The following is a 67,532-nucleotide window of genomic DNA, read 5'->3' on the forward strand; positions in this document are numbered from 1 at the left end:
ACTTGATCTATTGAGTTGCAATACCCAGCCTTAGCTAAAAATGGCGTTCGAAATTTTAATAAAAATTGAATTCGGTAATATTCATACATCTGATCAGAGATGGATAGAGAGAGAGATATTGCTTGTGGATGCACAACAGCTTGTAGTATCAGAGATTTTTTTTTTTTCAAGGCATGACTTGACACGAGTACTTGATGACGCATCCTTGACATCTTTAGAGGCATAAAGTTCATCTTCGGATAAGTAAATATACGAAAACAATGCAAAGCATAAAGTAATCTACTCTATTAAAAAAACATCTCTCATTTTTGTGTAGGACTAAAAGTTAAAAACTTTTGTTTCAATTTTAGTATACATACATGTAGTATGTTTAGTATAAATGTTTAACTGTCAAATACTTGTACATAGCCTGTGAAGAAACATGATACCCCCATAAAGTTTTTCACTTTTTTTTATTAAAAAACATTCGTGTTGCGTCAAACGTATAATTTTAAAATATTCATTTAAAGAAAGATACTTATAGATTAAAACTGTAAATGACGGAGTTAAACAATAAAAACATTTTGCTGCAAGTAAAAATACTTTATAACCTTTTACAAAATTGTTATTAGATTTCATAATAAAAAAAAGAATAAAATTTTCAATTTAATTGACTACTTACCGATTTTCATTTGCCGATTAGACAAACAATTTTTAAGCAGTAGTTTTAAGAAAGGACTTTTATCTCATTTTATTTTAAAGCTTTGAAGAAGGAAAGCAATATTTACTTTAAAAGATAATTGTTCCAGCAGTACAAGATACATATGCAGATATAACTTGCCAATGTACACAATAAAAATATATGGTTCTTAATTAAAAGAATTGAGAAACGAAGTAAGGCTATGTTTGGCAATTTGACAGTTATGTGGTAAGTTAATGCTACAGTTATATTTCAAAGCTATGAAATAGTAAGTTTATGAGTAACTTCAGTTAAAGTTGGGAAGTAAGTATTTCACATAACTTTCGACCTAAGATTGACAATAAATTGGCTACGGCATTCTTTGAACTGATTGGTTGGCTCAGTTCTGTACTTCAGAACAAGACTAACGTAAGTCACATAATCGCTACATTACAGAAGAGAGGGAAAACGTTCACCTGATGTACACAAGGGATGGGACTTGCACTCTTTAACCCTGGTAAAAAAATTGCAATGGATATTATTTTTTAGAATGGGGTTGTTTCTTTCAGTCAAAAGTAGTACTTTTAGTCACTGAAATTGATAGAATAAGCCAAAAAAATACATGAACCCAGAAAATTCTTTCATTTTCCCAACAGTTATTTTTTAATTAATTTTTTTAAATGTCTGATTTTTCAAACAAGGCGTGGTCTTGATGACGTTACAAATGATACTTTTTGGCGCATCTTTGTACCGCATTTCCACGTTACGATAATCAAGAAGTGCATTAAAATTGCTCTCTACGCTTGCTATCAACCATATCGTCGCCAATACACGTGAGTAAAAATGCGAATTAAATATTTTGCTCTGTGAATGGCAACACAGAATGGCATTTCATAATTTGTGATGTCATCGGCAAGAAATGTAAACAATGAAAGATCACCTGCTTAAGTAATTTTTTGAAAATATTAAACTTAAACAAATTATTTAAAAATGGTTACATCCTATGTTTTTAAGCATGTTCTTTCAGAAAAAAATACTTTTAAAATATTGGAAACGACCCCATTACGTTCATATAGCTCGATTCGGAATAGGATTCTACATACAATGCACTAATAAACTGAAAATCGCATTTTTTGGACTTACGCTAGTCTGGCTCTGGGGTACAAAGTTTATTATTCATATTCCTAACACCACAGTGAGTTAAGCAGGAGCTTTTTGTGAAAGTCACTTGATGGTTTCAGTAGGGTCCCCGTCGTGTGACGGGCACTCAAAAGTCATCAACAAGTTGCAGCAACTTACGAATATCAGTCCATTACGACCTCACAAAAGTATGTTACTGTGACATCTTCAGAAGGTCCTAAGGTGATGGGTCAGCGACTAACTGCCGCAGTGAAGTCACATGAAACATGTCACAAATGTGTCCCAGTGTGACGCTTGTGAGACATCAGCATTCTGTCACTTAGTGACTATAACAGTTGTAGTAAAGTCTTTTGTAGCTTTGCCATGACGTTTTGTAATATCAGAGAAATGCCCATAAGATAAGCCCCTTTTCACGAAATTACGAAAAAATACGTTTTGGTGTTTCTCTTCGTTCTATGGTTGAAATTTCTACTTGATGTTTAGGTTTGTCTGATATTCATTCTTTGTTTCTCGCCATTTGACTTTTATGCGGAAATAAACAGTCACTTTGGAAAAACCCTGCAATCACTGCAATTGACGCATTTCATTGAAAATGATCTATGCCCAAAAAACAAATGAACTATGCATAATGAGAAAAATGACTAGATAGAGCACCAGGAGGATGACTAGATACGTGAGCAACGTGACTTTGCAACGTATGCGTTGGTGGTAAACCTGGATACAGTCCTGGCGAACTCCAGTATGTTGTCTGAGGTTGGAACAAGCTGGGTCCTGGGCCCAAATCGATCCTTGGAGGCCCTGCAGACAGGAAAACGTCAGGCGATTGATATTTGTACGTTTGAGTTTCTGGAATAGGTGATTGGGACACTGCTTGCAATCCTTGGAAATCGAACTTATAAGCGTATCTCTTCCCTTGAACTTTCGTTAGAATGTTTTTGTCATAGTAATACCTCAAAGCACGACTGAGTTTGTCGTAATTCATGTGTGGTTTGCTTTTTCGCCTTCCCCATCTTCGGGCAACTTCTTCTGGGTCTGTGAGGCGAAATTCCCCGTTGCCCCCTTCCCATGTGATACAAGAGGCATTCCCACCGTCCGCTAGTAATTCTAGCAGAAATTGCCATAGCTGAATCTGACCGCTGCTGCCTGCAAAAAGAAATGCGACATCACAAAGAAGTATAAAAAATATAGTTCAAGAGCAACTACATTTTTATACATTTATATTTTATATTTTTATAGAAAATTTAGATCAAACCAAAGTACAGTACGACATCATTTATCTGGATTAACTGGGACCAGAGGCCATCCGGATTGTCGGAAATCCAGGAATCCGTGTGAATACGGTAAAAAAAATCATATTTTGTATCAAAATGACATATAATTGTTTTCAAGACATTAAAAATGTAAAGATTATTTTTCTCATAATTTCTGAGCAAGCATTGGTCTAGCGGAGAGCGGGGCTAGAAGTTCCGTTTTTCAAACTATCTCAAAATATGTTATAAAAACATGTTTCTAAAATTATTATTCTAAATTAAAATAGAGTAATATATGCCCCTACGATGTAACAACTGATTTTTGTGTAGCATTTCGTAAGATTTTTTATAATTCATAACACAAAACCATCTTTGACTATAAATGATACGATACTTCGCAGACGATACATAAAAGAGGGTAGCGCAAATAATAACAATGAACTCCCGATTATCCGCGGGCTGATATTGTTATTGCGGATTCGTTTATTTATTAAGTTGTTTTTGTGCTTTTAAATTACTGAACGTAGAAAATACTCATTTTAACTTAACAAGGTCAAGATCTATTTTTAGACATTCCAATATCTGTCGTCTCTTTTTTTCCCAAAGACATCAAACTCTCCTCGGTCACCAAAGCCTGACTGGTTGAAACCCGATTTTGTCATCTGCAATCCATATACCTGTAAACGAGTAACCGAGCCAGTTTTGCTAGAAAAAATCCCGACAATGAAAGTCCTTCACAAATTTGACCAGGCTAAACTCACAAAGGAGAAGCTAGAGTGTCTGTCTAATGACGGCTAAACAAGATAAATCTTAGACAGATCCACTTATGTTGGATATGATCTGTTTAATGAAACATCTGCGTTGTCTGAGCAACATTGAACTGTTTTACCTCTTTGGCTACTTTCTCAAATCACCACAAGCTGGCGTAATCCAAGCTCTAGAATAACAAATCTCACAAATTTCTCATCTTCATATCAAAGTACGAAAGATATTTTAAACCATATTTTGATCTTCAAAATTTTCATATTTTTCTATCTGTCTATAGAGAAAGATCAAATATTTTCGATGAAACACCAGTGAGAGTCGACATTCACCGATTTCCATATTTTACGGTAACGAATATATATATATGATATTTATTTATATGTGTGTGTGCGTGTGTGTGTGTGTTTTTTTTTTTTTTTTTTTTTTTTTAATGCACTGCTGCTGTATATAAATAGGGGCTAGGAGTTCCTTGGGGCTAGTTGTTCCTCGGAACAACTTGTCCCACAAAAAAGGAACAACTAGCCCCACAAGCACAAGTCCTTGAAAAATTAAATTATAGGTTAGATAACGAAATGTAATTCGTTTTAGTGCAGTATATTTCAGGATGCACTGCAGATATTTGCACAAAAACACCAAAGAACTAAACTCTATCATTTAAAGGTCGTGAGAAAGATCAAAAAGTTCAGAAACAAAAATATTTACAAAAGTAGATCAGTGATGCATTGCTCACGTTTTAATATACAGGACGCCACTGGCCTGGCTAGCATGGCTGCCATCGGTGCTCTGTAACATTCCATTTTACCAGGTATTTACAAAACACATTTATCTTGTTTCTTCATTGAGCTATTTCAAAGGAAACAACTAACCCGCGGGACTTTTAGCTCCGCTCTCCCCTACTATTTTCTAGTTTAAACACGTGTCGCCTTTAAGTAAAATGCGGTCAGGCAAACGTTTTTTATTTTGATCTATGTTTAATAGATCATAATTTAATAGATCAGCTATCATAAGTAAAAATTATTCATGTGAACATTTTTTTTTTTTTTTTGAAGGCTACGAAGTCAATCCGGATAAACGAAGTTCTACTGTAAAGTAGCCATGATGTGAATACCCGATGCTTTTCTCCTATACATGCTGCGCTATGAGTGGAGCATTGCTGACCGACTCAACTTCCGTGTTAATTACACTGAAGATTTACAGCGTATTTGCGTGTTTAATGATCCAATGGCAGTCTCTAAGGAACTTTAAACGTAACTTTAATTCACATCTGGCACATAGAGTGAATGGCATTTACTCCAAAACGTAACTTTAATTCACAGAGTGAACACACAACATGTGATTCACAACTGGCATGTAGAGGGAATGGCATTTACTCCAAAACGTCTACAAGAGTATATTGTGATTCAAGTCCTTTTTATACATCCTAAAATCGTTTTTGTCTGTCAAGCGGCACTAAGTACCTAAAACGTTTCCTCAAATTTAAGGTAAAAACTACATACTTAACAAAACAGTCTCATTTTAGAGGCAGTATCTATTACGTTTCTTTCAAATACCATTTTTTTAAATTAAAATCAACCGGGTTCTATTAGAATTAGGGATGTTCTTTCTATTTTTACAGTACTGGACTATTTGATTTCGGTAAATCTTCTACTACAAAAAGCAAAATGGGTCCTGGATAATGTGCTTCGACAACGGTGGTCACTCTACGCCTCTTAGTTATAAAGCAAATCTCTACTAGCATACGGCAAAGCTAGGAGACTTTGCGCAAAACTCAACAGAATAGTAAAAAAACACTGGTTATCAATGTTTTGCTTAACTATTCATGCATAATTGCAACATCATTTATTGGTTCTGCATTTTCATTGCTATTTTGCTGTTACACCCTAAATGTAATGCAACATGCAACAGTTATAGCAAAACCAAGAGGACGTTTTTGCGCAATCTGTCCTTATAGGGTCGGAGAGATTGCGCACATAGTTAGGGGAGATTGCTCTTAATAATAACTATATTAATTACACTTAAAATGATATTATTTTAAAGTTTTTACAAACAGCCATTATTAAAATTAAAAAAAAAATAAGCCTAATCATTTACTGATTTTACTTTATAATTACTTCACTAGAAATAATGAAAACATATCCATTGAAGCTAATTCTAGGATTTTTATACCGCTTTTCTTTGTTTTTCGTTTAGAAAATATAGGTTCAGTTTAAGTTTTTGATTTATTATGAACTAGCAACAAAACCCGGCGTTGCTTGGGTCAGCAATAATTGTGAGAAACAATCGCTACCTTCTTTCGTTTTCTGTTTTAACTGAAAGAACTCAAAACACACCGCTTTGACGTGATTAAAAATCGAGCTTCTTCCTTACCCATAAAAGTAAAATAGCAATACGTATGAAGAACGAACGAGTATTTATTTAGGAGCGAAAGCATGAATTGAAGCACATAAAAATTTGAAGAATTTCCAAAATATGAACCAACAAAAACAAAGATCAGTAAAAAAACTTTGCGCTTTTTTTAATTAAATAATACACACACACACAAAAAGAAAAAAAACTCTCTACTATGTTTCCCTAAGTGTGCAAAAAGGAGTTTCCAAATGTTTAAATGACTTTAAACTCATGTTTGCTCCGGAGAAGCATTGATTCAAAATTTTCATTATGATTACTTTTAATATTGCTGTTGTTGGTATCGAATTTTTGTAACAATGGGTTTTACATTTAATCATTTAATGGGGAAAGTACATGAAATTTACTGTTTTCGATCATAACTTTTTTAAACTAAGTTTTTTAGGAATAAATTATAGCCTAAGTTGCTTCCTGATAATGTAGCTATCTATGGGAAAAAATGGTTAAAATCCGTCCAGTAGTTTTGAAGCTTATTCCGGACATACATACATACATACAGAAGTAGCCATTTATGTATAAAGATGCGGATACAATTCCTAAGAAAGCAGTAAATGTCATGCTTGACCCAGAGAAGCCTTGATTCAAAATTTTCATTATGATTACTTTTAATATTGCTGTTGTTGGCAACAAATTTTCGTAACAATGTGTTTTATATTTAATCATAATATTGGGGAAATTACATGAAATTTACTGTTTTCCACCATAACTTTTTAAAACTAAGTTTTTAAGGAATAAATTATAGCCTAAGTTGCTCCCTGATAATGTAGCTATCTATGTAGAAAAAATGGTTAAAATCCGTCCAGTAGTTTTGGAGTTTACCCCGGACATCCGGACAGAAGTAGCAATTTATGTATAACTAGTGGTACCCGCACGGCTTTGCCCGTAATAGAAAAATTAAAAGGTCTCTTGGTTCGCCTGTATATTTACAAATAATGTATGGTGAATTTTCTCGCCATTTGGCTTGTGCCCATGTTACGGTTCCACGTTATGATAATTTCGTATCTCGCCAATTGGCTTGTGCCCATGTTACGGTTCCACGTTATGATAATTTCGTAATTTACTCGTCCATCTTATGATATTTTTGTTCTTAAAATTGGAATAGAAAGAGAACCACATTGAATTTTCAAAAAATCGCTTCGAGGTGCACACCCCCATGCTACAAACTAACTTTGTGCCGAATTTCATAAAAATCGGCCTAACTCTCTAGGCGCTATGCGCGTCACAGAGATCCAGACATCCTACAGACATCCTCCAGACATCCTCCGGACAGAGAGACTTTCAGCTTTATTATTAGTAAAGATAAAGAAGATAAGGTTGCAACTCCTAAGAAAGCAATAAATATCATGCTTGCTCCAGAGAGACCTTGATTCAAAATTTACATTGTGATTACTTTTAATGTTGCTGTTGTTAGGCAACGAATTTTCCTAACAATGGGTTTTATATTTAATCGTAACATGAGGAAATTACATGAAATTTACTGTTTTCCACCATAACTTTTTAAAACTAAGCTTTTAAGAAATAAATTATAGTCTAAGCTGCTCCCAGATAATGTAGCTATCAATGGTGAAAAAAAGGTTAAAATCCGTCCAGTAGTTTTGGAGTTTACCCCGGACATCCGGACAGAAGTAGCCCTTTATGTATAAAGATAAGGAAACAACTCCTAAGAAAGCAATATATATCATGCTTGCTCCAGAGAGGCCTTGATTAAAAATTTACATCATGATTACTTTTAATGTTGCTGTTGTTAGGCAACGAATTTTCGAAACAACGGGTTTAATCTTTAATCACTTGATGTGGAAAGTACATGACATTTACTGTTTTCAATCACGACGTTTTTAAACTAAGTTTTTTAGGAATAAATTATGGCCTAAGTTTTTCCTTGATAATGTAGCTATCTATGTGGAAAAAATGGTTAAAATCCGTCCAGTAGTTTTGAAGTTTACCCCGGGCATCCGGACAGAAGTAGCCCTTTATGTATAAAGATAAGGGTGCAACTCCTAAGAAAGCAATAAATGTCATGTTTGCTCCGGAGAAGCCTTGATTCAAAATTTTCATTGTGATTACTTTTAATATTGCTGTTGTTAGGCAACGAATTTTCCTAACAATGGGTTTTATATTTAATCGTAACATGAGGAAGTTACATGAAATTTATTGTTTTCCACCATAACTTTTTAAAACTAAGTTTTTAAGGAATAAATTGTAGCCTAAGTTGCTCCCTGATAATGTAGCTATCTATGGTGAAAAAAATGGTTAAAATCCGTCCAGTAGTTTTGAAGTTTACCCCGGACATCCGGATAGAAGTAGCCCTTTATGTATAAAGATTGAAGGCTTTAAATTGAACTTCAGACAATACACTTGTTTATTATTGCACTTTTACGATTTTTAATTAAATAAACAAAACGAGAGTTATACTTAGTTTCGTTTTATTCAAGTTGTACACCTTTTAGCCCGATGGAGGTGAAATTTCATTCTAAATGAAAGTAAAGTGACGGAAGCAATGGAATGAAACGTCAAAGATTTGAGAGCATTTTGCGACAACTTTTTGTTATCTCGCCAAATTGATAGCCGAAAATGATGGGCAGTACAATACATGACTCTTGAAAACGTATATATGCAGCCATGTTCTAAAGTTACTACATATTTATTGCCTAGCAAACTGGTAAAATGGTGTTATCATACGCTTAACAAAAGTTACCTGACTCTCAATCTATCTGTATATAGGGGCAAATCAACTGCTTTTCCTATTTTCTATCATGGGCAACACCGTGAGTACCTTAAAACGAGTTTTTCCAAACTTTTCCGATTTTCGAAGCGTTAATTAAGCCCTTCAGTACTCAATTGCTACGTCAGTCTACTCAAGTACTATACGGTTGAGAAAGAGGTAAAATCATTCTTGATTACACTTTTTTTTTTGATGGGTTCCTTTTTGAATCTCGAATGCGAAAAGTGTGATTTGTATTCGTCAGAAACAATTCTTTTATTCTAATTGTATTTACTGATTATTTTTCCAATTTTATTGCAGTTGTTTTATATTTTTCTATAAAATGCGAAATGTTTTATTTATTTATTTGGCATTTAAAACTTTTGTATTGTGAAAACGTATTCATATATTTCTCTCTCTCTCTCTTTTTTTTAATAAAAATTTAAGTTTATTGGCTATTACTCTTCGTATGTACTCATAAAATGAAGAAGTAAAAGATTGAATTGAGATTCATCAACTTACCAGCTGTAGAAAATCGACTTGATGATCCAAGCATCGGAGATGGATCTAAAACAGGCAAAGAATGCTTCTTTATAATGGATATACTCCAAAGATAGCATTAAAGTATTAGAAACTAGCAAAAATACCCGGCGTTGCCTGGGTCAGTAATAATTATGAGAAAAAATCGTTACTTGCTTTTGTTTTCTGTTTTAAGTGAAAGAATTTAAAACACATCTTTTTGACTTGATTAAAAATCGAGTTTCTTTCTTACCCATAAAACTAAAATAGCAATAAGTATAAAGAACAAAGTAGTATCGATTTAGAAACGAAAGCACTATATTTAAGCATATACAATTTTCCAAAACATGAAATTAATCTTCTCGTGTTTAAAAAGATTAACCTCTTGACACTTTTTTTTAACATGGAGTCTAAAACCTTCTCTGTATGGCTATTGAAGTACGAAGTTTTAAAAAAATATATAGCCGCGCTCGTAATCCCCTTATACTTGCTTTAGTTATTTTGGGAAATTTCAATCATTGTGGGCTCTTGGTGCGATTTTACCGAATTTGCTTGAATCGTTTTGGGATACCTTCAATGATGCTCCCCCCTTCATTCCTTACTTTGTAAAACGATATGATATTAATTTTCGTTGAGATATTATTGCCAGGTGCTGATATACTTTTGGTCTCCATAAAATGGCGCTAAAGAGTTTCATCCGAAATGTTTCCAAAATAAGTAGTAAAATTTGGCGATTGTTTGACATTGTGCAAAAAGGAAAATTAATGGAAGTTTTTGTGCTGTTTATGGATTTGCCTAATTTAGTTGCTGAATTATTTAACACAGTAAAAAAAGTTTTTTAATGATTCTTTGATTGGCGATATTTTGTTTACATGGTGAAAGCTGAGAAACATTATGACGTAGTCTTCGGCTTCAAAAACAGCGACGTTTAAAAAAACTGCCAAATGCATTAGCTACGGAAATCTTTCTGCAAAAATTTTGGCGATCTGCTGATTGATTATATAATGAGTAAGTGTTCAATCAGTATAAATAATAATAAAAACCATTAATTACATTAAAGTTCCGTTTAAATGGAAAATGATCAGCCAAATCCTGTATTATTTGCCAATCTTGTGCAAAAATCTTACTTCAAGATTTGACTCGAGAAAAGCCTTGAACAATCACGAAAAGATAGCCAACAATACAACAATTGCCGCTATCGAAAGGGAGTTGAGATGATACACTAAATACTGTATTGAGTTGAGGAAAGCCTTCGAACATGGAACTAAAAAGCTCATAACTCGTTTTTTATTCTACTTAGAAATTTCGAATAGGTGCCATTTTCAGCAGAAAATTCAGAGCTTTTGATGGACATATAATGTAAATATGTGCAAGCATTTTTCATCCCTATATTAGAGAATTTATACGAAAATTGTATTTTATTGCCCCCCTAAGGGGGTTTTGCCCCCCATGACGGGACGAAAACTACCCTATGTGTTATTCTGATGCATAAGTTATGTTATTGTAAAGTTTCATAAAAATCCGTTCAGTAGTTTTTGCGTGAAAGAGTAACAAACATCCATACATCCATATAGACAAACTTTCGCATATATAATAGTAGTAAGATTCTGAAATTGCGTCAGATAATATAAAATGTGCATTTTATAGAAATATTATCCAATCCAAGCGTTTCTCTCTTTCTTCACTTTTTACATAATTAACCACTTAGGGCAACTTTGAGCCATGTCGGTTAACGTTGCGCCATATAAATTATGTATTTTATCTGACTTCAATTTAAAAATAAAGAAAAGAACTAGAAGGTCCAGTGCTGCTCTTTCCTGGAAAGTTTTGAAAATAAGTTTCGTGTTCTTTTTCTGTGACTATTTTAAAAAAGAAACTAAGTCCCGTCAAAATTTCGTTTGTGTCTGTGTGTAGTCTTGGAAGCCATATGGCACATGCAGATGTAAAATTTGATACAAAATTAGTTCAGATCAGGAGGTTCTGCTACTCGGAGAGGTGATTTTTTATTTATTTATTTATTTATTTATTTATTTGCAATTAATTTTTTTAAATAAAATTTTTTCAGAAATTGCGCTTTCTTTTTTTTTTTTTTTTTTGCAATTAATTTTTTTAAGCTAAAATTTTACATAAATTGCGCAATAGGAAGACGAAAAAAGTCCTGTATCCTTTAACAATTTATATCATTCGGTAAAGCTTTTTTTTTCTGCAACAGATGAATTTGTTCCAAATTTCTCAATTAAGTTCAACGGGAGATATAAGCGTTTCTAGTTCAACGAGAATCCGAGGTTTAACTCGATTCAAGCTCTGTGTTGTAGTTGGGGTAAACCTAACCTGGCCGCGTCGTGATACTGGGATTAGAATCTGCGTAGTCTTAACACTGCTGCTGCCTGGTTAGGTTTGCCCCAACTATACACAGCAAAATGTTAACACATGTGTTTGGAGAACATGAACTTGAAAATGACTTTTCAAATGTTACGCACGATCCTTTAACTCTGCACAGGCACAGAATTAGTTTTGTTCGATACAGAATTACTTCAAACCCTGAATATGCTGAGTTCCAAGGTTTTTTTTTATTATTACTATTATTATTTTTTATTTGTCACATGTATTTTGACAGAATTATTTTTCTTCTACGGCGGTCGAAGAAAAGTGAATCGTCACATTGTTCTAACTATAACGAGTGCTTTAGTTAAATTCTATTTTCTACGGGATAGAGAATGAGATTTTCATTTTCATTTTTCACAAATCCCCGTAATTTTACAAAAAAAAAAATTGCAATACTGTACACAAATACTGGAATAAATCTAACTCTGAATTCACCCTCTGGAATCTATTTTTGAAGTTAATGGAATTGCTCTTCCTACTCTGTAATGTTCAAGCAATATTATAAATGATAAAAACTTGTGATGTTGTGAAGTACAAAAGTAGGAGTTTTTAAACAATTATACCTAAATGTTACTATTTTGCTTTAAAGTTGTACTACTTTTATTGAAATAATTTGTTTTTTTATGCCATTTCTGATTTGGCTCAAAGTGACCCGAAACAGCGGGGTAGCTTTGAATTAGGCACATAGTAGTTCCTTTTAAATAGATCTAATGATTATTATTTCCAAATTTTCGATGCCCGTACAAATACTTCAGACAATTTTCTTGCATTTTATGCCAATAAATACAATAAAATATGTTAAAATATGATTAGAGCAGATTAAAATAGAAAAACTGTTTCGCAAAGTTACCCTAAATAACTGTAACGTTTCAAATATAATTGGAAATGAAGAGCGTAGACAACATGAAAAAATCAATAAATATCCTTCTCTAACATGTAATTTTAATTTTGTATCATATAATTTCAGTTGTATTTCCCTACAGTTGTATGGCGAAGCTCTCATACAAGTTAATATAAAATCATTATCAGCCCACATTTAAATTTTAGAAGCATTGCATCTTTTTGTACAGCATTTTACACTAATAAAAGTTCGATTAATCCAAGTGTTTAATTTCATTTGGAAACGATGCCATTGTTGTATGCAAATTGCTTCTTAAAATTACTATTTAACTCTGTAATTTATTAAACATACGAACTTCATCCAAAAAACTAAGTACAATAATTTTTTCTAATATTTAAAGCTCCTTACCTGATGCTGGAGTAGCCCATGGTGTTTTGTAGGAACTTTCTAAAAAACAGAGCATTACTTAAGAATTAAACTAGAAACAATACTTCATATATATATATATATATATATATATATATATATATATATATATATATATATATATATATATATATATATATATATATATATATATATATATATATATATATATATATATATATATATATATATATATATACTAGCTGCAAAACCTGGCGTTGCTCGGGTTAAAATACATTGCATGATTAATGGTACATAAAATATTTCAGAATTATCTTTTTAACGTATATAATATAGATTTCTATTTCAAATATTGAGAGACTTAGTCGACCATTAAACATGCGATGTATATAGAGTATAACAAATTAATTAACTAATTATTTAATTGAAATTGAAATGATTATAAGTTAAAATACGAAACATCTTAGTAAATTGAAAAGTTATGTTTTATTTTCATAATTATTTACATACTATATTGAACATACAACATATGACAAATTCATATGTATATTACATACTATTATTATTACATACTATTATACATTCACACTTTTTAGTTTCTTTTCACAATACTTGTTTATAGACCACATTTATAGTGTTATTGTCCGGACTGTAAATGAACAAATTTCGAGGGATCTTACTCGTGAGCATGCAACGTATAATTGGACGTGTGCAAAGCATGGTTCCTTTAAGTCAACGCCACAGATTTGAAATGTTTGACCCTGTGCTTTGTTGATAGTCATGCTGTAAGCCAGCTTCACCGGGAATTGTAAGCCTTTAAAAGTAAAAGGCAATCCATTTGATATTAAAGGTATCCGTGGTATAAATACTATTTGTCCTTTGTCTTTACCTGTCATTATACTGGCTTCGATGATGTTATTTTGTAGCTGTTAGATGCAAAGTCTCGTACCATTACACAACTTCGGTGAATTCAGATTTCATAATAAAATAATTGGTGAACCAACTTTTAATTTAAGGCAGTGTAATGGCATTCCTGGAACATTTAATGAATTTAAAAATTCAGTAGGGAAATTCACGCTTTCTTGTTCATCAGTCATTGTATCAATTGACATGTAAATTTTTTCTTCTCCCGGAATCATTTCCTGGATAATGTTGTTAATGCCATTAACAATGTCGTTCTTCGTTGCTAAAATTATTCGTTCGCGTAACCATTCTGAATTATTAAAATTCTCAGCAATATTTGGATATACTTCATTTATAAGTTGTTCCGGTGTTTCAACAACATTACATAACTCACTAATTAACGTAATTTGTCCAGCACTTTTGTCTATCGGATAGGTGCCCTCTCTTATTTGTAAAGGTTTTTCAGAAAATTCTTGTGCTTTTTCATCTCCTGAAATTCGTGCTCTCATATTTGTCGTTAATTTAATTATTTTCACATGTTCCCATATGATTGACTTCTTTAAGCAAGCATTAATTTCATCTGCCGGTGTCGATTCCAGAATTACAGGCAGCGTTTGACGAAAATCGCCTGATAGTATTAACAATACACCTCCCATTATATTCGTGTTGTAACGTAAATCTTGAAGTGTTCTATTGAGTGCGTCTAGTGCTGATTAGTTGATTATGATGTAAACGTTGTAATTTTTGAATAATATCTCTTTGTAGTCCTTGAATATTAGAGCAACGTTGATCTGTTTTTCATCTCCAATAAAATATATTTGAAGAAATTTTGGAGTTTCCTCGGACATTGGCAGAAGTGAGCCTACTCGGTGATAAATTTGACCTTGAACCCTAAAAACCGGACTGAAATTTTCTTCATGGCATATTAATAAAGTTCCAAATGAAGTCATTTGAAAACAACAGTTGTATTGACGTATATTTTGTAGAAAATGATTAGAGTCTGGTGCTTTTCCAGTCATATATTCGAGTAATTGTGGTGGTGGTGGTGCATCTAATGCCGGTAAATTGACTTTACCACTCGAGCAGCACATACCAGCAGTTTCGCCTTTAAATTTCTGAGTAAGACAATACTCACATATCGTATTCATTTTTCTGATGACAATGTTTGGCTGTTCACTGTACTATTTTTTGCAATCATAACTGAAAGCCTGGAGTTCTAAACTGCGTAATTGATGTGTAGCAGCTCGTCGTTGGCGTAAAGCAAACATTCTTTCGTTTTTTCTTCTATTTTTCAGTTCACGTTGATCGGCAGATTGACGATTTCTTAGTGATCTCACTCGAGATCGGGTTTCTTCATTAGTATGTGCTCTTTCCTCTTCAGTTAAATTTTCTCTAATTCTTTTTACTCCTTTGCGAATAGTCGAAAGATGTTGTGCTCTTTGTTCTCCTGTTTCAGTTTGACGTGCTACTTTTCTTCTTTTTGAATCCAGTTTAGGTTTTGAAAATACTTTCTTTCGTCTTGGCATTGTAAATATAAACAGTGTAATATGATTACTCAAAACTCATATCTGGATTGGCACACGAAGATAAAGCTACCAAAAAGTCACTGACTTTCGGTTTATATACCATCGAATATTGAAATTTCTAGTACCAGAACAATCTGGAATAATCATATAGTTTGTTCGTTCTCACTTGTCAAAATCACTTGAATTTATATGATCACTGTTCACTCTTGACTCAATCAATCTTTGCGCGACTGTAAACACGATTCAACTGACGAAAAATCACTGACTTTTGGTTTATATACCATTGAATATCGAAATTTCTAGTACCAGAACAGTCTAGAAGATTATAAATCGATCTTAGCAGTTGTCCACGTTTTAGAACTATCTAGATCATTCTAAAATATTTTAGAACGTTCTAGATCATTCTGAATATTTTTAGAACTTTCTAGAACATTCTAAGTCGATTATAACGTTCATAGACGTTTTGGAACTTTCTAGATCATTCTAGAACATTTTAGAACTTTCTAGATCATTCTGGCAATTTCTAGAACCTTCTAGAACATTCTAAGTCGATTATAACGTTAACAGACGTTTTAGAATTTTCTGGATCATTATAGAACCTTTTAGAACTTTCTAGATCAATCTGGAAGTTTTTAGAACCTTCTAGAACATTCTTAGTCGATTGCAGCGTTTGCGCATGTTTTGGAACTTTCTAGATCACTCCAGAAATATTGAGAATCTTCTAGAATAATCTAGATTGATTGTAACAGTTGCACGCATTCTGGAGTTTTCTAGACTATTCCTAAAATTTTATGAACTTTCTCGTAGTTCTCATAAGTTAGAAAAGGAAAGACATATACTTTTTCACATTTTTGCCACCCACAACCACCCACTTCCATCCACCGCAACCAAACTCCCTTATTCCCACCAGGAGACCAAAGGGTGCTTACCACCCCAAGCAGAAGTTGATTGGAATTGGTGGTGATAGAGAAAACCCTGTCTTTACGTACGCACATTAGCATTTTATATATATATTAAGATTAAGATAAGATATATATATATATATATATATATATATATATATATATATATATATATATATGAAACAATATTTCTGTACATAAATATAAAACAATATATTTTATAATAAAACCTGCATTGACAAATTATTTTTAATTTTTGCCAGTAAATTTGTACCTACAGAAAAAAGGTGGAAAATGTTCACTTCTTGTTTTCATGGGGCAAAGTGAAAAATAAAATATTTTTCGAATGAAATATTTTCTACTCCATTATTAAAGGTAGTTTTGATAAAATAAATGAGTAAATAAAAAAATAAATGAATAAATGCAATATTTAATAATGAGTTTATAAAATGCAAATGAATAAATGCAATATATATATATATATATATATATATATATATATATATATATATATATATATATATATATATATATATATATATATATATTGCATTTATTCATTTGCATTTTATAAACTCATTATTAAATATTGCATTTATTCATTTATTTTTTTATTTACTCATTTATTTTATCAAAACTACCTTTAATAATGGAGTAGAAAATATTTCATTCGAAAAATATTTTATTTTTCACTTTGCCCCATGAAAACAAGAAGTGAACATTTTCCACCTTTTTTCTGTAGGTACAAATTTACTGGCAAAAATTAAAAATAATTTGTCAATGCAGGTTTTATTATAAAATATATTGTTTTATATTTATGTACAGAAATATTGTTTCAGAACAAATTTCCAACTTTTTCATTTAAAAAGAAAAGGAAGTTATCTTAACTATTTCATCACTTCGCCCCACATTCCCCTACAGTATTCATTCAAGATGAGTTTCAGTTTAACAGAGATCAAATCAGATAGGAACAGTTTCGATATAGCCACCTTTCACCAGCAAGTTACAAGGCACAACCAAAGGGTCAAGTTTAAAGGCACTCGACTCTACTGAAACAGATGCACATTGCAATATTAATGGCAAGATTACCGTTCTCCACTAGTAATTGGGCGACTGAATGAGAAAAAAAAATGGCGATTAAAAATCAACTCTCAGTTGTCACCAAATCGTCATTTCAAAAAATAAATTAACAACATTACAATGTAAAAAATGATAAGGTAATTTGCAAAATCTTTCCCACCAAAATAAAGAAGCAGCTTTTATTAAAAATATAGTACTAACATTAATTAATGTATTATTTTAGAGTTATTCATTTGCAAAAACTAAAAAAAAAAAAAATCGTTCGGCACTCAGAGTAAAATAAAGTGACTGTTATTTAAAGAACTGGCTACTAATAAAGAACGAAAAATAACAAAAGTTGTTCTTACTCGAGAAAAAGATTTTGGATTGAGCATAATCATTTCAATCTCTTTCTTTATAAGAGCACAATGTGCAGTAAAGTTCGTTTTGCGCAGACATTGAGATTACATCTTAAACAGCTTTTGTAGGATATCTTTTTATTTTCTCAAACCGTACCGATCCCATTTACAATCATCTAACATTCCATGCTTCAAATCTATCACATTAATCTGGTAGTCAGGAATGCATGATGGACACAAAAATTAAATTGATTTTCTTTTTCTTTCTTCTACTTTCATTTTTATTTATTTATTTATTCATTTATTTATTTTATTTATTTAGTAATTTTAATTTATTTACTTCTTTATATATTTCTATTTTTCATAATAGTGAAGCTAAATTAGAGTTTTTGTCAAAGCAATGTCCCTAAATTTGAATCCTTAAAAAGATGAACATTGTTTCAAGATTGAAAATTATCAGCTTTAATAGGCAGTATTTTTAGAACAAAAAATGCAAACTGGAATAATCGGGCGAACTTTTTATTACTCATTTTTACTATTAAAACGAGCTGATGTGTGCATCACATGACTTTCTTTTACTCTAATTTAATGTCATTTCTCCATTATTGGCAATTTTAATGTGATTCAATAGTTTACTCTCTAAACATCACCAACAATGGCCAAATTGAAACAGATTTTTTTTTAAAAAATCGCCAAATTTGTCGTTAAGTTGGCGACAAAACTTGGCGATCAAAAGGCTGGCGATATATCGCCAAGTGTCCGCTGAATTATAACACCACTTGAGTTTACATCGAAATTAACAATGATTTTCCCCCAAAAAGGGACAAAAGACCCCTTTAGAAAAATCCGAATGCAAACAAAAGATAAGGTGCACAACTAGACCCCACTAAGAGTCTACGTATCAAATTTCAACTTTCCAGGACTTACCGTTCTTGAGTTATGCGATATACATACGCACATACGCACATACATGCATACGTACATACATACGTCACGAGAAAATTCGTCGTAATTAACTCGGGAATCGTCATTATGGATATTTCGCGTGTCTATACGTTCTTAGGCACTTATCCACGTGTGGTCGAGTCGAAAAAAAAACTCAATATTCATTGGGGGTGAGTAAAATGGAAATTAAGGTCGATTTTTGAGTGAAAATTTTTTCGCGAATACAATACTTCCTTTTTTGTAAAAGGAAGTAAAAATCAGTAGAGGAAAGTCAAATTCAGGAATTTAGAACCTGCATTCTCAATTTCTGTTTAGTATAGAAACCCTTTAACAAATTCATCAAAAACCAAAGACAAGAGTTTATTTTTTCCAGTGTTAAATTGAAACTAATTAGGTCTAAATTGAACCAAATATCCATTTCAATACAAGTAGAAGTCATCATTGTTCAATGATTTTGCCTTCTGTATAAGGCAATCTTGATTAAAGACATGGTGCAATAATTGCTATGTGAAACATATAGGTCCATAAACGTTTTGCCGGTTCAAAGTCAAAAGCAAAAAAAAACTAGGTCTGTAGAAAGCTGCTGTTGTTCTTAGCAAACATTTGTTCTCAGAAAAAAATTTAGGTAGCTGGAAGCATTGTAATTAAAATATTTCAAATATAATTGGCATTGCAACAATAGTAAACATATATCAAGCACAAGTTGACAAATCGATTTGCTAATTTGAGCTTGATACACACTATTGTAACTTCGTTGCACAAAGATATTTATTCATTTCATAATTGCTTTCATGTGGGATGAATAAGCTTTTAAATGTGAGAAGTGGTTCGGAATTTAAACAACTCTCTTCTAATAAAATCATTAAATTTCTACGAAAATATAATCTTATTTATCGATTCATCAAATTATATATATCGTTTCGACTATGTACGATACGATAAAATTATGTACTAACGACGAATTATGCACGATGTCATCCATCAGTAAATTATGTACGATAATATATTCTATCTTCTTGGCGTTGACATTAATAATGAAAAACTATACTTATTGACAAAAAACGCTGATGCCTTTAGGTTAAAGAGAAACTGGTAAAAGAAACTAATAAATTAAAACTTAGTTTAAAAGATCGCTTATCAAAAAAGAAAGAAAAAAAGAATTCACATTGAGAGATTACCAGTAAACAATGTCCTTGTATCTTAATAATAAAAAAAATGCTTAAAAGCATTTGCTGATTTAAAAAAGGAAATTATTTAAAACTAGCGCAAATCTTAGCTGTGATAAATAACATTTTTTAACTAGATAATAATTTTATGAGACAAAAGTTTTACCTGCAAATAGCATGATGATAAAAATCAATCCAAATTAATTTGATTATCTTTTACCCCTTCGAGTTTTCCATGTCAAATAGATAGGTCGCATTATTAATTTTCACTGGAAAGCCTCACATTCGTCAAATGTTGCTTCATGAATTTCGGATGCATTTTCTGTGCAAGAGCATGATCCTGCTTCCTCATCCCCAGCGACTCCGCCTTGTGGGCGTTGCTAGAGCTACTGTAGCCAATCAAGTTACGTGATTAGATCCTACACTCCTAAGCCGTTTTCCGCATTCGCTTCCCACTAATCGCTGGATTAAGCATCTAGTTTCCCAACACGTGGGAAATATATTTTTTGCATTGAAAAAGATAAATGAACAATTTAATCAATACTTAAAATACCCCAACTCAGTTATTCCATCCGAGGACTGCAGTTTCGTGCTTTTTAGCACTCATCAGCCCGAAATAGGAATTATCTGAGCTGGAGGCGAAAAACCTTTTAAGGGAGCCAAGAGAGCCAAACAAACTGGTAGCTAATGTAGAATTAGCACACCAGATGAGTGACCGCAGCAATGGTGCAGTTTAATCAATGTCTTTATACAATTATTTATAAGAATAATACAATATAAGTTCAGTAGAAGTTTCTGTCACAGGAAAATATTGATTTTGAATACTATTTTTTATAGTACAATAGTGAAATATCATGCATACGATCTAATCTAATTTTGGACATTAAAAATGGTTATTGTTTTTTGTGGTCCACGTTTTTGCGGTTTTCACATTTCATAGTGTTGTATCTTTATGTTCCGATACAAATATTGCATATAATTTCTTGGAATAGTACTTAACAATTAACTTATTTTTGATAATAAATTTCAATACATTTTGTTACTTCTAAAAATAAGAAATAATTGATTTTTTTTTTGTAACCTAACAATAGAAATAAACATTCAAAACAAGAAATATACTGAATCATATACTTCACAAAATGTATGATTCGTTACTAATTGATTTAAAGTTGAAAGAGTCGCAAAATCTCTCAAAATGTAAAAACGTATTCAAACTATTCAAACATAATAAGCAATAAGCATATTCGAGCACTCTTTAACTTAAAAAATGATCTTCATTTAAAATGTATTTTAGTTCTCTATCACACTAAGCAGATGTTTTGAGCGTCTTAACACGCTCTAGTGAGCATGTTTCAAAAGCATTTTACACTTATTTTTCTGATGTTAAATGTTCGTTGTCAAACATTCGGAGGCGCAGGGCGGTAGCTAGGCATTGATAGAAGGTAGGGCACTTGATTTACATAGCAAGTTACTCCAAAAAAAATTTTATGGGGAAGAATTTCACTTTTCTTACTCATGACCCGGAGCGTCAAAGAGTTAAAAGAAATTATACTTCTATACAGTTGCTTCAAATAATTCTCAAAATTGTTTTTCAAATAAGTCACTTTGCAACATCTCCGAAGTAAAGGCAAAGAATGTTAGCCATAATAATTGACAAAGTCATATAAAATAGGTTAATGTTTTCCGGCCATTTTAAACATAACTTGAACTATAAAACTATTATTGCTTCTCGTTTTTAAATTTTTTAAATTTTGTTCATAAATTTCAACAAATCAAAATTTGTCCTTACTAGATTTTATTTTATTATTATTTTTTTTTCTCCAAATTGCGCTCAAATTTTTTAATCCACAAAACTAATTAAATGCTAAAAATTGCTTTTGTCACACATATTTCAAATTAAATGAATCATTAGGTTCACAATGAGCAACTCAGTGGAAAGATAAAGTAATAACGGCACAAATTTCAAAAATAACTTAACTTTACGAATTTTGCACCCCGGAACTTGCTATTTTTTGCGTTGTTAACCCCTTAACACGCATCTACAATATTGCTGCAGTTTGCGCTTATACGAACGCAGGTTCACAATGAGCAACTCAGTGGAAAGATAAAGTAATAACGTCACAAATTTCAAAAATAACTTAACTTTACGAATTTTGCACCCCGGAACTTGCTATTTTTTGCGTTGTTAACCCCTTAACACGCATCTACAATATTGCTGCAGTTTGCGCTTATACGTTGATTTTTTATTTTTTCTGCAACAAAGATAAAATGTTAACTTATTTTTAAAAACTTATTTATTTATTTATTTTTTTTTATTATTTCTGCACAAAAGTAAACTGTTAATAGAAAACCTCCTTCAAAACGCCAAAAAAAAAATCGTTCGGCACTTTGAATAAAATAAAGTGACCGTTATTTAAAGAACTGGTTACTAATAAAGAACAAAAAGTAATAAAAGTTGTTCTTAATCGAGAAAAGATTTTGGATTGAGCATAATCATTTCAATCTCCTTCTTTTTAAGAACACAATGTGCATTGAAGTTCGTTTTGCGCAGACATTGAGATTACATCCAAAACAGCTTTTGTAGGATATCTTTTTATTTTCTCAAATCGTACAGATTCCATTTACAATCATCTAATATTCCATGCTTCATATCTATCACAGTAATCTGAGTTTATTACTTTATTAAAAAATTCAAAAAATTTATTATTTAAGATTTGATTGAAATAATATTGCGAGAATATTGCTAACGAAAAATGCTCATTCGTATCTTGCGCGAAAAGTTTTCTTGCTGAGAGGGAAAAGAGAATTGCTGTATATTAATAATTTTGAAATTAAAAAATGAAATATTGCTTCACTCACATGGATTTTTATGATTAGTAAAGCCTCTAAAATTTAGACGCTTTGCTAATCATAAGTCTAAAACATTTGAATGCTTAGTAAAATTATCGTACATATTGTTACAGTAACTTAAAAATTAATTTTAAGATCTCCTTTTAAGTAAGGGAAGATGAGGCAAAGTAAAATAGAGAAGCAAAATATTTTATACTGTTTGCAGCTTCACCTATATGGAAATATTTTAACTATATTGTTAAACAAGTCGTTCATTCCTGGCATAGCTATCTCTAAAGATCAAGATGCACAATGATACAATTTTCAAAATTTGATACTCATATTGTAGTATTTTGTGGTGTATTAAAAGTGTATTTAATTTTTTTTTTTGATTATAAATGATAAATTTCTTGCTATTGAGACATTTTAAATATTATTAATGTTCAATTTATAATTTATTTATTTAACATTAAGGCATGTTATGATTTTAAATATTTAATGCAATTGATAAGTGCTTGCAGGTCAAAGTGAAATTGTCTCATTCATTTATTTATTCATTAATTTATAAAATCATTTACGTATTCATTCATTTGTTAATTCCTCTACATTCATTAATATATTTGTTCGCTTATTTTGTTTTACATTCACTATTTCATTCTCTCATTTATTTACTAATCCATTAACTTATTTATATATTTATATATACATTTGTTGGTTCATTTATTTATTCATTAATTCTATTTATTTAAAGAAAAGTATTTTAAAAAATAAAATAGAAAATATTTCAACAAAAAAAATATTTTAAAAAGCATTTTCAAGAAGCTAAAAATGAAAAATAATGTTTTAATGCAAGTTTCATTATAACATACATTACCCTCTCTTTATGCACAGTAATTTTGAAAACAAATTTCCACTTTGTTCATTTTGAAAGTTGTAGTTTACCTGAACTATTTCACTTTGCCTCACGTTTCCCCGTATTGAAACCTTACAATGGAAAAATTATGCAAATGTGTTTTTTAATAACAATTGGGCTGATTTTAAAATTATTTGTAAACGAGTTTTCTTTAACAATTTGCAACGATTACAAAAAACCACAAAATTATGTGAAGTTTATGACTGAGAAAAAATTTTAATTAAGAAGCAGGCAAGTTATTTCAAAAATTTGCAAAGACGGGAGCAAAGGGTTTTTATTTAATACATTTTAGAGGGAAAACACAGAAAAATACATACAGCAATTTATAATTACATAAGGTTTCTAAAATCCTGTTTCAAATTATTATATTTTAAAAATGTTTCTTAAATCTATAACTTCAATCATGATTAAATAATAATTTATCAATGCATAATTACATTATGTTTCTAAAAGGCAGAGAGGGTTCAATTGACCCTCCCCCCCCCCCCTCCTCTCTTCATCGTTCAAATGACTGACCAGTTTAGAAGATTCTTAAAGCTATGCAAGTCAATAGATTTCTTTTTTATTATATACCAAAGTGAATTGAAAGATAAAAAATATTTTTTCAGACTTCCAAAATAAAAAAAATTACAAGAATCAGTTTAGAACTAAACAAAACATTGAAATGTTTTCGATTGATGTTAATTTTGACTCACTGAAGTGTTGTAGAAAGATAGTATGACCAAACAACTTTAAAGACTCGAGCAATAATTTATAATCGACAGTTACCTACCTAGAACCTTTTGCAAAATAAAAATGGCGACAATTTGTTAGTAAACATGCGTCACATCTTTTGTCAGAGCTGAAAATTTTTTGGACCTTTTACTTTCCCATCACTCTCTTATCTATTGGATATAAAGTTTCACCCCAAAAGAGATAAACAAATCAATTTCTCACGCTCACACCTCACAAAGGGATTTTGATGTATCACGTGCGTGCATCCCTTGAAAAAAAAAAAATAACTTCGCCTCCCACGCAAGCATTGACCAACGTCAACAAGCCCTTTTTGCTCCACTGCTCTTTTCACAACAACAAAAGAATAAATATGTGGAAGGCTCATCGCGGGGTTTTTGAATAGAGAGTTTCAGTTCCAACCAAGTACAAATACTTGACGTGGTAAAAGATATCAGAACTACCTTCTAGAGGCGTGATAAAACTGTTTTCAAATATTTACTGCACATCTGCTTTAGTCGCATCGGTCATCGGTTTACGTTTAATATGAAAATTAAAGCAAGCGTAAGGTATCTATTTTGTTTTATACCAGATATGTTTGCGTGAAATTTTCAGAACTTCAGAAAACTTATTTGTGAAGTTCGTCAAAAATAAGTAGAAACTTCAGACAGTAAGTTCAGGAGAAAACAACCTTTTAAAGACATGAATTTGCAGTTAAAGTGTTCATACTTGTGAATAATTTTGTTTTGATTTGTGGCGAATTTACAGAAAAGCTATGTCTTTGATTGGATAAACTTTTAATCTATCAAATTTTTAATCATCTAAGCCTTAACAAAAATAAGGTTTTAGCTAAATTAAAAAAAAAAACACAAACATAATTGATGATTCAACCTGCGGTACCTGTCTGCGTGAAAATTTGACCCGTTGGCGTAGATTTGTATCTGTCTGAATAAAAAAAAAAGAAAATCCGAAAAGATAACATTTTATAAGATATATTTACACTAATTTTGTGATTACCTTTCTCAATTTTGTGTTATTTTTTCAGAGATTTACTTATTTGCTCCTAATAATAAAAAAAATTACCCAGCAGTGCATTTAAATATTATTCTTAATCATTCGCAAGACGTGGCCTTTTTGGCTAATTGTCTTTAATTTTATTTATTTATTTTTCTATTTACTTATTTTTATTTTTTGGAGGGGGGATCAAAAACATCATATGTCACATCAAAAACATCATATTTGACACAATTTTATAAAGAGGGAAAACCAGTTTGGGAGGCAGAAATTTTTGTGTTTTCCGTGATTTTTTTTTTCAACAACGGACGATTAATTAGTATTTGTTCAAACTTGAAGGATATTTTATTTATATTTTGAAGCACACTTTGCAATTTTTTCAAGTCATTTTTGCCAGAAATAGAAGAGTTAGAAGCTGACGTCCATGAATGGTTGCCATCAGAGCTTGTTGCTGGTGTGCATTCTTGAAGTCACAAGTTTTATCTGTAATCATTACATTTTTTTTATCGTTAACAACATATTTTCTCAGAATATAAACCTAGTTCTGGTTTTAAAAAAATAAAACACAATAAACATTTTATGCTTTTGAGGTGTTTGATCCCAAAATTCGCGTTTTTCTACCATTTTTGTTCACCTTTTTCGCATTAAAAAATATTTTTGATAATAATATCATCTAAGAATTAGGTTCATATAGACGTCAATTGAATAAAGAATATTCACACAAAATTTCAGGACGATTGGCCTATAACGTTTTGTGCTAGAATACACACCAGTTTTAAAAAAAAGTCGTTTCGAGATAAACGCGATTCAAAAAAAACTGCTGTGAGCATTTTCGAATCTTCACATTTTTTAAGTGCTCATAGCATTGAAACTAAACCAAACTTTGAATTGAAATTTTGGCAACATATTCTTGAATAGTTCTACTAACATTTTATGACATTAAAACATTGGATTTTTTGACCCATCTAAACTTGTTTCCCCCCTTAAATTATCAAAAGTCTTTTTTTCTGAAGAGTTCTTTTTTTTTTCTTTAACACAAATGCTTTTTGCCATATGTTTTATTAATTAAAGTGAATTTTCGAAAATTAAAGAAGACTTCCGTCACTGTCATGCCAGTCAAGTTTAAAGATGTTACTACTGATTAAATTTTTAAGACCTTAGACCCCCCCCTCCCTCCCCAACCCAAAAGCACAGATTCAATACTGATTTAAATTTAGGTAAAATTATACGAACTTATAATAAGTTTGAAGATGTTACGAAAGTGATTTTTTTTTTATGACAACAGTCTTTGACCAAAATCTTTTAATCGCTATTGTTTATTGGTAAAATTGTGCGAAGTCATAGAAGACTTTCTACACTGAAAGTGTGACAGTTTTAGCAAAATTTATTTGTTGCCTCAAAAATTCGCAGTTTATGCCTTTCCCACTTACGTTTGAAGACTTGAATGCGTCACTTTTAATACCTTCTCCAATGGTTTTGAGTGAATGTTTGACCTTTAATTTCACACTTTAGAAACCTAAATGTTCAAAATTTGCATTCAAAATTTTCACCCTGTATCTCTGTCTAATATCCTCATTTGAACACAATTTAGAAGTTATTTGTAACTCGAAAACACATGTATGGCAGGGGCGCCGACTTGCAAAAATCATTGGGGGGGCTGGCCCAGTCATCACCGGGGGTTTAGGGGGTTATGTAATCCCATGGAGGTTCCACCCCCCCCCCCCCCCCAAATAAAGGTCGATTGTTGTGCCTTGAAAATGCCAATTTACATATTTTCTGGTGTGTATAATTTAAAAAACAAACAGTATGTGGCATGGCGTTTTCAAAGTAAAACAATCCAAAAATTGGTATACAAATTTTTCTGGTTCAATTAGATCATGTCACTTGTCTTAGTAAGAGACATTTTTTCGTTCTATTTTATGGGGAGTCATGCAGTGCCGTAGCTAGGCATGGAAAAGGTAGGGCGCTTGACTTGCATTGAAGGGCACTGCCAGAGACGCCGACTTAAAAAATATCGGGGGAAAGGGGGCATGCCGCAGGAAATTTTCTAAATTTGAAATGAAAAATAGTGAGTTTTAAAGTTTTTTTAAAATCATATAATCAACATTAGAACCTCGAAAACTCGACAAGCCCGACACATATTTTTTGACTTCGAAAAACGGAAGAAATAAATACAAACACACACAGTATTTTTGTAAAAAGGAAATTTAATTTACGCATGCTTTTTAAGACCAGTTGTTTTTACATTAGTGACATCGGCTAACATATTCAAGTGTAAACGCAGTCTCTCAATGTCTAGGTCATTTTCGAAAAACTCAGTTGATTTTTCAAAATGTTCTCTTCTCTTTCACCTTTGTTTAATAAAAGCAAGCACTCTTGTTCAACTGCAATGACCTGTGTGCGTCCAGTTGATGTAAATCGCCCAATAATGCAAAATTGCACCATTTTACAAACCTCAATGTATATTGCCTTGTACCTTGTAGTACAGGCAACTCCCGTCTTACGCGAGGGATGCATTCCAAGACCTCTCGCGTAGGTCGAATTTTCGCGTTGTGGAAAAGAGTATGTGTAAAATTTTTTATAAACGTACCCAATTATTTTAGACACTTGTAAACACCCCCTCAAACTGTTAAAAACCATCTCTTAACTAACTGTACATTACTGTCTCTTACATAAAGAACTGAATGTTTACTTGTATTTAAAAAAAAAACGTTTTATTCAACATAAAATACTGCTACGATGTACAAAATCAATGATTAATGGGAAAGAAAGAAAAAATAAACTGGTATACGGTAGACACAGTATATAGTAAGAAAAGCAAATGCATCTTTAGTTGTACTGTACAGTCGATCAATTAATGATATTCATACACAATACATCAGCAGTTTCCATTTTCATAAATTTTTGCAAGACACTACTAGGTGAATTTTTACGGATTTCCTTTTCTTGACTTGTAATTTTATGTACGGAAGAATCACTCATACCTAATTCTCGTGCTACCTTCAACGCATTTTTTAGTTGACCATCAGCTTTTCAAGAAGCTCTAGCTTTTCTTTAATTGTCATGAAACTTTCTCTTTTTATCTTCAAAAACTTTAGATGAAACAGCGCTCTTAGGTGTCATTATATTTCATTAACTTTCGCATTTAAAATGAAAAGGGAACTTCTACTCTCAGCGATGGTAAAAGGATAAAGATACATTCATGAAAAAAAATTTTTTAGTAGCCAATAACAAAGCTGATACGAACACACCACGATTCCCTTCCGAGAATTTTCGTGTTGCGGTGAGGAATTCGCGTTAGGTCTGAATACTGGAGAAAAAATCGTGTTATAGCTATTTCGCATAAGTAGCGCGAGTCAAATGTTTTCCTTTGGGATTTTGAAAGTGTGCGGTGAGCTGCCTTCATTGTTTTCATACTTCTTTGGTACACGTCGATTCCGAGAAAGGGAAGGATCATCATTTTGTGAAGGTTTTCTTTTAAACACGATTCCCAAAAGTATTCAAAACTATCACGTCTCCCATTTTATATACAAATCAAACTCTCATATATATTTTTCCAGATCAGCAACACTTAGGTGAGCGCGCCGCAGCGCTGCCCACCGGCAACAGACTTGACCCGTAAGTTCGCGCACTGGGACAAATTTTTACAGTACTCGCAGCACTGTAACACTATCATCATTCGCACCACTCGTTTTCAGTTAACCTGCTTACACAACCGTAATAATTATTTGTTTTAACTCATTACTGAATATATTTTACAAGGTAAACTATCTTCAAACAAGGAAAATAAAAGATAAATTTATGAGTTTAGAAAGCATAATGTAACTTATAATTTTCTTGATTTATTGGGGGGGGCTCTGCCCCCTCAAAAATATTTTTGAGGGGGCTTGGGCCCCCTCAAGCCCCATGGAGTCGGCGCCACTGATGTATGGATTTATATTGAATTCTTGGCATTTTTTCCTCTCTAATTGGCAGCCTTAAAATTTATAATCTACAACAAACAGACAAGTTGTTTTTATTTTCCAAAAACGAAAATTCAAAATTTGATACATGTTGATGATTGATCAATATTCTTCCATGAATCCTCCAACTAATAATCATTCTTAGACGTGTGGTAATATTTTTTACAATCATGTTTTGATAAGATTTGATGATGATACATAAATATAACAATAAACTGCTTTTCAGGGCCATGCTTATCCGATATTGGATAAAAGTTTAATAGAAAATAAAGTAAAAATGCACTAGTGTCTGGTTAGTTAAATCAACTAAAAAACCCCTTTCGTGGTTAAACCCTTTGGCGCATGGATAGAGGGAATAAGAGGGTAGGGTAACAATTGATTTTGTTAAAAGAAGGAACTATCGTAGGGGGCATCGCCACGCACGTCACAGCCCCTTCTGCAAACACCTTTTTCTTTGTGAAGTGGCAGGGGTTACTTTCGATAGAAAGAGGTTCGGAAAAATGTTTATTCTTCTCTGGCTGTAAGTTAGTTGGGAAAGTAATTCCAATTGTAATGTGTTTGTGCATGCTCCAGTCGTGGCGGAGCAATTATTTCACTTCATTTTGTAGTCACTTCATGTTCAGATTTCGACTTTTATCATTTTTTTATACGGAAAAATTTAATTAACCCTCAGAAATCTTGAAAATGCCATTAGATATAGGTTTGAAAACTTCGGAAATGTTCTTTAAATTTTAACTTTACAAAAATATATCTATCCCCTCTGAGTTTTTTTTTTTTTTTTTTTTTTAATGCATTTTCAATCAGCTTCATATCTACAATTCAGGCGTGGTGCAACAATAGGCCTTCCTAAAGTCAATGTCTTTTACAAGTCAAACAACTATATGCTAATAAGCAAAATATCTTGCCTCAGTATTGCATAAAGGTTGACATGCAAGAAAAATCATCTTGCATTAATGCTGCCTCAATATTGTTATGTTACTCCATTTATGCTGTCAGCAGGCTGCCACAATATTGACTGACAAGGTGTATGCAGCATAATATCAGGAAAATATCAAGGTAGGCTGCTTTTGTAATATTGCATACGTATTCATATGACAGGATAATATCAAGGTGTTGTCATGACAGCATGAAATTAAGGTCTAGGCAAGATGATCTTGCATGAAATACACCGCCAGCTCAGTCACCATGCCTTGCCTGCAATCCTCGAGTTGAACCGAACCATTGTTTCGGTCACTCGTCTGTTCTGCGCTAATTCTATATTAGCTACCAGTTTGTTTGGCCCTCTTGGCTTCCTTAAAAGGTTTTCCATCTCCAGTTCAGTCACTTTCCTATGCCGGGCTGATGAGTGCTAATAAGCACGAAACTGCAGTCCTCGGCTGGAAACGACTGAGCTGGCGGTGTATTTCATGTATTTCTGCTTTAGCCCTGGCTATTGGGCGGTAATTTACTGAATATAAGATGATCTTGCTTTTGTAATCTTGCATACGTATTGATATGACAGGATAATATCAAGATGTTGTCATGACAGCATGAAATTAAGGTCTAGGCAAGATGATCTTGCTTTTGTAATATTGCATTCGTATTGATATGACAGGAAAATGTCAAGATACATTGACATGACAGTATGAAATCAGTACGTTTGTAAGGTGTTTTATCTATTTATTTATTTGTATCATTTTCACTTTAAACTCGAAAATTAAATTTCATTCTTTAATTATTTCTGTTATTCTTCAAGATAGTTTTCTAGCTTAAGAATATTTTCTTAAAGCTGACATCTGATCGGAAATTCATATAAATATATTAATAGTACTCGCAATTTAATTTAAAAAATGAAAATTTCTTCGTTTTGCGTAATACTTGACTTATTTTTTAAATTCATGCTTCTAATTGTATTATAAAGACATAAAATGCCTAGTTAGGAATAATTGCGGAAGTTTTTATAGCACATTTAAGAGTAAAGGTAGCAAAATATTAAATAAATAAATAAATACAATAAAGTACATTTTCAAATGGATGTCAGCATTGAAAATATCCCATGGACAAAACATATGAATTTATCTTAAAGAATAACATAAATAACCATTGAATAAAATTAATCTTACTCGTGAGATTGAAGTAATAATACGAAATTCTGGGATGTCCTTTGTTTCAAAGTCTAGGGAAGAAAAAAGTTATTTTCAGCCATTTCTAACATTGATCGCACATCGTCTACGATATGTCTTGTTTAGTACTATATTAATAAACAAATGCAGTTATCAGTCATTCATGAGTTATTCCTAAAACAATACTATTCCGCACTAACAACTAAGCAACCAACTAAACGAAGCCTAAAGAATGCAACGCCACGTGCAGCTCCTCTGAACCGACTGAACCGAACGTCGAAGGAGGAAGATGTGCCAGCAATGCGAGGGACGCTTGGTAGAAAGAACTGTGCGCATGCGCAAGTATCAACGAAGGTCCACCTATTCTATTGTGTACTAATTACCTTGATGGTGACAGCATGAAATCAATATCATCTTGACGGCGTCAACATGTATGCAATGTTGTTATTGTAAGGTAATATCAATATTGATATTTTAATATGAATGCAATGTTGCATACGTGTTGTTATTGTGATATTGCTTTTTAATCTTTATGAAAGCTTTATGCAGTATGAAACAAGTCAATATTGACGTTGTCAGTATAATATCAAGATCTGTCAAGGTTGATGCAAGAAATTTTGCTAGTAGGGAGGATCTGAACAACAATTGAAATTTTGATAAAGAAAACTATTTCTTAATCTAAAAAACTGTTAAAAGGAAATAAAACTTTAAAATTTTGCCCTTTTGTATCATTTTTGAAGCGAGATTGTATGATACTGGCATTTACTGCGCAACGAGCAGGGTATTTAGCACAATGATGTATTGGTGCCGGAAAATAATTCCAGTAATGCATTTCTGAGAAAATACTTTTCTTCAACTGGCACATAAAATATGTGTTAGTTAAATTTTACATTTTCTTACACCATAACACTAAACATCGATTAGAATTTTTCTTCTTTATATAACACTTGTCCTCGGAATTGTGTAGTAAACACCGAAGATAAATCTTATTCGTCTGTACAAGAAAGTCAGTTTTCAACCTCTATATGAGCATTTCGCAACAGTGCTGTTAAAACTAAAGGTGACAAACGTGTGCTATTTGTGACCCTATGGTGTAAAGACGGTACCATGGGGTCAATATAGCTTGGAAATATTTTACGATTATTTTTGGTACGTCACTGGGTGGATAGTGGTAATTAAGGTGTCAATAGCCCGTGCGATAGCAGAATATTTTCATCTCTGAAGGCGACTCGTACATTGCGCATGCGGTCCGACATGACTTTCAAGCAGTTTAATGGCAGGGCTCGGGAAGGTTGCTATGAGAAAGATGTTAGTATATTCTCTCATTTAACGGAATACAAAAAAGATGAGACAAGCTTTTTCCACCCTAAATAATGCCATGTGCCAACTATAGATTTAACAAGGTATGCGCACAACATCGTCTTCATCTACAGCCTTAATAATTAACCAGAATAAATATAATTTGCCTACAGAATCTGACAAAGTTGTATGTTATCCGGAGCTTCTGAATAAAAAATCGATAATTTTATCAATGATTCATTACTTGGTGGCTCAACTAGATTTTTTTTCTTTGACGTGGAAAGGGAGTGTGACAGTCTTATAGACATTAGCGTATTGTTTCTAGAAAGATGGCTTAAATCTAAAAGTTCTGGAAGGGGGTTGCCCACTTCCTGGTTGCACCCCTGTCAAAACTGAGCTTTTATTTTCAAGTTCTTAAACAGTTGCTGAAATTTGCTTTTTCACAGGTCTTTAGTCGAACTTAACCAGTCGCTTACGTAATGAATCTACAAACGTGATGCTTAAAATATTTTAGTGTTATGATATAAATAAATACCTTTGTACACAAAAGTAAAATTAAAAACAACAACATTTTATTGCATAAAACTTACAGATTACTGCATACATGAATTTCTGCGTCACAAGGAACACCTTTTTCAATGCAAAGGAATTGAGCTTATGGATGAAAATACATTTGATAAAAGTGTCCTTTTGTCAGAGTCTTTTCATCCATTCCTTTCAAGTTCATTCCCTTTCAATTAAAAAAAAGCGTTCCATGAAACGCAGAAGCACGTGTATGCAGTAATCCGCAAGTTGTGTGCAATAAAATGTTTTTATTTTTAATTTCATTTTGGGGCTATTGTAGTGGAAACTGAGAAAGATAGACTTTTAATTTTGTACTTTGGAAAAGTTTGAATTTTGTCAGTCTTCATAGCTTATTGAAATTAGTTTTGCAGAAGTTTCTGTTATTTCTTACGAAACACACGAGCAAAGGGAAAAAAACAAAAGGAAAACAAGGGAGGGGAGAATGGAAAGAACAAAATATATAATGTGCATTAAACTCAAAAGATCAAATAAGCGTACTTAGAAATAGTATGTAGTTTTTTCTACATTACTTTAAAGCTATTCTTCTCAACATATGAGCAACAAAGAGTTCTGCAGACAAGATTCCGAAAAGTTCATAATAATATGGCCGAGAATGGTATCAATTTTCATAATGATGTTCCCTTCTAACAAATATAACACAAAAATAATAATAATAACAACTTCATTAATAAAATGAAAAATAAACTTGAAGATTTTTTTGGAAAAGCTAATAAAATCAAACCGGCAAAGAAAATGTAGCATTTTTAATTAAAAAGCAAATGCCAAATTTGTTTTACGTTCTGCAAATAGCCAGTATTCAATACTGAAGCTTCATAGGTCGTAGTATAAATGAATTACTTTTTGTATAATACAAACCCATTTCATTTTAAGCGAAACAATTTTTATTAGATATAAGAAAACGACATAACAAAACCAACATCTGCTGTAAAAATCGGACAACCGACAGTTGTTTACTACACGCAGCGGGCATGAATACTTAGAAAAAAAATAATCAACAAGGCGATAACGATCAACCAGATGAAAGAATTTTTTCCATCTCCTTTGAATTACATTTAAATCTTTTCTACCTTAAGCCTTTTCCAGCCGTAACGGATGGACCGTTTGTAAGTTGAAACTGACATAATTTGAAAAGTAAGAGAATGTGGGGCAAAGTGAAATGGTGAAGATCATTTACTTTGTTTAATATGAACAAATAGGAGGTTTGTTCCAAAATTCACGGACAATAAAGAAAGAACAGTATAATTTTAACAGTATATTTTATAATAAAACTTACGGAAACAGTATTTTTTATTTTCGGCAATCACTTTGAATCTCCAAAAAAAGGTGGAAAATTTTCACTTTTTTTATGGGGCAAGTGAAAAACGGAATCTTTTTGAATTAAACATTTTTTATTTGATTATTAAATGTATTTTTGATCAAATGAATGAGTAAATAAAAGAATGAATGAATAAATAAAAAGAAAAGTAAAAAATAAACAAATAAAAATTAATTAATGTACGAGAAAAAAAAATAAATGAATAAATAAAATAGTGAATGATTAAAAAATATATTAAATGAAGGAAAGTAAATTAATTAATTAATAAGTAAATAAATACGTAAGTGATTTAGTAAATGAGTGGATGAGTAAACGAAATGACCTATTTCACTTTGCCCCGCATGCACTTAAATAACGATACAAATTATTAAAACACAAATAAGCTAAATATTAAAAAATAAATACTGCAGCCAATATTTGTAGATCTCAATTAATATTAAAAACGTTAATAACAAGAACTTTATCATTTGAGAATAACAAAAATAATTCTTGACTTACAATATGAGTATCACTTTTTTAAAATTGCTTTTATGTATTATCATAGTCTTTGATTTTCAGAGGTAACTTTTTATTGACTGGAACAGACTACATGTGTTACGATATAGTAAAAATTATTACTAGATAAGTGGTGCTAAAAGCGGAGTAAATATTTCACCATTTCACTGTGTCCCGCCATTTCACTTGGCTGACATTAACCTACTTAACTAACTTTTTTTATTTCCTTCAAATGATAAGCAGACACTTTAATCCTCACTTAAGACACTTTTTAGAAAGTATAACCTAAACGTTTTTGTTTTTCATAAATTAAGTTAAAATATTCTAATTCATAACTGGGAAACGGGATTACTTTTTGAGACACGGATTTATTCTACTTGCTCAAAACTGAAGCGTTCAGCATAACCCAAAACCATAACTTAAAGGGATTTATCAGTTTATTACATAATTAGAATCAATATTTCTGCAAAATATAAATTAAAATAAATAAATTTATTAAAACCTTTCAAAATTCGAAGATTTTTGTTTGAAGTTTAGCTCTAAAAACAATTTACACGTCTGATAACTTCCACATTTTAATTGAAGCTAAGTGAGTAATATTTAGCTTCAATTGATATGATGTGCGTATTACAAAAAAAAAAAAAAAAAACTTCAAGATCCTGAAGATTACAACAAACTCATACAGGAGGAAAAGGGAGGCCTATGCATACCGGAAAACAGCAAAAAAAAATATCCTAACAAAAGACCTGTGTCATTGTGGAGAAAAAATCGGTCATGATTGTAGGGGAACATGGGGCAAAGTAAAAAGGAGAAATATTTACTCTGCTTTTAGCTCCACCTATCTGGTATTATTTTAACTATATAGTACTATATGTAGTCTATTCCAGTCAGGAAAAAAATACCGCCGAAGATTGAAACATTCGGTATTACAGGCAATTGTAAAAAATTGATACTCATACTGTAATATTTTGTTGTAAGTCAAAAATTATTTTTATTACTAAAAAATGATAAAGTTCTTGTTATTATGATTTGAAATATTAATTGAGACCTCCTAGCACTCAATGCAGTAAAAATTTAGTTGATATTGAGCTTATTTGTATTTTTAATAAATTGTGCAATTCGTCAAGTACATGCGGGGCAAAGTGGATGGGGCAAAGTGAAATAGTTTGTTTCATTTACTCACTCAATCATTTAATATAAATCAATAACATTTTCCATTATTAATTAATTCATTTACATTCCTTCATTTAGTAATTCACTTATTTATTCATTCATTCACATATTTTCTTATTTATTCGCTCTTTTACTCGCTCATTTATTTTTCTTCATTTATCAATTGATTTATTCATTTAATTATTCGTTTTTTGTTTCATTATTTTTTCATTTATTCGTTCAACCTTTTATTCAGTGATTCTTTTGATCAAAAATGATGTTCTATAATCAAATAGAAAATTTTTCATTAGAAAAATATTTTGTTTTTCACTTTGTCCCATGAAAAAAAAAGTGAAAATTTTAGACCTTTTTTTTGAAGACTCAAATTTACTGCCAAAAATAAAAAATACTGTTTCAAAATAAGTGTTATTATAAAATGCAATGTTCTTTCTTTATATACTGTAATTTTCAAAGCAAATTTCTGATTTGTTCATTTTGAAAAAAATTTAGTCATCTTAACCATTTCACTTTGCCCCACATTCCCCTACTACCCTCATACTACAGTTTCTGCTATAATTTAGTTGCTGACAACACGGAAGACAGCTTAAACCGTGACAAAACCTACCATATCGTGGAGATGTATCTAATGAAAAACGATTTGAAGAAGCCAAGTGAAAGCATTTATTAATTAAATAATGTAACTTGAACGTTTAACTAGTCAAAAATTATGTAAAAACTGCAGTTTGTGAGAAGTAAAAAAAAATTGCAATATCACTATTGACTATGACGTTTAAATTATTAAATGTTTAATTATTAGTTTTAAGCTATTTTGTCTCAAATATTTCAAAACGCCCAAAAAACTTAAAATGCGATGTTTGCTGGTTAGTTTTTGTTGTCTAAATTAATAATGCAATCTTAAAAATCAAAAATCTTTCTTCTAAATTACGAAATTTCAATGATGTGTGACTATTGATTACATCGTTTTTACGTCACCACGCACCAGTTATGTAAGCTTAAATTGTGGCAAGAAACAGCATTAAATTTAGACATTACATCAATAACTAGTAAGGTAAACACATCAGTAGTGGCCAGTGTGCTTCAGTACACTTAAACTTCAAGGTTACTTATATACTTTGAAGAAAGAAATGGACAATAATAGTGTGTTTAATACATTGATACTTAAAGTAACTATCACGTTGAATTAATTTTTTTCATCAGTTATTTGAATTTAAAGTAGTAGTGTAAATTCCTCGGATGGGAGAATGTCAGATGGTAACTACTGAAATTTTCAGATTTTGGAGTGACCATTATACTGGATTAAATTTGGGGTTTGGGAAAAAAAATGGATAAAAGTTTAACAAATTAAAATTATTGTGTTTTTAGAAAAATGGGACGCTTGAGAAGGAGTTGGGCTATAATACGCTCATTGAATTTTAAAAAATGTAACGAATTCAAACCCACAGTTTAAAAATATAACTTCACTGTGTCCGCTACTAGAGCGTTTTAAACCTTCAAGTGGTCACTAGTGAAGCACTGAACACTACTGGTGTTGAATACCTAACGTTAACCACAAATTTTTAGTTGTGTCAGTTTTATTCCCGAGCTGCGAACTGAATCAAATATTTCAGAATGGGCGTAAGTCCAAAGAATTTCCGTAGATCTTAAGCACTTTCAGGAATAATCAATTCAACTCTGTTGTACTTGAAATAATCATACTTTTATTTTAGAAACTAAACATAGTGCAGAGTCAATGAGAGTGGATTTATTTTCATGGTTTGTTAAACGGTGCAAACGCTGTATCATTAAACAAATAAAAGTTGGCACATGGCGGGAAAAATCCGTTTGTGGTCTCAGAGGTCACATTCAGTTATGTGACTCAGGAAGTCAGTTCGAAATGAATGAAAGTCAGAGTTCAATCCAATCTCTCTCTTTCTCCACATCCGCTGATGGTTATTTTCAGTTATCTTGAGTCAACTGGGTTCAGTATTTGTAGCGCCTCCAATAGTATTCATTGCAAGCAAAAGAGAAAATTAATGACATACTTATTATTTCTAAAGTTAGTTCTTTATGTGATCATAACAATGTTTCCTAGCCAAAGTCCGATCAAACCCAAGGGATTCCGAAGTCCTAGTAAAAGTTGGTACCCTCTCACAAAGAAATTGGTATGTTTTCCAAATATTTGTTGTGTGCTAAAAAAAACTAAATACAGTAATTCTGGTACACGTTGATGTCATCCAAATCAAACCAAAGGAATTCTCGGGTCCTAGTAAAAGTTGGTGTTCTCTCACAAAGAAATTGGTACACTTTTCAAGTATTTGTAGAGTACCAAAAAACCAACTAAATACACTAAATCTGATACACTTTGATGTCCACCAAATCAAACCAAAGGAATTTCCAGGTCGTAGTTAAAGTTGATGTCCTCTCACAAAGATATTGGTATATTTTCCAGGTATTTGTTGTGTGCCAAAAAGTCAATCAAATACATTAATTCTGGCACACGTTGATGTCCACTGAATTGAAACAAAGAAATTCCCAGGTCCTAGTTAAAGTTGATGCTCTCTGACAAAGAAATTGGTATATTTTCCAAGTATTTGTTGCGTGACAAAAAAAAATCAAATACACTAATTCTGGTTCACGTTGATGTCCCCCAAATTAAACCAAAAGAATTTCCAGATCCTAGTAAAAGTTTGTGTTCTCTCACAAAGAAGTTGGTACATTTTCAAAGTATTTGTTCTGTGCCAAAAAAACAATCAAATATTTGTGCACTAATTCTGGTACACATTGATGTACCCCATCTCTTCAATCTTCTCACAAAGAAGTTCACGGGAATGTTTGAATTCCTGCAGGCTAGTCGTATAATAAAAAAATCCTAGTGATAAATATTTATAATAAAATAATTAAATATCAGAACTTCGTAGGAAAACTAAAAGAAAATTGAAGTAATAAAAGTAGCAAAATAAAAGAAAGCTGGACTTTAGGGAAAATGCCCAGTTTTGGGTCCTAAGGTAGAAACTGATATTTCTGATATACTGATGGTAGAGTCTTCACAAAACGAGGCATAGCTTGATAGTGTGCGATCTCTATTTTTGACACTAATTTGTTACCAATTTAGGGAGGGAAGGAGGGAATATGTGGTAAGTAAATGGTGGCAATTGGTAGCATAACACTCTAGAGTCTCAAAAAAATGTTCGAACACAATCATGAAATCATCTGTATCAATAATCAGTACAAAAGTATGTAAATGTAATAACTAATTTGTAGGGAAGGAGATAATAAAAACTTGGAACAAACTTTAATTGAAATATTTTCTTATTCAAAAAGTATTTAAGGTAGGCGAGCACTCTAATTTTCTAAAAACGTCGGTTTGGAGACTTTGAGAAATTTAGAGAGCCCCAATATTCTTCTTTCTAAATCCGTCTTTTCTTCTTAAATCGATGAGTTATTGAACAAATTAGAAGAAATCTACTGAATTCAAATGCACTGCTTGTAGTTCAAATTTACTTTTCCATTCTTGATTTTTTCATAATTACGTTTTCAAAGTTTTTAGTTACGCCAACAGTTCTAGCGAAAAATGTATTAACTCTATAAATTTGAAACTTTGCAAAAATTGTAATTGAATATATTACTGTGATATAAAACTCGAAAAGCTAATGTGCATGCAGTATGTGGTTTTAAAATAACGATCAATTAAAGTAAGGGGAAAACACGTTTTTCGGGGGAATTTTTCCAACATTTACCCATAAAACCTGTTTTTACTTAATTATTTCCAAATTGGGGGGGTCATATTACTTTCGGGCATCTTACGACGAGATAGACATAAAAGCAGTTATGAAAAATTATGAAAAAGTGAATGAACTGGAAGTGTTTGTTAAGGAGATGGTCGTTTTTTGTTACAAAATTGAATTTTTTACTGAAAAATCCCTTTAGAATTTTTTTTCAACAATTAAGTAGTCAAAATCTGTTATTTATGACATATTTATTTATGACAATAATCGCATAAAGTTTTAGAAAGGTGCAATGAATATTGAAGAAAAAAATATTTAGGATGTACGCCTACCTTAAATTTAAAAAAAAAAATGTAACAAAATATTGAAAGAAAGACTTTTTTTTCAATCTTAATATATGTTTAGACAACATTCCTTACATTGATTGAACTTTTTAATTTGTATTGAAAACTCTTTGAATTTACATTTGGAAAAAAAGTTTTAGCAGCGTGAAGGCGAACTTAAAAGAACAAAACAAAAAACCCATAAAACTCTCTACCACACTCACTTTCACTGCTTAATATTTTTCAAGTAGAACACGCATAGAACCTTATATTTTTTAGCAATTTTTTTACCCTAGCTAAACCTATTATATGCTTCTTCAATATATCGTATCGATAGCCTCCCCTGTTATGCGTGCGGTCTTTTGTTGCTGTAAGCAAAAACATGGGGGTGAACTAGGGGAGAAATATAAAAAAATCACTTTTATTCATTCACTCCCCAAGTTTTCAGCCGCTATTCATGCTTTGTAGGTAAAAGGAAATCACGTGACAGGGAGCGTACGCGTTATGAGAAACTAAGTGCCGGCACGTGCAACAGATGTGGATTCATTTATCGTGAAATACAACGATATGTATTTTAGTAGGTCTATATCATAGTTCATATTATAGTGGAAAGTGCGTACGCCACGCGCGTAAGTTTTTTACGAAGTGGATGTTTTGTATGCTCCGATAAGCTGGATTTAAAGTGATAGGGTTATATTTGTCCTATATTTTTAAAGCGGCTTTTGAATTTATCTGTAATTTTAATCTGTTTGAAGCAGAAACAGAAATTGGAAACAGAAAGCCCTCTTTAGAAAGGAATTAAAGCGCTTTTTAAAAAGAGAAAAATGTTGTTGAAACTGTAGAAATGCATATAGAAGTTTTGTTTCTGGTAGTTAATCAAATAAAAAGGCAATAAAAAGTTTTCATGTTAGTGCTATACAGTAACTTAGTACTTAGTAAGTATTACATAAATACATTACTAAGTACTTATTTAGTACGTACCTTACTTTAAATGAAAGGCATTGCTTGCTCAATATCTCAATGTAAACTGTTTGATTAGTTTCGTGGAGGGAATAGTGCGTAGACAGAATCATTATTTTGAGAATCGTCTTAATTGTTCTGAAAAATTGTGAAAGTGATTTGGAAAATCAACGGTTAGTATAGTGGAAGTTTGGATAATTAGACTTCTGCGGTACTTACCTCCAAATACGAAAGTGAAACTCGGGAGATAGGAGGTTAAGCAAAGAAAATAAATTAAGAAAGTGACAAAATTTTTGTAACAAAACTTATTAGTCTAAAATATGAGAGATGTCGCTTAAGTTCTCTACCCTCATTTTAAGTCTGAGTATAAGATGTTTCTTTTTAATTTTTTCTTACAAATAGTAAATAAAGGAAAAATATCTTGACACCGATTAAGATTAAATTAGTATACAGAAGAATTAAATTAAAAATAAGAAGTAGTACATTCCTTTTTTTTTTTTTTTTTTGCTTGGAAGGGGAATGCGCGGGGCAAAGTGAAATGGTGAGATATTTATTTCGCTTTTAGCGCCACCTATCTGGTAATATTTTAACCATGTGGTAACATATGTAGTCTATTCCAGACAAGAAAAAATTACCTCTAAAATTTATAGAATATGATAATACAGGCAATTTTCAAAAATTGATACTCATATTGTAATGTTTTGTTGTAAACCGAAAATTAATTTTGCTATTAATTAATGAAAAAAATCTTGTTATTAATATTTGAAGAATTAATTGAGACCTTCTAACACACTGTGCAGTATTTATTTAGTTAATATTACGTTTATTTGTATTTTTATTTTTTTGTACAATTAGACAAGTACATGCGGGGCAAAATGGATAGGGCAAAATGAAACAGTTAATTTCGTTTAATTATTCAATCATTTAACAAATCTCTTAAGTATTCTTTATTAATTACTTTATTAACATACCTTAATTTAGCAGTTCACTTATTTATTCATTCATTCACTACTTTACTCACTCATTTATTTGTTCTCATACATTTATTAATTAACTTATTTAATAATTCGTTTGATTTTTTTCAGTATATTTTCATTTACACATTCACCCTTTTATTTACTGACTCATTTGATCAAAAATTATTTTTTTAATTGAATAGAAAATATCTCATTACAAAAATATTTCATTTTTCACTTTGCCCCATAGAACAAAAAAGTTAAATTTTCCACTTTTGTTTGGAAGCAAAAATTTACTGCCAAAAATAAAAAATAATGTTTCAATGCAATTATATTATTATAATCTACAAAGTTCTTTCTTAATGTACTGTAATTTTCAAAACAAATTTCAAATTTGTTCATTTTGAAAAAGCCCTTACACTTTGCCCCACATTCCCCTATATTAGTTTAGTAGTATAATAGTTAATGGTATTTTTCGATCGTCTTTTTTCGATTTACATTGGAGGATGGTATCAGGAGAGTGATAGAATGACCCATTTTATTGGGGTAAAGAACATCCGTGTCTTTCGGGGGTCCGAAAATTTTTGAGGAATTAACATAAAATTCTGCATTCTGAGGCCTTATAAGGAATATTTGGAACTATAAAAAGCCGGGCAAAAAATGAGCAAACAAAACTTTTTAAAAGTTTTTCATGCTTTTTAAATTAAGATTGATCAAAATAAAGCTCATTCGACTTATTAGTTTTAACTTAATAGTTTAAGCTTTTTAGACTAAAATTATTAGTTTTTATTCGACAAGGCGCCAACAGTCAACAAAAAGGAACAGAGTGGGAGGAGAAAAGATAATGCATCGGCACTTGATAACTTTAGCTATCGGTATAGGTTTTGATCCCCTCCCCCCACACACACACACACGCGCGCGCGCAACACAAAACAGTGAATTTCATGTAAACTGATCTGCAGTAAAAAAAATCAATAAAACACTTTAGAAAAAATGGTGTAGAGATGTAGTAAATAGGTAACGAGATAATAACATTTTGACCGTTCGGACCAGTGTTAAAAGATAAAAATGAAGAACTTTTCTAGAAACTTCAAATATTTATTTAATCATTTTCAAAGACCCTAGAACAAGTAAAATTTTTAAAGCACTTCATTTGCACTTTCCAGTGTATGACATTTTAATATTTGATTGTGTAGAATTTACAGAATTGTTTAAAACATGTTTTAGATTTAAAAAAATTTTAAAAACACGGATTTCACATTGCAGTATTTTTTACATTGCAGCCACCTTAAATTTCTTATAAATTTGGAAATTCAAGCTTTTTTCCAACATTCTTTTTAAGTTTTTAAGGTTTTCAAGAACTTGAAAAGGGAAATTATTTTTTCTAGTACTATTTATTTTTTAGGAACGAATCGTGCAATTTTTTGAGGGTTGTCCTCCCCCTTAAAGCGGGAGCCCTAAGCTACAGCTTTGTTTAGCTAATAGGTATATCCTTCCTTAACCCCACTCCACCCTCTATGAACGGCTTTTATAATATTTTCAGAAAATTGTATACTGGAGGAGTATGCTTAAATGCAAAATTTTAAATTATCAGCTAAAATCGCTTTTCTGTTCTTAATTATATCTTCACTTTTCAGTAGCTCTTTTTACATTATTATAGGTTTGGAAAAACGGAAATAGTGACTCGTGTTTGCGCGATAAGAAACAAAAAGTGCGTAAGGGGCGCCTGAATTCCATCCGGAAGTACTTCCTGTCTGCGGAAATGAATCGACGTTGTGTCTCACATAGATTTCATCCAAGAGCGAAAAAAAGTTAATTTTTTCCTGATAGTTTCCTAAATTAATTTTTTAATACTAATATAATGTTACGTTGGATATTTCAATAATGTTAGAATATAAAAACTAACTTTTACTTCTTTGTCTCTTTTAGCACATTTAGGAACTTTAATGTAAAACTATCTAGAATGCTTGATGGAAAACGGGCTGAAATTTCTTTTTCTCTGTTGGCAACGATTTACTCATATTCAATCGATTTTTTTTTTAGCAACTAGCGGTACCCGCACAGCTTTGCCCGTAGTAGAAAATTAAAAGGTCTTTTGGTTCGTCTGTATATTTAGTTTATGTCTACCACGCTTTTTTTTTCCCCTCAAGCTTTCTTCATATTTTTGCTGATTTGAAAACTTAGCAGCACGACTAACAGTTGCTTAGTCACTGTTACATCAACAACTAAATTTTTTTCGAAAAAAAATGTAAAAGAAAGAAATCGAAAACATGGTTGCATATGCTGATGCACGTCGTACGCCACTCACTGAATTTTGGCGCATCATTTTCGTCTTGAAATTTTACACTATGTCTTTAAGTTGTCATCAAATGTGCTCCCATTTATGACGTCACTTCATCCTATTGCTCTCGTAATTTTGCTACCAATGTAAGTTGAAATTTTACCCTCATTGGACAAAAAGTAATTAAACTAAATGATTTGTGAACCTCAAAAACGTTTGTTTTGTTAATAAAGTTAAAATTCGTCCGAACAGTTGGGTTATGCGTAAATATAACATTTTATATGATTACATTCAATTAATAATAAATCAAAAACCAAACCATAAACTTTATACACTCTAAGCAAAAGTACCAGTAAACATTTCTTAAATCAAAATTGCTCTTATTATCTTAAAGGAAATGGTAAGATTTTAAACCAGAATTAGAAGTAACAAATCCATATCGTAACAACTAAAGAACTTTCAAGTTTAGTTATAACTTAGTTATTATTCATTGAAAGTATAAAAGTAAGACAAAAGGAAAAAAAGAAATTTTGCAGCTTAACAGAACCAGCAGAAACCTTAGAGACATTTTAAAAGAGGGAGGAAGTTTCCCTTACTTGCTTAAATTTTTCCAAAATTAAACACCATAGAAATAACGTTGTAATAGAAATTTTTTAATAATTTGCTGAAAATAGTTCGATAATAAAGTATAAAAAAATATTTTTACTTCTAAAGACTATTTTTATAATCTTAGTTTGCACGAAAAAGTATGAAATAAATAGGTGTATGATTTCTTGATTACAACTCTCAAAAATTGAAGTTCCTCTTAAAATGTTTATGTTTACGTTAATGCTACCTCAGACCCAATGACAAATAATTCTGTAATAAAATTAATTAATTAGATATTAATTATTAGTTATATTCCAATTTTATTTAACAGTTTTGTATAAATCTCTGATATGAAGATGAGAAAATGCCCGCGAAAATTAGAATAAAATATCTATAGAAGCCCCTGCATCAGATAAAATTTGTTCCAGTGTTCCAAGGTACCAACTACAACGTGAATTAGAACGTAAATTTGTAACTAATTCAATGCTAAAATTTAGGTAAACCTGCAATTGGAAATTAATTGTTAATCACGGTCATTGTTTACAATGCTTTTAATAAAATGTATCGAACTTTTAAAGGAATATAAATGGGCAACTTCAAAAAAAGTGTTCCTGACGCGCCAAAAAATTTTTTCCACCTAATATAGAAACGTTAATAATAACGTTATTTTTTGACATAGAAATATCTAAACTCTTTTCAATTCCAGCATCAATTTTGTGTTAAAAATATTTTTGGATCAGATTATAGCCTTATTTGATAACATTTAGACAAAGACAAAAAAAAAATCATTATTAGTGAAATAAATGTAAGAGTCATTTTTTTACTTAATCATCATTTTTTTTTTTTTTTTTGGAAAAACTATCAAATATCATGAACACAGATACTTTACTATAATTATGTGTCAATTTATTTTAATAAAGGCTTTTGATAAGTTTTTAACCCTCAAAATATGCAGGTTACTTTTTCTTGGTCACACACGTAAAGCAAAAGAAACAAAAGTTTTCCTCCAAGGTCAAATTGGAGGACTAGAAGAAAAATATCTCATATCATAAATTAACTTCATACATAATACTTCTAGCCTGATTTTTATCTTCAAACATTCGGCAGAAAAATTTTAACGAGACATTTTGAAAAATGTCACACACTGAACGCTCCTGAATGTTTTCATTGCAAGTTGGGTCTTTACATTTGAATGTAAGAGAAAAAAAGTATACTCTTTACATAATTCAACTAAAAATATTATGTGCTGGCACTGCATCCAAGATTCAAGAAGTGTTAAAAAATGAATAAATAAATATAGAAAATATTAAATAAATAAAAAGAACAAAGAGTTGCTGTTTTCATACCCGAAGAGATATTTAAACAAAGTATTCGCAATCTGCATACTTTAGGATTAAAAGTACAATGCTCTAATAACCTTACTTTACCTTTGTATTTTTTGATAATTTTTTGTTTTGGGAAGAAGTGAATAAATTCTACTGATTTTAAAACATTTCAAATATTTTAAACCACATAAGTATAGGCTAGATGTTCGTGATAGTTTATACATTTACTAGTTCGTATACAAATAAAAATTAATTTCGTCTTCATTCTTTGAGAAATTATCCTTTCAATTTAAATATTTACTAGCTGCGTTGCCTGGCGTTGCGCGGTCTACCTCGAAAATAACAGTTGCGTAAAGTGGCGCATTTTCAACAATCAGGCGTAAATAAAAGAAAAACATAGCGTTAGGTTTCCCGTCAACATGTTGGAAAGCAATTTTATGCCTCAAAATTTAAATTTAGGCGTCTTTGGCTTTTTTTCTTCAATTAAAAAAAATGTTATTATTGTTACTAATGGGTCTCACTATCCCGTTTACGGATTTTTTGGAAAACGCCCCTAAGAGGGGTCGACCCCCATACGGGGGGGGCGAAAGTACCCCTATGTGAATTCTTGAGCGTCAAAGGACCGCTGTGCCAAATTTAGCAAAGATCCAATGTTTACTGAACTTAAAAATACGGAAAACTCACGTGTAGGAGGGGTGACCTCCCCCCACACCCAAGAAATGGGGGGGGCAAAACCTGGGGGACAAAAATCCCCCATGTGAGTTTCTGAGCACCTAAGAACCTCTGTGCGCAATTTAGCAAAGATCCTACGTAAACTAGATTTTTATTTGGAAACTAGAAAGTCACTCGTCTACTGTTACTCGTCTACTTCGTTCAAATGTACTGTCGTACATTTGAACGAAGCTATTGGCTGTTTGGTGATATTTTGATAGTTGAAATTGTAACCCTAACTCCAGTGAATTAACCCTAAGCACCAGTAGGTAGCGTTCATTGTTGACAATTTTTTCGTTTCTTCATTCCCCTGATTGAAATGACACAGTCTTACCAGTAAAACAGTTAAGTTACCGGATCGAGTTCAGCCTTGTCACAATAAAGCCTTTCCCCGCATGTTAAAGATTATCAGAACATATTATTAAATTATCATGCCGTGGCACTAGATTTAATGTTGAAACACGCGGGTTACTCGATCATCGGCTATTATTTATATGAGGATGCCCTTCAACTGTTGCACGCGGTCACACACGTAACGCTATTAAAATATTTTTTGTTGCTGTTGTACGAGCTTTAGAAAAAAATTGTAGAATACTTACTCAGTATACTTAGGCACATGCACAAAAAATTCTGTTCATTTACCTTTTGAAACTTCACAGGAAATTACAAAATAGTATGAGGTATAGTAGTTAATTTTCAGATTTTCTGAGTCACACGCGAAACGCTGCAAAAAAAAAAAAAATGTGTATCCTTACTCCGTAAATACGGTAGCAGCATTTTCACTTTGTGTAACCTTATTCCGCCGGCTAGCCTTCTCCATAGCAATGGAGTAACTTAACTGATAAAACTGGTGTAACGTATGAGGATAACACCAGTTTTATCAGTTAAGTTACTCCATTGCTATCGAGGCAGCTAAGCTGCCACGGCTTTTACGAAGGTTACACTTTTTTTTTTAACAGTGTGGGGGAAGTCCCAGGTTTGAATCCCGGCTTGGACATGGATGTACTTTTCCTCGATTGTCCTTATCCTTTCATTGTGTTAATATGCTGTGAATGGTTGCCTATTCTATAAATGGGACCTTATGGCATGTGTGTACAGTGGAAGTGGGACTTAAAACAAATTGCGGTACGGTTGGAAAAGTGAAACAGCGCACCCCAAACTGCCAGCCTAGCTGGCACAAGACAACAACAACAACAATTATTTCTTGTGAGAAATGTACCTGTAGACAAGTGTACTCACCAAAGGTTGGTTGTGCTCTACTTTCCTGCGTATATGGAACAAACACGTCACTCTGTCTTTGCAGCGCAGATGGTAAGGCAACTGGACGGTAAATTTCTATACCAGGACTCCACTTTGGCGAAAACGTAGGGGTTGGAGGAGGTTCTGACTGTTCTAGACTATGCTGGTAGCTTAATGGTGTGTACAGAAGACGTCCCTCAGTTGATTCCGAAAATGGGACTAAGTCAAGCACTCGATAATCTATACATGTAAAGAAACAGGCATTAAATGTAGCCAAAACATGCGATGATTAATTATTATGTTACCATGAGAAGGAAAAACGCCATTATAAATTTCATTTGGCTCTTTAAAAAAATGCCTGTGGCGTGCTTACAAACAAAAAAAAATGCTTTGAACTGCGTGTGTCCACGCTTAGTAATGTTGAGATTTAAACGGGAAATCGGAAAACATGAACAATTGAATAATAACCCCTCTACACAGCAACAAATTTCAAATGAATAAAACACCTTTTTTCATCGAGTCGTTTGGGAGTAAAAGTTAAACTCAGTAAAAAGTTCAGCTTAAAACTCACTCCCTAAAAGGCGAGAAGGGTTAATTTTTCCAAAACCTAATTTAGGATAACGAGAAATATATATTTAAAAAATAAATAAAAATAAGACTGAAAAACAAAAAAAGTCTTCAAAAAGTTTTTGAAACGTGATACATATTTTAAAAGTGGTCAGTTTTCAAAGGCGGAAACTTTAGGCTCTTTGGATTGTAATCCAGATACAATTTACAAATGAAATACAATCGAAAAGTAAGGAATTGTAACAAACTCACGTAATTGAACGTAATGACACAGAGGAACTTATTCAAATCGTAGATTGGTAGATGAAAAGAAATTACAGGAAAGATTCTATTCAATAAAGATGACAACTATGATAAGATGGTTGACGCACAAAACATTGAAGTTCAGTGCTGAGAAAAGAGTCAGCTATATAGATATTAAATAACCAAGCTAGAGATTTGATTTCAAAACAGTTTTTATCAAATTAGCACTGAAACGTAATTTTGAAAAAAGTAAGAATTTATTTGGAACGTAATCGTCTTTTTATTTATTTATTCATTTACTTATTTATTTACTTAAATATTATTCTTATTAAAATATATTTTTGAGCAAAAAATGGTGAATAAGGAGACAACTCAAAAGAATTGTTGAAAAAGAGGAAATCTCATATTTCGATTTAGGAATTTGTAAACAATATCTAAGATGGGATTTATACAGAGCATTATTATGTCTACAATGATAATCATTTTATGATGTAACAGCACTACATTAATCTTCCTTAAGCCAGTTTTCATGATGAAAAATTTAATTTGAATCTGCTACAAGGAATCATAATGATGTGATATACTTCATTTTGTCAAGCTTTTGTTAGCTGCAAAATTCTTGCGCTGAATCACAAAATTGTACTTTTGACTGTCTAGTGATCAAAATAAAAATTTCAATAAGATGCCATCGATGTAGTACAAACAAATGGGGGAGATATCATATACCGATTACGGAAATCGTTAAAATATGTACTCACTATTACTTTCATTTCCTGGGGTCTCCTCCTGTTCCGTCCGCCTTTCCTCTCGACAAGACCACTCCACTTCTTCGCACTTTATTACCCGGGTGTCCGGTTCCTGTTCCAGACCGCCATAAAGCGTCTGGGACACTTCCAAAAGGCCAACATTCTTCTGTGGTTCCCCATCAGCTTCGGTTTCATTGTACCGACACTCGTTCGATCCCTCAAACATCGGAAATGTTTCGATTACTGTGGAATTCCTTTAGAACACTAGTTTTTTATGCTGCCGGAAGTAAGTCTGAAAACGTAATCATCGAGTTGCATTTACCACTCTTGCAGTTTCGCTATGCATTCGGAAGAGCATTGGATTCGGATCTTGCAATGGATTCGTAAATTTTGTTTTCGACAATTTGGTAAAATGGTGGATCAAAAAGAATGGATTAGTTGCAAATTAAACCCTTGAGTACAATAGTTTTGGTTTTAAAACATCACAAGGAAAGTAAATTTTAAAATTTCCCAGACATTAATGAGAGGCGTTTGTCCTGTATAAGGTAGATTTAAACTATCTTACCTGGATGAAGCTTTAATTATGTGCAGAAATTAGAGCAGCAATTCTTTTAAATGCATTTTTTCAGTTTTAAAGTATCCTCTTAGCCTTTGTACGATGATCTTGTGCGGATTCGAAAACTTAAATCATTTACAAAACTAAGGTTTTAACTTCCTTCACTGGTGAATGTCTTTTGGTATATGATACCGTCGTGTATGAAGACATTACGGCAAGATGCTATGATACTGAATACAAAACTTTGAAAGCTCTATTTCCCTAAGGTCATAAATATTATTCGCAGTGACATTGAGAGCATTTTAAAACTGTCTGCGTCTGTTGCAAATGATTTTCTTTTCTTGTTTCTAGAATATTTTCTATTAAAACTCAATCATCTCAAAAACAGTTCTCTACAACTTCTAGACGATGAATCAGCTGAATAAAGCGTTTGTGGAAACACGAGCCGAAGTTTGTTAACGTTTAGTACGGAGTGGTATCAAATTAAGTTTTCAATATAAAATTTAAACATTTTGTCCAAAGTAAAATTCTTAATGAAACAGTACAGTATTTTTTTTTTTTTTCTGATGTTGTCCAAGCAGTAATTTTTTCAAAAAGTTTTACGTAAGTGACTTGGCTTTCCTTCTGACAAAGAGTGGTTTTCAAATCACCTTACCATAACGATAACGAGCCTTAGAACAAAAAAATGGTTTGTCATAACTCAAAATTCACCAATGTTAACGTCAACAAGAAAAATTCAGGAAGAAACTGTGAGTCAGTTAACGATACATTTCTAGCTTCAAACGAGGTGGATAGGAATTGACAAATCAAAATAATTCGCCTTCCGGTAGAGGATGAAACAAATAATCGGAGCCCTTCCTACCACTTGGTCCTCGCACATTCCACAGTAAAATGAAGTCCGTATTAATTGTGATGCTGGATGTCCGCCTATCTTCCTGTACTCCTTCCTGCTTCCTGCAAGCGGAATATAACGGAAGTTTTTCCGGTTGCATTTTGGGAACACTTCCTCAGGAAGAAGACAACGAAGATCTCGCAAGGTGCAACGCCGATGAGCAAACTTCGGCCAAATATTTAAAATACGTTGAAGTTTCTTCCACATACTCTCTTTCAAAACGAATTAAAGATCTCTGTGCAAGAAAGGGATATACTCTAGTTGGTTCTCTGTTTAACGACTTTCAAGGGACCACAAAAAATCGGCCTTAAGTAGAAAGCGTCCTTAAATAGAAGGCTTTTAACACTATAGTAGACCATCTGGAACCGTGAAAAAGCCGTCTTTTAATAGAGAAAGTCGTTAAACAGAGAGTCAACTCTAGTTCTACATTTCAAAAACCTTCAGGGAACACAAAAACCGCTTTGAAGATTCATTTTTAAAGATTTTGTTTATTTATATAATGTTATGTTAGAATTTGGCGCTGTGAAACCAATATCAATGACATTTTAATGACCAATAATGTTACCGATGCGTAACTAATTGTTACGCATTAGAGTTGTTATTTCTTTACTCCAGATACATATAATAATACAACTGCATTTTGGACTTTTAATATCAAGCCAAAATGATATTTAGTTCTAATAAGAAAACAATACAATTCTTATGATAAAAAAAAAGCAGATTACTTTCAAAATAGCCCACAGAGCTACTGAGGAGCTATATCGTTGTTCTCCTGAAATGTAGCCTGTTACAACTTCTTTCTTTAATATTGAACAGAATAAAAAACAAAATTTGTCATCATGTATCAAAACCAGGAAAGTGGAATAAAAGTAAACGAGCTGAAGTGTGCATCACATTACTTCCTTTTACACCAATTTAAAGTTATTTCCCCATTATTGGCAATTTTGATATGATTCAATAGTTAACTCTCTATCACCAACAATGGCCAAATTAAAACCAGGTTTTTAAATAAAAAAAACGCCAAATTTGTCGCCAAGTTGGCGACAAAACTTGGCGACCAAAAGCTTGGCGATATATTGCCAAATGCTTCCATAAATTATAACACCACTTGAGTTTGCATTAAAATTAACATTGATTTCCCCCCAAAAAAGGTGAAAAAAAAAAAAAAACTTTGGAACATCTGAATGCAGCCAAAAGAGGAGGTACACAGCTAGATCCCACTACGATTCTACTTACCAAAATTTAACTTTCTAGGACATACCGTTCTTGAGTTATGCGAGATACATACGCACATACGAACATCCGCACATACGCACGTACGTACATACGGACGTCACGAGAAAAGTCGTTGTAGTTATCTCGGGGAATGTCAAAATGGATATTTCGGATGTCTATACGTTCTTAGGCACTATTCGCGTGTAGTCGGGTTGGAAAAAAAAAAAAAAAAAAAACTCAACATTAATTCGGGGGTGAGCAAAATGAAAATTAAGGCCGAATTTTGAGTGAAAATTTTTTCGCGAATACAATACTTCCTTTTTTGTAAAAGGAAATAAAAAGTGGTGGTCTTTCCTGCACCGTGATCTTCAATTACAGAATCTCGGTTTGAATTTATAAAAATAGTCAAAACTTCCTACTTGAATCAGATGTAAAATCAAATATAGGAAATAAAAGTAAAAATGAAAGTAATAAACTTGTTCAAGAGTTTTTTGTTTGGGTTATCGTGATCCTTCCTTGTTATGCACTGATGCTGATGAAGAGCAGCCTCGAAACAGCTGCTTGCAGAGTTTTTAATTATTTTTATCAGGGCTGCGGAGTCGGAGGAAAAATGACCGAATCCAGCTCCGACTCCGACTCCTTTACCCCAAAAAAGGTCCGATTCTGACTTCGCAAACACTGGTAGAGTTGCGGACTATGAGGGAAATTGACCGACTCCGTCTCTTTATCCCAAAATCCCTCCGACTCAGAATCTCCAGCCCTGCTTTTTGTCACCTTTATTTGTACATTCATTTATCTTGCTTCATTTCACTACTAGTTTTTTCACTAAAATAACTCGTAAAAATTTTGTGTCTCAAACTATTTTTCAATTATTTAGAAAAGATTGTTTGCTACTTAGCCACAGCTTGATTAAAGCATAGTCTTGCAGGGCCGTGGACCTAGGCATAAAAAATTTAGGGGCTCCAAATTTCTTTCTTTTATTTTTTTTAACTGCTTTGAAAATGTATGAATTTCTTTGTGAGGTGTGCACCAAATTTAACCGGGACACGAGAATTAATTTGTCTTGATTAGGTCCTGAGTATTACCAATAAAACAAGACTCTTCCGTAAGTATGAGACACTGTGGAACAAATTTAAAGTCAACGAAAACGAAAATTTTGAAAATGAAGCCATGCTAAAATTGTTGTTAAAAAATATTCAAAGAAGGTTGAAAGAGAATTGAAAAGGCAGGAAGAAACGGATTAAAAACAAAAAAAATAATTTAAAAAAAAAAAAAAAAAGCTCAACGGAGGTTGAGTTGAATGCGAAACAAGGTTGAAAATGTAATAAAAGTGAATTAGATGCAAAATATGAAAAATGGAGACCATAAAGTAATTTGCAATGTAAATACTCGATCAAAATATGTAAGTGTCAAATAACCTGTTTCCAAATTTCGGAACAAGAACTTGGCGTCACAAGCAAAGTTAACACATTTATACCAAAACCCATAAAATTCTACATAAAATAAAACTTATTCAAAGTGTATTTCACAATTATCAATCCCCCTTCCTCCTTAGTTTCGAAAATTGAAATTTTTTGCATGTAACTGGGAGTGCTTTTTTTCTTCTTCTTCTTTTCCGATAAAATTTGCTTTGAATGTACATACACCCTTTGCATACCCCCCCCCCCCTGAAAAAAATTTGAAATGAGTAGCCTGTTCTTTTCTCTCCCTTCTAACATCTCATTCCCCTCCAGAGAGGTTTTTTCACAGAATGAAAATTTTTAAATTGATAATAAATTATTAGGGCAATTTTTTAAGTTACTCATAATGAAAATGCCAGATGCATGCGTTTTGTTGCTCCGTATATCGTATAGATGGCACTACTGTGTGCAATCTCGTGTGTGGAATCCCGATTTTACCTTTTCCGCCGGAGCAGTGGTAAAAAACGTTCCAAACGGGGAAACGTAAAATCGGAGCCGTATTATTATTATTTTTTTTAAATTGACTCTTATCCAATGAAGTAGCGGGGGAAATGTGTAATCGTTACCCTTTTTTCTTCTCTTTTTTTTATTTATAACATTTTCTGTACAAACAACTACAGTAGCTGCCGGTTAATTGAATCAGTGGTTTTTTGAACAAATCACTTTTATGAATCAAATCGTCAAAAACAAAACAAACCCCAGCTTTATTGAACTAGCCGCTTTATTGAATCAGCCGAATTATGGAATCAAAACTGCTTTGAACAAATGTGATTCGTATAAACGGCCTCCGCTGTATTTGCAAATTTGCTTCTTAAATGGCATTCACAAATAAAAATAGTGTTTGAGTTTTTCTACTTTGAATCTCTTGATCAGCTGTGAATGTAGTTTTCTATTTCTAACATTGAACAAAACAACGGGCCACGCGAGTACGCTTTGCAGGCCGCATGCCCATGCGGCTCACGACCCGTAGGGGCCCTACTCATATCATACCTATTTTTCCCATAAAGGACTATTATAGTTAGTAGTCAGGGTATTTCTTCTATCGAAAAAATTGGAAGAGCCTTGTAGTATTCGGAACGAACTTTTTTTTTTTTTTTTTTTTTTCCAGTTCATATTGATCAATAAGGTGGCCGAATCTTTAGCCTAATTGGTTGATTGGTTTTTTTTCCGCTTTGATTTCTAGAATATTGTATTTAATTCGTAAGATATATTTATTTTAACATTAAATTATTTTTCTGAATGAAAAACAAATATGTAACTAAAATTACGAACAGGAAATCAAAGCGCCACAAAAAGATGACATCTCCTAATTGTGCAACGTTTTTGCGTGACGAAGTGTAACTCTCTATTAGTTCATCCCCTTGGACTTCTGCTGTTGTAATGTTTCGGCAGATTAAGAGCCAGCAATGCTATTATGTACTTATCGAATGCAAAGTTCTTTGAATTATTAATAGATCGAAGAACCAAAAAAAAAATGAAAGTGCTTTGATAGATAACGCTTGGGTCTGTGTAACAGTCTGCAGTGATAACAAAACAAAAGATGTACATGTGTGGAAGCGCTGATTCAGCAAACTTGATTTCTAATTGTTCCCCTCCAAATAATTATAATTTTCATCCAAATGATAAAGTACTGTACTGTAAGTACTGCTACGCGCGGCATAATTAATGGTGCCCGCGAAACATAAACAAACATCTCAATACAGTTCTTTGTGCAATGTGTACGGGCCTTATATCACTGGAATCATTATTAAATTCACTTTTTACTTCATTTTACAACGAGCGGATGTGTGCATCACATGACTTCCTTTTACTCCAATTTAATGTCATTTCCTCATGATTGGCAATTTTAATGTGATTCAATTGTTTACTCTCTAAATATCAACAACGATGGTAAAATTGAAACCAAATTTAAAATTTAAAAAAAAAATCGTCAAATTTGTCGCCAAGTTGGCAACAAAACTTGGCGACCAAAATACTGGCGATGTATCGCCAAGCGTCGGACAAATTATAACACCACTTGAGTTTACATCGAAATTAACAATGATTTCCCCCAAAAAGGGGCAAAAGACCCCCTTAGGGACATCCGAATGCAACCAAAAGGGAAGGTGCACAACTAGGCCCCACTAGGAGTCTACGTACCAAATTTCAACTTTCTAGGACATACCGTTTTTGAGTTATGCGAGATACATACGCACATACACACATACGCACATACATACGTACATACGGACGTAACGAGAAAATTCGTTGTAATTAACTCGGGGGTCGTCAAAATGGATATTTCAGGTGTCTGTAGGTTCCTAGGCATATATCCACGTGTGGTCAGATCGAAAAAAAAATCAGCATTCCTTTGGGGGTGAGAAAAATAGAAATTAAGGCCGATTTTTGAGTGAAATTTTTTTCGGGAATACAATGCTTCCTTTTTTGTAAAAGGAAGTAAAATAGGAAGTATTGTATTCGCGAAAAAAAATTTCACTCAAAAATCGACCTCAATTTCCGATTTACTCACCCCCGAATGAATATTGAGTTTTTTTTTTTTTTTTTTTGGACTCGACCACACGTAGATAAGTGCCTAAGAACGTATAGACACGCGAAATATCCATAATGCTGATTCCCGAGTTAATTACAACGAATTTTCTCGTGACGTATGTATGTGCGTATGTATGTCACACAACTCAAGAACGGTAAGTCCTAGAAGGCTAAAATTTAGTACATAGACTCCTAGTGGGGTCTAGTTGTGCACCTCCCCTTTTGGTTGCATTCGGGTGTTTCTAAAGGGATCTTTTGCCCCTTTTTTGGGGGAAATCATTGTTAATTTCGATGTAAACTCAAGTGATGTTATACTTTGGAGGACACTTGGCGATATATCGCCAGTCCTTTGGTCGCCAAGTTTTGTCGCCAACTTAGCGACAAATTTGCCGGTTTTTTTTTTAATTTGGCCATTTTTGGTGACATTTAGAGAGTAAACTATTAATTGCCAGTAATGGGGAAATGACATTAAATTGGACTAAAAGGAAGTCATGTGATGCACCACACATCAGCTCGTTTTTAATTATTTTTCAAAACTTTTGTGCGAAAAAATATTTACTAAAATGTTGGGATCTAGACTGAACGTTTTTTTTTTTTTTTTTTTCCCCGACATGTTTTTGTTTTTGATGTGATACTAATTAAAAATAAAACATGCCATACATATTGCGATTCTTTTATTATATTTTCACTAAATTTGTTCTAAAAATTACGATGCCTGAAGAAAGAACAATATGTTTTAGAATAAAACTGGCATTGAAACATTATTTTTTAGTTTTGGCAGTAAATTTGAACTTTCAAAAAAAGTTGGAAATTTTTCACTTTTTTTTTTTTTTTTGCACGGGGCAAAGTGAAATATACTTTTTTCCCCAATGCAATATTTTCTATTCGATTATTAAAGATATTTTTGATCAAATAAATGAGTAAATGAAAGAATGAATGAATGTAAAAGGAAATAAAACAATAAACGAATAAATAAATAAGTTGAGAAAAATAAAATAATAAGAAAATAAAATGAGAAAAAATAAATCAGTTTTAAAAATACTGAATACATAAGAAAATGAACGGATGAATAAATATATAAGTGAATTATTAAATGAAAGAATGTAAATGAAGTAATTAATAAGTGGTAACGTAAGTGATTTGATAAAAGACTGAATACGCATAAATAAAATGAACTATTTCACTTTACCCCGAATGCACTTGACTAACTTTATAAAGAATTTAAAATACAAATTAGCTTAATATTAAACTGTTTGATACTTACTGCATGAATATTAGTAGATCACAATTAATATTTAAAATGTTAAGAACAATCTTTTATCATTTAATAATAACAAAAATAAATTTTGACTAACAACAAAATATTGCAATATGGGTATCAGTTTTTGAAAATTGCTTGTTTTATCATATTCATTGATTTTCATAGGTACTTTATTCTTGACTGGATTAAACTATATTGAGGCAGTGAGGAGCAAAGGGATGTAAGCGGACATTTTTAAGTTTTGAGTATAACGCGTGTAAAGATAACGTTCTAGGTAGGCGCTATTTCACTTTGCCCCATCTTTCCCTATATTAAAGCTCATCCTAATACGTTTTTTACCTTCTAGACGCAAATGAAATGTGAGCCTTGCCGAATCACTTGACCGGACTTTTTCTAATATAAAATATCGACTTCGAAAATATTACGATTAAATGTGTTTGACCTCCCCCTCCCCCAAAGGAAGGGTATGTAGAGATTTTTCCGACCCCTTCCCCCTCGGGACTCTTACGTAGTGAATGAATGGCCCCTAAGTTATCCCTAATATTGTGGTTTGTTGCAATATTAGAGTATAAAACTTCTTTTATTTCATACTAGCGCGGTATCCACACGGCTTTGCCCGTAGTAGAAAATTAAAAGGTCATTTGATTAAAGTGAATAAATAAAGCACAAATTTTGAAGAAAATACAGCATATAGCTATTTCAATGCTTCAATGGAGCCTCTTCATCAGTGCAAAAAGCTCATCAACACAACCGAAAGTCGCGAGAGAACTGACAACGACCACGTGGACACCGGTATTTATACCAAAGAGGACCAACCAATAGGAATTCAGGAAACAAGACAACTCAGGACAAGACTGATTGGTTGTTTGTTGGTCAGTATTTAACAAGCTGAAACTTAATTAACAAATAAATTTTGCAAAAAAGAAAAATCTAGAAATTCCTGTTGATGATAAAATTTCAAAAACTCTACACTTATACTTCCCTTTATGGTTTAGCTATCGTTTTACTGTTCAGGCATTAAGATCACATTTGCTGAGATTTAAGGTTGCTATGATATCTAGTCTCATTCTATCGTTTAGAACACATGAGAAATTTCTCACGCAGAAGGGAATATGACCACATGGCTTTTCTCGAACCAAATGCTATAAAGCGAGCAATCCTAAGATATTCTTTTTACGGATTATCTCTGTAGCTCGGTAAGTATCAACTTTTTTTACTATTTGGAACTCTTTAGATAATGCTTTGAAAAATTATGCATCCCTCTTTAATATATGCAGAGCTGCCAACTGCTACGAAAAAATCGTAGTTTCTACGATTCTACAAATTACAGCTTTAAACTATGACGCTACAAAAACGGGTCGAAAAATTACAATTTTATGTTTTTTTTTTTTTTTAATTTTTAATCCAAAAAAAAAAAAAAACATAAACTATATGAAAACAAAACCGGTGAGTTCAGAAAATCAAACTTCACCGTGTGCTGACAGTCTCCTTCAAAAAGACATGCTGATCGTTTTTTTTTTAATCCGTATTACTATTTCCTGCATGATCTATAAAATTTGTTTAGTATCATTGCTTTTGTTTTTTATACTGTTGCCAATTCATTACTGTTTAAATCTACGGCAGCAGCCACACACCCCCCCCTTCCCCCCCCCCCCCCCCCACATACACAAATTGCTGCTACGATTTTGTATTTTCAAAAGTTGGCAGCTCTGGATACATGCAACATGGTATTTTTTAAAGATAGTAAAAATTTACTTGTCGAAAAATAAGGTATTGAAAACTGATTGTATGTGTGGGTCATTAAGCGAAAATGTCAACCTGCAGGCCAAAATTTCAAACACTATCAATATCAATGTGTTATACATCATTTTAGAGATAACATTCTTAATTTTCGAACCTGGTAAAACATTTTTCAAGATGGATGCCCTGCGTAGAATCATTATTGCTTGAAGATCTTCAAGTAATATGGAATTACTTGAAGTAAAAATAAAATTTAAATGGAATTTTAACATGGAATTAGTTAAAAGTCCATGTAAATTTTAACTAAAATAGCATTCAAGAAACGCAACCTATAATTTTTTAAGCATACATTTTATGTAATTTTTTTTTTTTTTCAGTCATTGCTTATATTTTGAGATTTTAGTTTCTTCTATTTCTTTCATTGAATTTTTATTTTTTTCTCGCTGAGTCTAATTTGAATTCTGTGTTAAACGGCCTGTTACGTTCGTCACGAAACGTAGTATTTTCTCTTCCACACTTTTTATAGGACTATAAAAAGAAAAGTTTTGCTTTATCATCAACCCAAGGGAGCTACTAGAATGCATTTAAAATGTTAAATTTTTATTAAATTATTGAAACACTTAGTTATCAGCGTGACGAACGTCACAAATTGATTGTGACGAACGTAATCACTTGAGACAAACACTGCATCTTTCAAACGTTTAGTACAAAATAAATAAAATGTTTACTTTGAAATAATTTATTTCTTTATGTCACTGCATAATATTTTGTAATTTTTGCAACAATTAACTCGATTTTTTTAAGACATATTTGTGGAGTTTTCTTTTGTTGTATTTTATGGAAAAAAGAGCACGCTGTGTTTCTGTGAGTGTCCCAGTCACAAACCGATAAAAGGCCAAAAATATGTAATGAGAACTTATTTTTGTGCTTGCATGTTCAGAAAAAAAATGTCCACTATTGGATGGACTCACCAACATTATTGGACCAACTTTTCTTCTAAAAACGCATTAAATTTCATTAATTCCTATATTGCTAGTTAGACATTCAAAACTAATTGTATTTTAGTTAGGTATTTGTTTCCTTTTTTGTTTTTTCAATTCTAAAAGCTACCTTACACAACCCAATCTTTTGTGGTTGACCAGCCATAGCATAGTATAACAGTGAATAATCAACAATGTGAACCGATTTTTGTGCAGTTACGCTGAAAAGGATTACTTTTTTCTCTTTTATAGCAATTAAAATTACTTTTGCCCTGAAAATATGAATAAGATGAAGTCACAATCATTCCTAAAAACAAATTTGTTTATAAAGCACATTAATTTTTATCAATCCTTAATTTGTTCTTCATGTGAAATGATTGAGTGAATCTGTAAGAAAATACGATCTTTCTTTATTTTTTAAAAAATAAAATAAAGAAAGAGAAAGAGACTTTAACACGTTTCAATAGATTTGTCACACTCATTTTTCGCGAATTTATGAAATTGTTTAAATAAACTAATTTTAAGATATAATTGTAGAAAATTAATAATCAAAAAATAAAACTTAGATTCTTAAAAGCATTAACTATATTTTATCATAAATATTTATTGTACACAAAGAAATACGTTTTATAAAAATTTGGCTTAACGAAATTATGTAGGATCATTTCAGAAAATGGTTTTTATATACTTGTTTAATTTGCTTGTTGTCTTTAACTAATATTAAAAACGTTATTTTAAAAAATGTATTACGAAACAGATTAAAAAAACTAACTGAAAACCAAATGTAAGATACGATAATTTGTAATGATAGTTTTCAGTTGATTCATAAAAAGTTCAAAACATACAAACAGAAACCAATGTATTATTTTTTGCAATTGCATTGGATGCTTGCAAATATTTATTAAGATGGATAAATAGACATTCAGGAAATGAAACTTTAGGTTTTTAAAACAATGATGGTATTTTAAACGTTTAGTAAAATTCATCAAATGAATGATCGAAAAAAGACATTAGTCCTTAAAACTAAGTCGCCATTTATTGGCTGTTAACACACATAGTTCATTCTTCCTTGAGGAATTTTTGAAGCTATGCTTCTCATGGGACGTTGGTGGCCGGAGTGAACTGGAAAAAAAATAAATAAATAACATTTTAAAAATTTTCTACATACTGCCTTGACGCTCATACGCAGAGCTTTGTTTATGAACTCGTTTAACAATTCAAATGTTGCAAAGCTTCCGTGGCGCAATTGACTAGCGGGTCATTCCACCGTCACGTTCAGGACAAAAATACACAGTTCATTAGTATTTTGTCATATACCTTAATATTTTAATTAAACAGAGGTAAGCAAATGTTTTAATCTTTACATTTGATACAAAGATACTTCTGACACAATTATATTTTTATTAAACAATTTTGTTACTTAAAATTTAATTCATTTTTATACGTCGAGTGCGGGACATCGAAAATCAACCTCTTGTAACTTGCTTAAAAATTAGTTAATATTTTTGCTCCATTAATATATTAATGTTAAAATAACTTGTAGATTTTGAGAGCAAAGGTTCCAATGTAAAGGAATTATAAACCGTTGAAAAAAAATATGCATAATACCATTCCACGAAAAAGTATTCACTTTGTCCCGTATGTGACGGTTTCTACGTTTCATTAAAAAGTAATTATTTTAAAAAGTAATGACGAAATCTTTTGCTTAAGGAATCACAAATTCGTTTGTAATTTGTTAAACAATAAAAAGTTTATCATCATGAAATATATGAGGCGTCACGTACGAGACATAATTACCGTTTTCCGTGGAATGGCCCCAGAACGTTTGTTATTGGCTGAAAGTTTGATGGTTTTAGCCCACCCGGGGGAATAATATATTTTTTAACGAAAAAAAAATTACTGTCGTGGGGCTGACCGATAGAAGCTATGTTTTTGATGAATAACATTCGCTTTAATGTTGAAGGTGATAATTTCGAATTGATAAATTTAACTGCATTAACTGAAACTTAATTCGATTTGTTCTTTCAATATGCCTTCAACATTATAAGATTATGCTATTCCATAAACGCGTAACTTCTGTCTGCTAGTTTTGCGATTGCCATTACAATTATTATTTTTTTTTTATTATTATTATTATTTTAATAATGAGTGTAAGATGAAGTATTTTTATATATCTGGGAGCGATTCTCCTCTTATGTCTAAAGGAAGGTAAGTTTATTTGCAATAATTTAATTTATACCACCGTTATACTTTTTAAAAGAACTAGTGAATTTATTTCAAAGAGCAGTGGACTACCAGAAAGAAGTGAGAATTCGAAATAAAGCTTGATTTTGAAAGGATAGAAATGATAATGTAACTTATTTAGGTGAGGTACAATATGCATTAATGACCTTTTGTGCCAATTTAATTGATTTCTAAAAATAAAAAATAATCGAATGAAAAAATAGCATTAATTAATATGAAAATATGCCTATACTATATAGATATGTTATTCATTCAAACTATTTTTTATTTAGATATCACCATGTTCAAAACTGTTGCATTTCTTGTGGTGAGTTTCAAATATCTATTTTTCTTTTATCGCGATTTTATAAAATAACATAGAAATAAAAACTATATACTTTTTTTTCTGACAGGAAGTTCTTTTCAGCAAAATTTATTTCGAAAACTTTTGTTGGATGAGTTATTAATTGATAATTTAAACGAAAACCATTTAAATGATATGCTTATCTGTGATTTATTACATGGAAAAGTATTCGAAATTGTTCACATTTATTATGTAATTAGGGGCTTATTCATCTGTAACATAATCGATCCTGTTTGATTTGATCAGATTCTGTCTACCAGTAGCGCAGCGAGAAATTACCTTCTGGGTTAGGGAGAAGGAAATTTTTGACTTCCCTACTGGTCGATAGAATTCGATCGAATCGAACACGATCGATTGTCTTAGATATGAATCACCCCTAAAATTGAATTGCAATGTAAACGTAAATTCAATCTATTTTCAGACATCTTCCTGTTGTTGAATAAAACATTATCGAATTCAATTTTATTCCTTTTAAAAATCAGTTTTTGCAATACTACATATTACAGAAATGAATTTTGAATGAAAAAAGAGTTTATAATTTTCATGATAAAACGCATTAAAAACAGAACCGTTTCGTGCATGAAATTATTAAATCACAGTGGTCGTGGCCATTATATTACTAGAACTTATGATAAATAAATAAGCGAATACTTTAACACTAATCTACCCTTTTTGTAAATTGTTACTGATTTGAAGCGATATAAAACATCTTTGTATAGAAAAAGGAAATTTCTTTAAGTGTGAATAAAAATACAGTTTTAAGGGGTTACAGTACCTCAAAAATGATGAAACAATCAAAAAAAATTTATTGCTTATTTCAAAACTAAAAACTATTCTGAACACAGGGAAAAAGTTTCATTGCTTTAGTTCAAATATTTAAAAAGTTATGAGTGGTTTTAGGCCATGCTCGCTATGTGTTCTTATGCAAAAGAAAAACTTTAAACTGCTTTTTCTCCATGATGGTCATTTTGTGTTTTCATGTCATTAGAATCCCTAAGAGTTTTTTTCTATTAAACATACAGCTTTAAAGTAATACTTTTTGCAATTGGGATAACATATTTGACAAAACTGTGCATTGGATAAGCATTTTATAAATTACTCAAATGTTTAGAGCTTGTTAACCTTTAAAAACCAATTAAAAAAAAAAACTTTGATTTTTTACATAATTAATCACAGAAAATTTTCTAATAAACTCATAAGCAAATGAATGCACAGATTTTTAGAGATGATTATAGTGATCGCTTAGCAAAAAAAAAATTTAACTAGTGCAAAAATTTAAAAAAAAATTAGGAATTTCAAAATATTTAAATTTTTTTCAATTTTTTGAATTAAAAAAAATAGGCAATATTTTTAAATTCTGAAAATAAATTATTGATTAAGAAATTAGTATGCATGTTATGGTTTCAAAGAAATATAAAATTTACTTAAATTAAAAAAATGTTTGAAAGGTACTGTGATCCCTTTAGTCACGGATTTGTTGCAAATAAAGGTACTGCATTTGAAAAAAAAATTCCCTCCAACTCCTTGAGGCATTAGTATAACTTCGATTTAACGATCCCGATTTAACGATTTCCTCAATTTAGTGGTACATTTCACTGGTCCGGATTTAACTGCATTGAATGTACAATGCTCCTCGGTTTAACGATAACCTTGGTTTGACGATAACTTTTTCCAGTCTGACAATCATCAAATAGGGGTGATACTGTTTTAAGAATTACGAAACTTTAATACTACTTTCATTTACATGTTATAAAATTTTCAATTTAAAAAAAAATGCAGTAATATAATGATTGTATTGTATCCTTTTCTCATAAAAATAGCAAAATCAATTATTGCAGAGTTTTTTTTTTTTTTTTTTTTTTTTTTTTTTTTGACCAAAGTTTTATTCTTGTTGTCATGATAATCTTAAAAATCAAAGGAAGATTAACTATAATCAAGTGAGGAGACAATGAGCAAATCATAATTGCTCAAAATGCGCGGTTTGCGTTCATTATCTCCCCCCCCCCACACACACACACATCTCTTAACTCAAGCATATTTTTCTCTAAAGAAGTTTTTTTTTTAACTTTTAAAATCACATTTTCTTTCAGGAAAATCACCTATATAGATGAACTTAAATAACAAAACTTCAACTAAATACAAAATTTCCAGATCAAGATTGATAAGGAATAAAAATACCATAACGGTATTAGCTGTAAATATAATCTTTATGATAAGTGTCTAGGTACAAATGGACTATTATAACCATGATTTTTTTTTACCTCATCCTATTCTTCATTTCTACTTCCTATTACAAAAAAGGAAGTATTGTATTCCCGAAAAAAATTTCACTCAAAAATCGGCCTTATTTTCTATTTTGCTCACCACCCAATGAATGTTGAGTTTATTTTTCAACCCGACCACGCGTGAATAGATGCCTAGGAACGTACAAACACCCGAAATATGAATTTCGACGATCCTCGAGTTAATTACATCGAGTTTTCTCGTGACGTCTGTATGTACGTATGTATGTGCGTATGTATGTGTGTATGCACTCTCAGAAATGGACTTTCAAATTTAACGAAATTTTCTTCGTTTTTGACGAAACGACTTCCAGGGATATGCTCCGAGCGAACATTTCGTCAAATTGAAGAAACTGCTTTTGTTCGTGGTTTGAGGATGCGAATTTCGTCAAATGTAACGAAATATTTCTTCATTCTAGTTTCGTCAAATTAACAATAATTTTCGTAGTTTTGAGAGCATTAGTTTCGTCAAATTAATTTCGTCATAAATGAGGACTTTAATTTCGTAAATTTTTAAGAAAATTTATTTCTTTTTTTTTTCTTTGAGCACATTATTTTTTTTTTTTTTGAGAATACAGTCGAACCTCGTTAATTCGAACACGCTTAAAACAAATAACTGCTGAAATGAACTTTTTTGCAATCTTTGTCTTATTGTTTTTTGGATAAAGAGAACCAACTTTTTATAATAATCGATTTTAATGGTCCCTTTAAGTTCGTTATAACGAGGTTCGACTGTATTTTATAAGATTCGTGTGCGTGTGATCAAATCCTAACTTCAGAATCTTACCACTGTAGTTTCCCACTTTATTACGTATAGTCACTTTCACAGGCCCGTCATTTACGAGGTCAGGGGGTCAATTGCCCCCCCCCCCCCTCTCCCGTCTTGATTTTTGAACATTCATGTTTTTATACATGACTGGCCGTTGTTTTAGTTCGATTTCTGTAAAATTTTTATTGAGTACAGACTCTTTGTCATATTTGGGAAAAAATTGAAACAACGGGCCTGCAGCCCCCTCCCCCCCCCCCATCAAAAAAAAAGACAAGTAATTGTTTAAAAAAAAGAGGCACATAAAATGTCAAGCGAATTTTTATTTATGTAAAAATGCAAACAAACAACTTCTTAAAAAAGGTAAAACAAATCATTGCAGATTAAACTCCTCATGATATCTAATCAACCCCCCCCCCCCCATAATGGGGGTTTTCCTTCAAAAAATCTAATTTTTGTCGGATATTTTCCAAATTTGGCACAGAGGTTCGTTATTGGAGGCTCGGGAATTCACACAAGGTCGTTTATGTCCCTCTATGTGGGGGGTGGGAGGGGACAGACAACCCCACATTGGGGGTTCTCCGTATTTAAAAAAAAGTTTTTGTCCGATCTTTTTTAAATTTGCCACAGAGGTTCTTAGATGATCAAGAATCATGCAGGGTAGTTTTCATAACTTTATAAGGTAAGGGGGGCTAGGAGGGGGGGGGATCTTTGAAAAAATCCAATTTTTGTCAGATCTTTCCAAAATTTGACACATAGGCTCTTTGATGCACGGGGATTCACGCAGGGTAGTTTTCGGTCTTCTATGGGGGGGAGGGCAACCCCTATGGTAGTTTTCCTACAAAAAATCCAGTTTTTGTTGGATCTTTCCGAATTTGGCAGAGTTTCGTTATTTAATGCTCAGGAATTCTGATAGGGTGGTTTTCTTTCCGCTGTGGGGGGCAACCCCCATACGGGAGAAGTTCTTATAGAAAAACAGTTTTTATCATATCTTTTCCAAATTTGGAACAGAGGTCCTCTGATGCTCGGGAATTCACACATGGTAGTTTTCAACCCTCCATGATGGGGGGGGGGAGCAACACCGCATTGGGGGTTCTCCTTATATAAAAAAAAATTTCCGATATTTTCTAAATTTGCCATAGAGGTTCTTTGATGCTCAGGAATTCACGGAGGTTAGCTTTCGTCAATGTATGGGTGGGGGGAGGGGCAACCCCGATGGGGTTTCCTTGAAAAAAAATTTATTTTTTGTCGGATCTTTCCAAAATTTGGCATAGAGGTTCGTTCATTGATGCTCAGGAATTCTCATAGGGT

General features: G+C 31.9%; 2 protein-coding genes across 2 annotated transcripts in view; one reads left to right on the forward strand and one right to left on the reverse strand.

Annotated features, from left to right (window-relative positions):
- Window positions 1-483: 483 nt before the first annotated feature.
- Window positions 484-50,062, reverse strand: LOC129225560 (transcriptional regulator ERG homolog). Its single transcript, XM_054860005.1, has 5 exons — window positions 49,966-50,062; window positions 48,398-48,637; window positions 13,074-13,112; window positions 9,443-9,487; window positions 484-2,941 (listed from the first exon to the last, which is right to left on the reverse strand). Exons 4-5 carry the CDS (start codon window positions 9,474-9,476, stop codon window positions 2,418-2,420), a joined length of 558 nt encoding a protein of 185 aa, XP_054715980.1. The 5' UTR covers window positions 9,477-9,487; window positions 13,074-13,112; window positions 48,398-48,637; window positions 49,966-50,062; the 3' UTR covers window positions 484-2,417.
- Window positions 50,063-63,061: 12,999 nt separating this feature from the next.
- The window catches only part of LOC129225561 (U24-ctenitoxin-Pn1a-like), a 19,329-nt gene continuing 14,858 nt past the window's right edge, over window positions 63,062-67,532 (forward strand). The window contains exon 1 of the mRNA XM_054860006.1: window positions 63,062-63,137. Coding sequence (XP_054715981.1) covers window positions 63,072-63,137 — 66 coding nt within the window. The 5' untranslated portion in view covers window positions 63,062-63,071. The remainder of the gene's footprint in view (window positions 63,138-67,532) is intronic.

The sequence above is a fragment of the Uloborus diversus genome, chromosome 7 (assembly GCF_026930045.1).
Source record: "Uloborus diversus isolate 005 chromosome 7, Udiv.v.3.1, whole genome shotgun sequence".
In the NCBI taxonomy this organism is placed as follows: domain Eukaryota; kingdom Metazoa; phylum Arthropoda; class Arachnida; order Araneae; family Uloboridae; genus Uloborus; species Uloborus diversus.

What these genes read in the sequence shown, in the direction of transcription:
- LOC129225560 (XM_054860005.1), bottom strand. Translation starts at nt 9,476, where the DNA reads ATGCTTGGATCATCAAGTCGATTTTCTACAGCTG. An exon ending in AAGTCGATTTTCTACAGCTG is followed by an intron (nt 2,942 to 9,442) that starts GTAAGTTGATGA and finishes TTCTTTTTGCAG; the next exon opens with GCAGCAGCGGTCAGATTCAG.